Below are 72,089 nucleotides of genomic sequence, written 5' to 3'. Positions count from 1 at the left end.
GCAATAACCAGATAGTTTTTTGTTTCTCCAGAAAAATTAAATTTATGGAGATATCTCATTGTTGCCTCCGAGTCTTCAACAATGGTGGCGCCAGATATATTTTTATTTTGGAGGGGGGGTGATCCCGGGTGAAATTGTTTTCTGGGGGGCATCTATGTATGACTCGATCATCCATTAATTTGTTTATATCCCATTTTTAGGAATGTATTTCTGAAAATGTTTTGGGTATAATATGTAATATTTCTAAATAAATAATCAAAAAATATACCTAGCTTATTATTATCACAAATGTACTACAGTAAAACTTCAAATTTCCCCCATTTTTTGCCGTTAGTATTAATTTTATTACGTATATTTGTTTCTAAATGTGCAAAAACAAAGTATATTTAATTTGAATATAACAGTCAAGTTTAAAATAATATAACTTAAATCTAAAACCTCTTTAAAGTAATTAATATTATTTTATATATCAATAATGATGTACAATTTTTTTATTTACTTACATATTTTTAATATTAAATTATAGAGGGGGACCAAAATCAAATTTTGGGGGGTACATGCCTTCACTAGCTCCCGTGTATCACCGCCCATGGTCTTAAATTATTGAATAACATTTAAGAGATTAATAAATTAAATATCGAATAAGTAGGAAATAACATTGTTATAACTTAAAAAATTGATAATTTATGAACAAATATTGAAAAATAATTCGTGATTAATGAAAAATTTTTATGATATCATATATTATGTATAAAGGTAATAATGAAATAGTCTAAAATTTTACGTTTTAAAACGTAATATTATGTATATAATACGATTGCTTACTATAGTCGTAGAGATATCATTGTATTTTCTATAGATGTTTACTTTCTTAATCTTAATCTTCACATTTATTATTAAAATAGTTAAGGAAACATTATAGGTAGTTCATTATTCATTTAACTGAACATAAACAACAACTATAACATAATTTGATTATTTAATTTGTTTTGAAACATAGCTATTAATCGTTTATTGTGTGATCTAAAGTGTAGGTATTGTTCGTGATTGTAACTGTAGCTGGTATTTAACAAAAACCACACGTTGATTTGTATTATAAATAAAAATTTTGCTACAATATTTTGCGAGTAAAAGTAAAGTTATGTAAGTTAGTAAAGTTAGTTATCATACTTGTTAGATATTAAATAGTGATTCAAGTACCCAATTATTTTTACAAAAGCCATATAAACAGAGATAATTACTTTGTTGATAATATATTCGTTCTTATTATAGTTATTTTATCATATAAAATTGTCAAAAACTAATCGAACTATAAGAGGTGTAAAAATAATTTTTTTAATGATCATCTACATACATTATTTAAAAATATGCTGTAACTAAAATACAGCAGTCATGTGCATCCGTTTTAAAATGTATTTATGTGTTATTTATAACTTATAAGTGAATAAAAAATAATAAATACAAATAAAAATATTAATAAATAAAATATAAGTATGAAATAATATATTATACTAAAATAACTACTGACGTAGTATATGAATAAAAAATTGACAAACTCAAGTTGTTTGAATAAAATATAAATAGTTTAAATTCGTAAACAATATAATTATAATGTTGAACAATATGAAAACGTATGTGTAGTGTATGCCTACCATATATTATTTACTTATAACTAATTATAATTAATATACCTAATATGAGTATTAACTGATATTTGTTACAATTATTACTTATTATTGTACTGAAACTTTGTTTTATATCAACTATCGATATTGCAGATTAAATAATTAATTGAGATAGTTTAAATATGTTTAATTCCCTACGTCATAGGTAAGTAGGTACTAGGTAGTAGGTACATACAGTATACATAGCTACATATATTTCATACAAAACGTTTGTGTAACAAATAATACATGTTCAATGAACCAACATTTCAAATATGTAAATTTGACTATTAAATTTAATCAGTGAACATTATAATAATATAACCAAAAAATAAAAGCATTTTCAACAGCAAAAACATACCATAATCTTTATAATATATATTGTACTGCATATTGAAAATTTATTTTTAACAGTTTCAGCTTTTTTTGTATAATAGAATATTTACCTCTATGTAATTTTACATAATACTTACTAAAATTACAAATTTTAGGTACTAATAAATAAATAAAAGAAAATGAAAAACTAAAATAACAAGTTTTATAAAAAAACATATGTTGCGAAAAGTAATTACGTATTATATTTATAAGTTTCGAAAATTTGATGGTTTCGAAATGATAATATAAATGATAAGACAATAGTTTAAGAAATTATATAAACCAAAATAAATTATTTTACTAGTTTTAACTTTTTTTCATATAGTAATTTCATATTTGAAAGTGCTATGCACAAATTACCTGCTTGAAAAACATTGGGTGATTCTTTTATTAAACAACACTCATTATTTAAAAATGGTTTTACAAGAACATAAAATATAAATGTAATATTAGATCTAATATTTATATTATTAAAGTTGGACCATTTTTACAAATTGTCAATGTTGATAGATTACTTAAAATTATTTACTTAAAAACAACTCACTCTAATTTTGATTTTGATACACCAAATTATTCGGAAAATTATTAACTATTAAATAATTTACAGTGTAAAAGGAGGGTTCTCGTTTGAATAAAAGGAGTTTGTATCACCACATGACACCCCTTAAGTAGTACAAAAAAATCTTAAGAATTTGAAAATATGATTTTTAAGTAAATATACTAAATACAAATTTCAAAAATCAGATTTTGAATAATTCTTTAATTGGAGAAAAAAAAGGGGACGGTCGTGTCTGGATAATCATCACGTATAATAAATTGATAATGTTTATGTTCATATTATGCTACAATTGCTACATAATAAATATTAATTATTATATCTTTGTTTCCAGTGGCGGATCCAGAGAATTGTTTTAGGGGGCAAATTTTCAAAAAATATTTATTTATATAAAATTTTAAAAGACCGAAAATATTAGTAATACCATTGATTTTAGAATACACTACTAATACCTATATTATATTTTTTATATTTATGAGGGATTCGCATAAAATATCGCAACCATATAAACAATTATAGAATATTAGAATTACGTGAAAAAACACGACTCAAGGGGGGGGAGTGTTTGCTCCATCACCTCCCACCATAACTACCACTGGTTGTTCCTAAATGTATTGATTTAGACTATATACTCTGAATTATTCGAACGTTACGTAATATTATAATAAGCAAACTAAGACTTATGAAAAATGTATTACTTTTACGTATTCACTATATATACTTGAAACCACAAAATATAATTTATTTATACACTTATATAAGTTTCAGGTATGTCATAAATCATAATTTATAAATTATTAGTTTTATTATAATATGATAAAATTGAATGTTTTCATACAATTTAAAAATGTACAGAGACAATAAACTATGAATACTATATCACTTTTCAAAAACAAAATTCATTTAAATAATACATTATGTATTTATTATAGGTAGATATTAATTATTTTCATTATTTCATATCTTGCTATGGATAGTTTTTGTATTCATTATAATAATATTAATCTCACCCAATCAATCGTAGTTGATATGCCTTATTTGAATAAGTGGAATATTTATATATGTATACGTACGTAATAATATACATTATTATTTAAAAGTCGATAAAAATTAATTGTTTGAATAAAATAGCTGAATGTCTGAATTATCATTGAAAATTAATACAAAATTATTCGGTCATGCATGTCTACACTCAACAAGCAAATAAATTAAAAAATACCCAAAATGTGATAGATTTTCCTAAGAATTATTAGATTTTGTTATATCTTTGTTGTATGGTCATCAAAACTATTTTAAATGTTGTTAAACTAGACGATTATTTCAGATACCCACTTAATAGCATGTAAGATGGCATATTCAAAATACGGAAAATATAGGTAAAAATAGGTAAAACATTGGACATGCATAAAAAGATAGAAAATTATTTATTGAGAATCGTATTTTTATTGCGAATTATCCCGTTGGAAATTGTTGGAATTGTATCCGTAATATTTGTATTGAATCATATTACTTTGAATTTTGAAATATATTGTGTTGGAAACTAATTCGCTCGAGAACGTAATAAATTTTACTCGGAAAATATGTTGGAAACTTAATATGTTGTTTGAACTGTAATATACTGCACAATTTTTTGTAGGAATCGTAGTATATTTGTTTAAAAACTTATGTTTATGGAAAATATTTAGCTGGAAATGTACCATGTACCTAGGTTACGGTATATGGTTCCGAACAAATACCAACTTTTCCTGGAAATACTATCTGGCGAAATATGTTTTTGAGCTAATACTATTTCGACAAAATGCATTTCAATAAATACGTTTGCAAAATAATATTTGCCAAAGGTTTAATTTCTAGGCGCATACATTTCCAAGTAAATACTTTTTCGCCAAAACTTTTTCTTAATCAATACAAAACCAGATACATACAATTCAGAAGAAATATTTTCTATATATTTAACACCCTAACAATATTATTTTTCAACAAAATGTTTTTCTCGTTTTATTAAAATTTAATTAAGAAAACCTAAAATAAATATAATTTGAGTATTTCGTACTCAATACAAATTTATTATTATTTATTACATATTATGATTGCTTTATATGCATATTAAACAAGGTCGAATAGCTGTAAAAGTGTATTCACAACAATATTACTAGTATTAATTTCACAAAACACAAAACATCTATCTATAATTGATATAATATGTCATACTCATAGTAATTGTAATTTGCAATGCAACAAAAAAAAAATAAAAATATGTTTAGCTATTGAATTTTATTTTTCTACTGATAATTTCCTGTTTTGAGAACATGCAGGCTATTATAATACATTATAGATTCTAAGCAGATTTATGAATATATTGGTTTTACAATCATGTAAGGCATTCTTTGAATTTGAATGTATTAATTTTGCAAATTCAGTTTATTTTCCGTATCTATTCAATTTCCAAAAATGATTAGACTAATTTCGAATTATTTATTTCCCAAACTTAATAACACCATTATACGGTATGTTGGTTAACTTATAATTTATAAACAAATTTTATATAATAAAAATACATTATATAATTTAAATAATTTATTAATTATAGCATAAACTATCCTTTTAGAAGTTGACGCTATTCCATCTATCCGCTTCGATTACTACCATTTTTCGTACGTTACGAATCTCACCTGTATAGAATGATTAAATTTAAATTTAACACATCAACTATAGCGACTTATCCTTGCTAAGTTTTCAATAACGACGAAGCTTCATATCACAGATTAGGTTTTTTGGTTATCATATTTCAATATTCAAATTGTTATAACATTATATGCAAAAATGAAAAAATGAAAAAATAGCAAAATATTAATGAAAAATGTGTATAAGTCTCACAAGTGTGGTGTTAGATGAAATGTTTTAAAAAATAGACAAAAATATATTTCTGTCATAAATATCATCTATATAGTATAATTATTATGTAGAAACAGAAATAACACATAGTTATGCCTACGCTAAAAATGTTAAAATATATGAATTAAAAAATATGAATCCTAAAAATAAAAGCAATATCTATAAATGTGCGCGTTTACTTTTTATAGCACACGGTATACCTGTATAGTATACTTTGTATATTAATAATCTGGACAAATTGGAACATTAATTTTGTATTTACAAATTTCTTAAAGCATATTCGTAAGTTATTACTGCTTAAGTAAACTTTATTCATAAAACTTACCATCTATATTTTATGTATCTTAATTCTTTATTTTTATATGTATAAATATTTATTATAATATAATATATTTTATATGCATATAAAATAGGCCAGAAGTTCTAATTTGTTAGAATTTTAGTTGTAGTTATTTGCGCTATACTTTTAAGAGGGACGTAAAAATTAAAATTATTAGAATATTTAAAAATCAAAAAAAAAACATAGGAAAAAAATATATGATAATAAATATAAAATTAATATTAAAATTAAATATATAGCCATATAGGATCTACGACTCGAAAGACTAAGGCACGTGATTGTAATATAGTCAAAAACTTTAAAATTATAGCAAGCATGTATAGTTTCAAATTACTTTTAAATAAGTATTAAAATATATACCTAATATCATAATATACTTAATACTTGACTCGATAGTTGTTATACTTTATAAAATTATCGGAGTATCCGAATTGGTGCCGAGACGTCCTAATTGGTTCTCAGGTTGTTTCAAAGGGTATATCCGAATAGGTTCCCAACTTCTTAAAAATTGTGGCTTTATAAATAATTTATAACATACATTTTTTAAAAATCCAAATCTACTGATTTCGTGATTTTTATATTTGTCCATTTCTGTTTTTGTGAATATTTCCTTATTTTTAGACTTTAGGTTTTGTAGTTTGTTCGAACTTCGCAATTTTATATAAGTTTCAATTTAAACTTCTTTTAATACATCCATAAATTGAAATATGTTCGGATGTGCGGAATAAAAGCAACTGTTTAATTTGCTGTGAAATGATTCGTATGTGTTGCCTGGAATATCGAGAACCAATTCGGATGTCAATTTTCAGGTATGGGAACCAATTCGGATGCAGCCAAAATTATGACTTCAATTCCTTATCATTATAGAAATAAAATAAAAAATGATAAGTTAAAACAATCAGTATACATAACTGTCAACTTAATAAGTAAATGAGAAAATAATAATATGGGTATGTATGTAAAATTATAATACACCTAATATATCGTCACTGTTGTATTATGCGCGATCAGTGTCAATTAACAAATATCGCTCTTTTTATCGTGTGTTAAACATAGTAATAAGTGTTGTTATGTGTCCCCCTCCAAAAAAAAAAAAAAATTGCGCCTATATTTTACATAAATATTACAATTGTCAATTAACAATACCATAACATTTCAAGAAATTCACTTTCCCTTTTTGTAACGGATATGTTAATATAAATATTTTTAAATTGAGTTTAAAATGTATTATTTATAAGTCATTAATTTTTGTTAGGAACAAAAAAGGTTTAAATTATTATTTTTGATAAATAGATAAATATAAATTTAATTGAAATTTATAGTTGATAATAAAAATATTATATTATAATATGTATAACAATAACCTAACTGTATAATTATATAAATATTAAAGGAGCGTAATGGCCCGCACTGTACTGGGTTGCTTGTATAAAGCCATAAAAATTGACCGTTGTTTGATTCCGGAAATATTGTGATTTTTATGATAATAAATTTTAAAATCTTTTATGATTGGTTGGAACTATAAATACTTTAATGTATATACTTACTGCTATAGGTCCTTAGAATAAATAAAAATAAAGAATAGAGTAGGTACTTATTTTGTTTATAGTTGCACTCACTTATGTAAAGCCTATACAGATTAATGTTTTTATTTTAATGTAGTCAGCAATTGGTTTTATTAATGTTAATTTAATTATAATTTAGAACTCATTGTTTTATATGAAGATAATAATATAAATATATATATTTTAAGGCGTTTGTTACTCGCACATTTATATTGGTAGATTTTATCGAATTATTTTTTTTTCTTGCCTATACATCTAACACTCTAACATTAAAATACACAATACTGATATACGTATTTAATAATTAGGTAGATAATCAACTACTGCCAAACTGAATAACAAATAAAATCTTGAATTTTGAATTAAATGCCTAAATTATTAATAATTATTTTTTGTTACAAATATTTTGGGAAAATGTTTATTAGATATTTCAATTTTAAACTATTATTTATATAATTATATCGAATAAATGGAAATAACTAAATATCATGAATTATTTTTTAAAACTTTTTACATCCTTATGTTAGTTGATAGTTCATAACAAAAATAAAATAAAATATTTAAACTATATTGAAATATTATTTTTAAAAAAAGAATGTCCAAAAACGGGTGATGGAAATTTTTTTATAGAAAAAATATACTTTTATAGAAATTTGTTATATTATTATTTACTTAATTTGTATACTGCCAACAGTACAATGAATGAGTGGTTTTCAATGTGCATAAAAAAACATTTTACCACTTATACCAATATGGCATATGTTAGTATAAGAGTATACGATTAAACAGTGGCCATTGAGCTGAAAATATCTGTTGGCCGGTAAAATGTTTGGAACAAATCCTTCCCCCGATGGCTATAATGCTATATGACTATATGATATTTATAAACTGTAACACGTTTGTATAACAATGAAATTACTTAATCAATTATTTAGATTATATATGAATAACACCTATAAAATATATTATACTTCAGCTATTTGTTCGGGTACTGAGTATAATAGGTATGATAAAAACAATTGCAGTATGTTCAATAATAATATTATGTATTATATAATACTACCTATTGATGATATAGCTTATTTTCAGTTTTTATACTAATATTGTATAAAAAAAAATATTACATAATGTTTTCAACAGCAGTCTAGTGTATATATACCTAACATAAACTTCGAAGAATAATAAAAATAAACTTCTACATAGTATTATAAAAAAATAATAGAATAGATAAATTGTTATTTTAAGAAAAAAAACGTAAGATTGAATGCGTATGAAATTATTCAATTAAAATGATTAAATACGTATGGATGTATGAGTAAGTACCTACTGCAATCGAAAACATAAAACATATTTTATAGTTTTATTTTATGTATAATATTTAAATAAGGGCGGGCTGTGAATAATAATTTTAAATAAGCGTACCGTGTAATATAAATTCGCTTTAATTTGAACCGTCGTATCGCATTGAAATTAACCAACGTCTGCGTACATATAACAACGTATAGGTGTTATAATCGTTTACGATTGCAATGGGTATACATGTAGTATAATAATATGATGGAACATTAAAGGGTTGTGACACTTTTTTGGCTCCAATCCGAACAAACAGGTTATTATTAACTAGCCTCGGTCTTTTCACGATGAGTGCTTATTATATTAGAGTGACCCCACCCGTGGGAATTGCGTTGAGCGGGGTGAATCCTGGACTCTACTGAAGATCTGTGAAGAATAAAGACCGACTGAGAGTATTTTTTCTCGTATGATTTTTCATAATTATTTATAAAAAAAAACACGTTGACATTGCATGCATTATGCGTATAGGTTGAACGGTCGGTATGTATATTGTGTAGTGGTTAGTGAATAAATATAAATTCAAAATGATTGCCGTAGTTCACTGTATAATACGAGTATATTACTTTCGGGGTAGATGCATATGAACAAAGTCCTAGTAAAATCTATTAGATTAAAATTTGAATCCAATCAAATTTAAAATATTATACTGCGTTTTCATCAAACTTTACAATAAATACATAAATATGTTTTCATTCCAATTCTCTGAAATTGTTAATTTGAAAAAACATGTGTAATATATTGTATTTTTTTTTATATTAAGTCAAGTATTCAAAATTATAAATAAATAAATTTTAATATCTTATATAGTGAAAATGTACTTTTTATGTAAATAAATATGAAAAAAATATAAATAAATAACTATATTTAATATAAATTAGTATTATATTATTAAATTTGTTTTGTACTCTAATTAAGTATTTACAATGTTGGTATTTCAATTTCATCCTTAACTAGAAAAATACACAATGTAAAAATAAAAATCTACTATCTCGAAATATATATTTTACTTTTCCTCGGACTCAATTATTGGTATATTATATTTTTCTCATTCAGATATGAGACTCAATTGGACTCGATCGGGATAAACTGATATCCTATTCGCGAATGACCTGCTATATTATAGTCATGACTTGATAGTGAATAAAATAATAATGAAAAAATACTCGAAAAATTAGTAATAAGATCTATCTGTTGTATTAGGGTATTTAAATTAAAATTCCAACAACCACATGAAATTTTGAAGGTAGATTATTGATAGTGGGTAAGACAGATAAATAGTACTACTAGCTAGTACTAGTGGCGTAACTGAGGGCCCGCAGACCCCACGTTGGATTAAGTTTTTTTTTCTATTAGAAATAAACAATCTATAGAAATAATGTACAATAAGTTTATGTGGTAAGAGAAGATAGGACGTGAGAAATTGACTGGTGACAGTATTATATTTTATTTTTATTTTTGTTATTTTTTTTTAATTTTGGTTAAAGTAAAATTAATTTCCGTGGAAAAAAAAATTGAATAATTGCTTTTTTCAAATTAAATTAGTGTTAATCAATGCGTAGCTTAGATATAAACATGTTAGTTAACAAATTTGCCCCCCAAAAAATGCTAGAAGATCGTAGAAATTTAAATAAAATAATTCAGTATAATTTAGTTATTTATACATTAAGTAATAATTGTGTAATATTAAATAAATATTGTTATTTTTTATCATATCATAACAAAATTTTAATTAAAAAAAGTGATTACCTATACCAGATTAATGTTTTTAAACTAATATACCTACCTAAACAATATTTTAGGGGTCTGTTTTTTATTTTTGCGGGGGGGGGGGCAAAATGTTTTTGTTACACCACTGGCTATAATACCTACTTATATTATACACGGTTGATACTTTTAAATTTTTTTTCGTTTATTATTTTATTAGGTACCTATATTCGCTTAAATTATACGATAGTTTCGAGAACAGGCCATGGACAACGAAAACTACAGTTATTACCGTCATTCAAAACAATTATTCCAATGTTTTGAGACGAGTAGCTAGCGACGGGCCATCGTACACAGTCTATAATAATTGATATAAATTGTAGTAATGTTTGTAGAAACATTTGGCGCTAGATTCGATCTCTCGCGTGTCAATCAAAACGTATAATAATAATCAAAGCCTAAAGGTGTGCAAGTTAATGGAAATAATATCTAATCAAAATTAGGTTAAGTAATAAATAATAATGAACACATGATCATTAACTTCAAAGTTAACAGTCAACAAATAATATACTTAACTCAGTTAGTATGATCGCATAGTATTTTTCGCCTATCTATGTAGAATATTTTTTATCAAGAAACATAACAAACATTATACTATTATAGTATTATTAGTTATTACTTATTACTATTATTGCAGTATAAATTATATAACAATATATAAAACAATTTTTTATTTTAACTCAATGGATTATTTTTAAATCAACTGAGAAAAAAAAGTTATTTCAACAGTCAATTAAATTATTTAAATTCTTGAGTTCGTAACCTACATACATATACGCCACGGATATCGGCTATTCAGTGTATCAAGCATTGGCGTAATTCCATTAAATTTTAGCAAGTACAAACAGGCCCGGCTCCAGTCTCCTTCACCTAAGAACAAATAATACATATTAAATTTTTGGATATAAAGTTCTGTGAAAAGTATGACTTAGTCCCACCCAACTATAAGTCTTGAAACCCCCTGGGTGCAAAGTATAAACATAACATAACAATAACATTTCAATCAAAAACATTATCAAACAATTCAATAAAACAATAAAATAGAATTATATTTTTATAGAATTTTGATTTTTGAGTTCAGTTTATTTCAGCAGGTGCAAACGCATATCTTTGCGCCTGCTATATATTGCTAGGGGGTGCAAATGCACTGTCGTGTACCACTGTATTTACGCCACTGGTATCAAATAACTAATATTTTGAATAAAACCAGTAAACACCCATTCCCTTTTATTCATTATCGATCTTAAGTCTACCTTAGTCAACAAATAAATTATTCACTTAGGTAAATCACTTACAAAAAACATAATAAAATAAAATTCAAAGAGTAGCATAGACACCGCAAAAAATATCATACCAAAATGACCCGTTAAATCAACCTACTTACCACAACTTTAGGTAAAGAAAGAACCCCCGACAATGCACCTCGTAGTGTCGTTTGTGCAGTGAATGACAAAATATAAAATTTAATTCCTGAAAGTCTTGTTGCTGGGCAATCTCCCTCCTCTTGACAATTCGTGAAGAAATAAAATGTGAACAAATTTTTTAATTGTTAAAGATCATAAATATTTTAAATAACAAAAAAATTCTCAAGTTAAAAAATTAAATGTTTAAAAATTACGTATATTAATTAGTTTATGACCGTCACAATAATAACTGAACACATATCGGTTGCTTCCTAAACTCAAAAAGGTCGGTAATTTAAATACAGATTGGCTCCTGAGTCTCAACATAATATATAATGTTGCCTCCCAATGAACAAGTAATAAATGTTTAAGTAACTCATAGAATTGTATAAATATTTTAATAATAATCATACAATAATATTTATAATTTTAATTTCATTACCAAATGTTTTTGTACATTGTACTAACTAGTTAAATAATTATTTTTATTAGTTATGTATTATATTTCTAAACATGTATATAATATATACCTAAGACTGATATTTTTTAATTATACTGCATAATAATTCTTTTTTCACATTTAAAAAAATGTGTCTAACACTAATATAATTATTCTCAATAATTCCATTATGCAATTTTTACTAAACTTAAAATAAAACCACGATGTTTACAATAATAATATTATCTATATAGATATCTATACTTAAATAGGACTAATGTTTATCGTTATTATTTAATATTGTATTAAATATAATAATACTTAAACTTTATAATAACAACGCAGATCACAATATATTATGTATACATAAACTCACCGCAATTCGCATAGTATACTCGTACTTTAGTGAAGTTTATGAACCACTATACTATTAATATGGGAAGCAACTTATAGTATGAACATTTTTGGGAGGCAACTCATATATAATTATGAACGATCTTATTATTAGAAGTAACTATTATACTAGTGTAAGTATATTAACCTTTTTATTTACGATAATTATGAGAGACAATTCGTATATTTTAGGAGACGGCCATAGTATGCACCGTGATAGTTGTATTGAAAACATAAGTATCTACTTAAAAAATAAAACACATTTCCAAGTGTGTCGGAGGTGCCACACAAATATTGATGTATTTTTTCTATAAATCACTCAATCATATTTTCACACGACTGCAACACTACATTACTATTATTATTATTATTATTATTATTATTATTAATACGCGTGTTAAATACAAATAGGTATAAGCGCACGCTTAAGCGTGTTTGTGTGCTGAGTGTTCGCGTATAATTTCGACGTTATGAAATGTCAAGGTCACCCGCGTGTAATAATTATTATAAAAATCACTGGTGGTTTTCATTTTATTTTTATTATTAGGTACTGTTTTTATTTTTTCTCTCTTATTTTCGCCGAGGTAAATCGCCCGGACAAGGTCGACGTCGCAGCCGAACCGTCCTTCTAGAGGTCTGTCGTCCGCGCGCCCGCCGGTCCAAACGGTTGTAACGGCCGTTGCTGTTACTGCCGCGTTACACATTTTAATAATAATAATAATAATAATATAATATAATAGTCGTCCGTCGCATATTGCGTTTTTAATTGCCGGACGTGATCGGCGGTGGCGGCGGCGTTGTCGACTTTCGGTCGTATATTTTAAATTTTATAAACGCGCGCGCGTATGTGTGTGTATGTGTGTGTGTATATATGTGTATGTGTGCACTACAATATCGCTATTACTTCGTGAACCGGATGACGTCGACGGTTACGTGAATGCGTTATAAATGCGTTTCAAATGTAAACAATATTGAGTAACAGTAATCAGAGGGACGTTCAGAGGAGGGCCACGAGTCCATTTTATCCAGTACCCCATTTTTGGACAATTTCTAGAAATCTGTTAACAAATAATAATTTAATGATATCGTAATTGGAGTTGCATATGATAGTGTCCTATCATCCTAAATTCTAAAAAACACAAAATGTGCCCATGTAAAATCGATTTTGTCTAACATTTGCGTGCAGGAAATTCAACATAAAAGTTGAAATTTATATAGCTTGGTTCAGTATTCAATTTCATAATAATCCTTTAATTATCTTATTGTTATTAGAATTATTAAAAAATAGAATAAAATTTCACTATAAAAATAGTTAAAATTGTAATTGTATTATAGCAGTCAACGAAACAAAAATTATCACTAATCAAGATATCCATCCAGACTTACGATATTATTAAATTATTGTTTATAAACAGATAAGGTAAACTAAACATTTATTAGGCACTTATTTTATTTTTTTCAGTATTTATAAGTGAAAATTTCGTTAAACACGAATTATGTATTAACTCAATTTTTGAATTCTCTAACTTGGTCAGTTTTGTAAATAGAAAAAGCTTTTTATAAAAAAATAGTGTTTCCGTTTAAAAAAATGTTGTATTGCGTATGTGCACACAAAAAGTGTTGAACATTTGAAAAATCATGAATAAATGTGAATTTAAGTACCCCCTAGATCCTCCAAAATATTCATTTCAATACAAGACTATCCAGCTAAGATATTTAGTGGTATCTTAAATCGTTATCACACTGTATATTATTAACGCATTAAACGATAATAATAATCTTATATTATTTTAAAAAAATATTTTCAAAAGAATTGATGGGTTATCAACATATATTTCATTCTGGTTTAAAAACTTTAAATAACATATACAAGATACAATAACACTTCGTTATACAGATATAACAAACGAATGATTTATAAAATATGCTAGGTATCTGTACTTTAAAAAATTTATTGTTTTTTAAGTATAAATTCCGGAAGAGAATATTGATTGGTGAGAATATACAGTAAGTACCACAGAGATTATTCTCTGTTTACATACTAATTTGCATTTACTACTCTATATACAGCTATAATATAGTATATTATACTGTCACACTCACTGCTATAATTTATTATACGTTGAACCCGAACAGTTATCTAATAATACTAATAGATAACCGTGGTTAAAACCATACATATAATCTGTGGTGTGGAGGGAACAAAGATATTATTTTGCCCTGCTTTATTTTAAGATCAGCTGATTCATTAATCGAATATTAACTAACTTTTTTTTTAATTATCACGGTTAAGCTTGAATTTTATATTTCTGCTTGCGTTTAATGTAATTAATAATTTTTTATTAAATTATATTTATATTGAATTCGGTCCATTTAAAGTTTTACTCGTTATGATACGAATATTATATGTACTGTAACTTCACTATAATTTTACAAAACTTTAAGAACTATTTATAATGTATATATATATATATAGAAAGAGATTTATTATTGGTAAATTTGTATAGAAGTGTCATCTCCTCTCACACTTTATTTTTAAACAGAATAGGTAAAAATTATTGAATGTATAATAACGCCTCAAAAAATAATATAAAAAAATGCACCAAATTATACACTATTTTGCAGGGGTGCAAATTGCTGAACGATTGTGTAACTGAATAGGGGTGAAATTCACTTTGGTTTTGATATAGTAAATTAATATTATTATTTTCAGTGTGATTATAAAATTTGTTTTCGTTACTATTTTGATAAAAATATATCAACATTCAAGTAGACCAAGACAAAAACAATTCCGATCATGGTCACTGCAAATAAATTTAATCGGCAATAAAATCTTGTAAGAATTTTGGCCTAAATTATGCCAGTATGTCAATGTTACAATAAAATATGAAATATACGAATATAGATTATATTCTATAGGTAGATACATTCTACACTAGACAAAAAAAATCTTTTTCGTTATCGGATTTTTCTTGAGACGGCCTAAAACAGCCTAGTTGATATAAAAATGTCTTAACCTTAATATTAAAAATATACGAGTCTATTAAATTCAATGTTTTTCCGCGCAGTTGAGAAAATATCAAGTAGCATACTACGTTTATGTAATTTTATTTTTCTTAGCGTCATGTTCCGAATTTGTGACATTAGGTGTAAAAGCAATGAAGTGTTGACGATGTTGTTTCACTTTTCTTCGCTACATTTGAGAATTGGCATCCATTCAAATTACCAAACACAGTCGCGATAAACTCGTTCATCAATTCCCATAGCATCTGGCATTTACAACTTATAATGAAAAAGTAAGTTAGATCACAGAGCACAGAGGTGCAATAAACACACAAAATTTGTGACAAACGCATTCATCAATTTTTAAAATTATCATGTTCCCTATCCCTATTAACCATAATAATAAGTGAAACTATAAAGAATTCAAAGGATATTATTGTATAACTATAGAATAAAAACAAAACATAATTAATTATTCTTCTTATTGATTTTTATCTCCTTTTCTCTACCATATAGTTAAGTGCGTTTCCGTACGAGTCCTCGTATGCTATAATATTAGAGTATTAGAAAAATAAACATCCAGCTTATATATAAGTATATTACTTAATTTTGTCACTGGGCGGTACTCTATCATCAATACGTCATGTTCTATAAGTCGTGATTCAAAACTGTGGTTATAATTTAGCTGTATTCTCGGACAGAGTTGTTTTACTCTGTCCATATAATTTAAAATAAAAAAGCTTAAATAGATATAATATTTTACTAACACAAAAACACTCTTTTTTCTTCAATCAGCACTTATCCTACTATTCAAACATGAGACTCCCCCCATCAAACATCACAGGAATAAATGTAAAACGTATTATAGAATCACTATATACAGCAATGATAAACACAATTGTAAAAAAAATATTTCTCCATCAATTTTCGAAGATCATCTACTCTCTACTGTTGTTTCTCGTCGCACTATAAAGAAACAGATCGCAACTGAGAAAACCGGAAAATCAGCTTTAAAAATTTCAACCACTATTTAAAATCAATTTGCTATTTAAAAATATATGCGTAAAATAACAATAATAATACGTGTACGATTTTTAACTCTAATTTACTATAATCTGATGTGTTTACAGAAAAAAATAATTTTTACACCTATTGTGACTTCGCTTTGCACGTGTCTGACGTATACCAACGCATCATTGTTTTTCATTTCATTTTCGCCGATGTATAATCGCGGAATTCAGCATAAGTAATTTGTTTACTATTAACCGCTTTGCAGAGTTAAATATTGTTGTTATTGTTGTTGTAGGATCGCGTGTGTTATATAATACTATATACAGACACGATTCGGTACGCAATATTATAATTTCTATAGATATATGCGTACAACGAAAATAAAGTAAACGTCAGTGTAACAGTGTGTGTGTAAAGCCATTAAGAGGTATTCGCGATGATTTTCGATAGTAAAATCGCGAAGGAAAAAATATCAACTCCCCAAGGATACTGTAGTGGGCGCAGCGGTTCATTTCTTGTTTGGCCGCTAAGTTACACGTAGTGTGTTTTGGATGAAAATATTTTGCCGGCTGTCTGGTTTTTATAAAATCCAGCCTCGCGCCTCACGCCCTTGTAACGTACGATAATATATTTTTATGTACCTATTGGCTATTGCTATTATACGTATCAATGTATTGTATGTGTATTTAATGGCCGAGAAAACGATCGAAAAGTGGTGTTTTCGTTTTTGAAGTGTCCTCGATTTTCACCCACTGCGATGAGAAAACACTACAATAACCACAGTCCATTTAAATTACTTATGTTTTCTTTTTCCTTCGTCCATTGCAATATTAAGTTTTAATGTATAATCATTAGTCTACGACTTTGTGTACACACGGTAAACGTTTTATACTAATAACGTTATTATTAGGTATATTTTTGGTTGACGATACTGTTATTTCTTAAATTTTTAAATGCCATTATGCACATAGACAATATACGGTAGACGGCCGCAGCGTTCTCTCAATACTCAACCTATATATAAGTAACAAACATCTTATAATTAAAGCATCATTCTCGTCAGTCTTTTATGAAAAACATTTTTAACCGTATTTAAAATGAATACTCATTAAAACTTGTTTTTGACGTCTGAGGAATGTTTTTGACCGACCGTCCGATCATAATATATATTTTAAGAATACAAAAACAAACTATATCCGTAAGACCGTAAAATGTAATTGTACATTGTATGAAAAAAAAATAAACAACAAGAGAATAAGTATCTATAGGTAATAAACATTATTCCGAAAGTTGATTCATTTAGGCAATGAAGGGCATTCTTATAGGACGAAAATAAAATTCTTTCAAATCATAGCTATTATAATATTTGAATAATTATGGCTATATAGATACATAATATACTTTTATTTTAGTTAATTTAACTTAAACTCATAATATTGTAATAAATCATATTATTATGATCTATATAGTACATACGCATACAGTATTGTTGTAATATTGCTTCGAATAACTTACCTATTATGTTTTCAATAGAAAGATTTTAAAAATATTAATTCTGGTTAGACAATCGCAAATGGCAAAAAAAATAAACCAATAACAAAACATAATTAATCGGACCAAAATATCCGATATAGCATTGCACTACTGTAACTATATATGGAAAATTGGAAATACTTTGAAAATATCAACACCTGGTTTTACTGCCATACTTTCGTAGATTTTTTTTCAAATCATTATCAGTTTTATTTTTTTATTTATAAAAGATAGTTAAGTACTAAATAATAAATAGTACTTAAATACTAGTAATTAAATATTTATAAAACAGTTAAACCATTATTAAATAATTATTTAATATATACTCGTAAATACTAAAGATGTTACAAACTGTTTGATTTTTAGCATTTTAATAAATGACTAAATTCTAAAAGGCTTTCTTCAAGTAATTACTTATCTTAGAGCCATAAATTTGAGAATTTCTTAAAAAAAATCGGTTTGTTGAAAAATAAGTATTTGAAAAATATATGTTGTATAGTGTATATAGTATACTCTACAATGTAGAGTCTACATGCTACATACACGATATGCGTGTACCGAGAAATTTATAAATTTGTAAAATTCCTACAAGAGTGCATTGACAAACCAACCTAAATTGGGCTAGAAATGTTCTGTCTACATCGACGATCGCCATATATGTAGTGCACATTGTAGATATTATGTATAAGTGTACAACAATGAAACCTCTAATAGTAATAATAAACAATAGTAGACACTATAGGATAATTAAATAGGTAAGTTCGAATTGCACTGATTTATGTCGAATTGTACTTAGGTTTAAAAAGGTAATGTTTAAAATAAATTCGTTTCGATCATTATATATACATAAAACATATTTAGTATTTACTAACGAACATAAGCGGACGGTCGTAGAATAAGTATTTAATTTATATTTTTAATACCTAAAGTTCATTGTTTTTATTTTAATAATTACATATATAGCTATAATTTATTAAAAAAAATAATAAAGTATAGGTAATCGCTCTACTGTCCAGTAGTCGTCAAAATGTACCTCGTCATTGTAATGGCTGTGTTAAATTTGAATTCAATGATAAATCATTGTATACGATGAAAAACAATTCAGAGCAATTGAGTAAACTGTGAGTAAACAGTTTAACTTTTTGATAATCAAGGTTACCTAACAATTAATTTAATAATAATAATATTAAAAATGTTTCCAATTTATAATAATATCAAATTATTGTGTTTTTTTTTTTTTTTGTAATTCCTGATTAATTTTAAATGTATAAAAAATCTTTTACTTTTGACTCCAATTAGTACTAACCAAATTTAATTTTCTACCAGAAACTACTTTCAAAGTAAAAAGTTAAAGTACTTTTCTACTGTTAAAATTCCTTCAACCACAAAAATAAATTAAAACACACATCATTGTAAAATCAATACATTCAAGCATTCAACGCTTAGCTCATTATGCATAACCATAAAATTAAAAAATGTTCGTTTTTTTTTAAATTTGCGGAATATAATGTAACCATTTTAATACTAAATTAATTATCATGTCATACGTCTTGCAATATCTATAATTAAAATTTATAATCTCCATGGAATGAACAGATCCAATTGAATTCGAACATTAGCTGTTTTGTTCTAGTTCGACCATCCTTATTAGTTATTAATACATATCCACTTTTAAAAGGGTATTCTAACCTAAGGCATACTTATAGGCTATATTATAAGCTTTATTTTTGATGACTTGTTCGAAAAATAACTAATACAGAAATCCGTAACAAAGCCTATGTTTATATTAGATAAACTTCTTTCGATGTAAAGATATGCTGAGAATACTTTGCTTTAGAAAAATTATAAAAATACTGACAACTATTGTTAATAGTGGCCACCGGAATTGTTTAAAGAGCTATCAGATACATCACATAGGTATTAGGTACTATTTATTTTAACAAAGTGGGATTGACTTTGAAATTACACCACTCAGAGCAGAGATGAAATACCTACTAGGAAATGATAAAGAAGCATTTTTCCCTCCTCAAACTTTATCAATCATAACCTAATTTTTTAATTTTAAAAATTTGGTTATAATTACTTAATAATCAAGAATATAATCTAAGAACTTTGTATGAAATGCAAAAAATGTACCAACAGCCAGCCATAACATTAAGGCTTATCGCAAAGTAAATTGATACTTTTTGACTAAAAATTATTATTAAACATAACAATTAAGTAGTTGATTGTTTTTTCTTTAATACAAATTTAAACGAGTATAATTCATAAACATTATTAAAATTTTTTCAATCAAAATGGTTAGATAAAAATAAATTTAGAAAACAAAACAGTTGATATTCAAATACTTAAGATGTTCAGATAGTTCAAGAAAAATTATAATTCAAAAAATGATCACTTTCGTCAATACATTTTATTAGAAAGCATATCTTATTTCAATAACAAATCTGTAATATGTAAAAATCAACTATCGGATGCAATTGCACTGCGCCCTTCAATTCCCAAATTACATCCCTGAATATTAAGTAATAAACGTTGATTACAGCTATTGTAAGCATATTGAGCTAATAAATAATAATATTGACTTACTGTTGTTAATCATAATTCACAATATACTTAATTATATTATGTTTATAGCTATAAAAGATACTATGGTTTAAGCATTGGGAAAAGTTCCATAAGTAATTATACAATTATGTATAAGTTATAAACATGGTAATACTAATTATTGTACAATGATTCTTCATAGTTCGTCTTATTCACAAGCAATATCGATCCTAACAACCACATTATTTATAGTTAAAGTTATAAAGGTCTTTTCCCCTCACCTATTCAATCAAAACAGTTTGAACTTTGGATCTCCACCATTAAAGGCTGGACTAGGACACACGGTTTATCCAAACGTGACAATAACTGACAACCGCTATCATGATTTCCGGTTTTAAATTTAAACAACAGTGACATCATAATTCACAATATTGTAATTTATATCAATATTTTTCTATTATATGAAAAAAGGTTTTGTATGATGTTTATATCGTTCACATAATAAATCACCATGGGAACAAACAAATAAATAATAATTATTATTATTATTAATTATATACCTACTATAAAAAAATGTTTATATTTAAATATTTTAAATTACATATATTAGACTTCAAGATGTAAAATAAACGATCCTATCCTTATATCATGCGTATGGTGGGTAAGAACCCTATGAGGATAGGTGAGCTAAGTGATCAGGGAGCAGAGCCCAGTACATTATAATATTATATTAATTTTTATATAAAGGATATACCTATGCACCGGAAACAAATGTCTAAATGATCCATATTATGAATCAAATCACATGTCCGGTTTATGGTCATTTACCTCGTTCGTGTTCGTCGTTCGGTTATGCACACGCGTTCGTTTTATTATCACGATGACAGTAAATATAAGCGAACAAATTCATAAAATTATTTTTAGCCACAGTGTGTTACTTCTTCTATACAATACAATCTAACCTTTAAACTTCTGAATTCTGAAAATATTACGCAAATTATAGTACTTATTAAGAGGACGTCAGCGCAATATTTGTTTTTTTCTATCATAGATCCACGAGCAACCTATAAGTAAATAAAATGTATTCATGTTTTTGAGTAATCTTTGAGTAAACCAACTATTACAAAAATTAAGTAAGGATTTATACTTTATTGTTATTTAACTATTTATAATCGAATTAGAAAAAATATTTAATTTATATCAATAATAATATATCGTTTTGACAATATTTAGATAAATCGTTTTTTTTTAGTTTTACTCTATATAGTGCTTGGGCTAGAGAGAAAACAGATAGTGCTCTGATATCTTCTTAAGCGTTTGAAATGCATACTAAATTTGTGATTTTTTATATTTAAATGTTAAATTATATGGGAGTTTCTTAGTATTTCTATATTTCTGTACACACCACACTGTTGATATTGTTTGCAATATAGGCGAGGTATATCAATAAAACAAAATATATTTTAAAATCGTATTATTTAAGAATAATTACCTACTTGAAAAAACCTACCTAATCAAATTCCAATACCACGAAGAACTCTATCTATAGAACATAAATAAGTAATGCAATTTATTTGAATTTTTGTAATATATTTGATATCTAATATGTATATTTGTAATAAAATACCTAAGGAAAATAATTATAAGCCTACCTTAAAATGCACTATCAACACATAAGTATGTTTTAACAAGTACACAATCAAGTAACATGGGCACATGACCCATGTTGCCAACTGTGTAAATGTATCGTGTATTTGTGTCTTGTGTGTATATATATATATATATATGTCCCTAAAAGTAACGCGGACAACGAATAAATAAAAACACGATTACCTCGAACGAGAAAAACATTTTATCTCTAAAAAACGATAGTTAACATCGCGCGTACGGTCATATTATTATACTAATACGAACGATCGCGCGGCAATCGGTGACGATGACAACAGTCAACAACGTCGAATGTACTTTAGCATTATAATTTATAATCTATAAAGAATAATGTTTTCAACCTTGGATACTTCGGCAGCATCGGCGGGTCATCTTCGGACGTTATAATATATACCTAGGTGGATACTTCGTATCACGTTAAGAATTTTTAACGACAATTCAAATCGTAAATTAAAATTTAAAGAATTGTTGTTGTTTTGATACAACGTAGGCGGACAGAATGGACAGACCTATTGACCATCATCGGTGCGTGTCTGTGTGCGACACTACGTGAAATCCAAAGGGATTGTATTTTTGGGCGAATATTACGATTACTACACGTAGACATAATATAGCAGTATACGTAAGTTCCTACAGAGCAAAAATATTCTCGTATTATGAGTCATATTATGTAAATTCTTGTATACGAATAATAAGAATGTAAAATATGTAGGTTCCTATAAATGATCCAAAACTACGATGCTCCTACGTGTAAATTAAAAAATCATGAAAATATGCAAATTCCCTTTCCATATATTATTCAGATTTAGGACAGAATCAAGACCAAGCGGTTATAAGTAAAAAGTATATTAAGATTAAATTTATGTTACATATTGAATATTCTATTATTATAATTAAAAACCAGAGAAGTAGCTTTGCTGTGTATAGTAAGTTTCCAAGTACCTCGTCATTGAGAAGGTCATTGTAATAATGGAAATGTTAAATTTGAATTTAATGATAAATCAGTGTATATAATGTAGGTATACCTACAATGAAAATCCATTCCGAATTATCCATTGCATATAGTATGCAATAGCTAAATTTTCTATTGGTAGAAAGTAAATAGTTATCCGTAAAAAAAAATATCAGGTCAACTTAAACCAGAGAACATTTTTATCGATTCGGGTCTGTCTGATTAAATACCATCATCAGATCGGGATTGGTTGGATCTCGGATTGGATCCAGTGAAGATTTGGGGAGATGGATTTCCATTCGTTTATATGTACGCCACTATTCCCTCATAAATATTTATCTTTACATTTTTATACATCAGATTATTATGTACCTTGTACCTTCTACATATCAAAAGTCTATTAATGGGCCTATATTGTTAAACAATCTCATATAAATATATAATATATATTTGTGTTGTATAAAATATAGTATAATCACTATAATATACAGTATAATATTATTAATATAACAAACAAACCAATTATAAATTTAAAAAAAAAAAATATAGGTAATTCAATAGGTGTGTGTATGATGTATCGCTAGGAAGCTTGGCCTCTTAGCTTCCCTGGACATGCAGGTTAGTGCGTAAACTAAATAAATAACAAATTATTTAAAAACAATAAAATATAAAAATACTAATGACCCGGCTTTACAAAACTTATAAGAAAAGTAGATAAAGTTTTATTTCATTTGAAAAATAAAACAAGTAATTTCTATGTATCTCATCTTACTCTCAGATAACATAAGTCTACCTAGGTATGATATAATATGATATATATATATATATATATATGTATATTATTATAATATAATAGTATCGTAGTTTATAATACACAAATTAATCGATCAATTTTGGAAAAAAAATCAAAAATTACACAAAAATAGCTCGGAAGTTTTAGGTTAGGTTAATAATTTTTACGTTTTCAATTTATATCTGACCAAGACTAAAATTCATTACAAAGGCAAAGTTAAAAACTAATATTTAAAATTCATACATTTTTAGAATTTTTTATCCACATTTTAGGGTGAAAAATGGTAGTTTTTAATTTGTAGGTAAGTATATAAATTTTTATATTTATTTTATAATTTATATATTTCTAATGGGGAATACACCTTTATCTCTTAGATAATTAAAAAATTTTATATTATGTTTTGTATATTCAGTGGCGCAACTAGAAAAAAATTTCGAGGGGGTACATTATTACAATATATATACATAAATTATTATACTAGGCCTAGGAGAAATTTCAGGAAGGGTTACAACCCCTTATACAACCCCCCCTCCTGGTTGCGCCACTGTGTATATCAATAAATGGTTTGCGTGTCCTAGAATTTTTATTTACATAATATTATTATATAATATAAAGCATTATATTATTGATTAATTTTATAACTTTCAAGACCCCCAATTATATTACTATGTAAAATATTAAAATTTTAAAATGCTCATAATATTCCTCAACAATTTAATTATCAACAAAAGCTTAGGTACGGGATACTCAACACTATTATATTCTTACCTTTAAATTTGATGATTGAAATTCACTAAAATATTTAGCTAACTACACTATTTCTCAAAATTGTCGAATCATATAGATTTTAATAAACATTTATTAGGTACTTATACTGATATAGATTTTAATAAACATTTATTAGGTACCTATACTGATTACTTGTATACAGTATACATACACGATACACGATTCCGTAAATTTATTTTTTTTATAGGTATACGATTCTAAATGATTTTAAATGCAACGTTGCCATACCAGAAAACATAAAAATAAATATATTATTGCTAAGTACATTACTATATTAGTGCATATAGTATTTTGTGTAATAGACAGTTATCTACTGGTTTTTAAACGTGATTTTAGTTTAGACTTAATACATTGTAGGACTTATTGTATTATAATTTAAAATAATGAGAGCAACCAAATGTAATGGCAACGAAAAATCATGTGGAATCGTTTATGTAGTACTTAGATCTATATAAATATGCACTTATTAAAAACTTTCATAACCTACTGAATCGATCACTTCCGATTAAACCAACACAAAATTAATTCTGCTGAACGAAAATTTGTTATGAATGTTTGAGAGACGGCCAGACGGGTCGACACATAACGTTGAAGTACCTTCTTTCCAACAATTTGTGTGTACCAATGTGTTAATATAACTGTAATAAGTTTTAAAAGACAATTTGTATACATTAAAAAAATATATATGAATCGTTTAAGGCAAGGTATAGCATGAAGTATTCATGAGACACACGTCGTCTTCACTTTTACAAGAAAATAAATTTTTTTATCGTTTAAGTTTAACAATCTTAGTAGGAATATTTCAAAATACATATAATTTTAATAGAGTATAAAGTACTGAATAGTTTTTTTTGTGCATTTACAGTTCAGATAAGAGTAAAATTGCAAGAAGGGGAAACAAGTTTTTGTACTCACACAATATAATAATATATATTTTTTGTAAAAATGTTATGTTATTTTTATTAATTTATAAATAAAAGTAAAAAAAGAAAGATTCTTTAAAGGCAAAAATTGAATTGCAAAATAAATGTATTTACTATTTACAGTAATAGCAATATAATATTTTATAGTTTAAAATATAGAAGTCAATGTTACTATTATTTTAGTAATTTGTTTCGACATAATCAGTTCATCAAGTCACGCGATTTGAGCCCCACCACATATCTACCAAACCTTTAAATCCAATTCTGCAGTGGGTAGGAAGTTGTTGCTTACTTTATTTTTTAATAATATACAAGTTTGATATAAGGAAAATTAAATTTATATTTACCCATCTATCTAAACTTATACTGCTGCACTACACGATAATTTGGTAAACACTAACGCGGCACACACTCGCTAAAAAAATATAAACGTTTAGTAGAGGATAAAATATTTATAAACGTGTTGAAATAACACGAATTTGCAAGCTTTAGGTACTTAAATATAGAAATGTAAGCACTAAATTTTACTAAACCTCCGCCTATGCACACCGTATACTCGTTTACAGTAATTCGGAATTTTCATGCGTGGGTTTACCTTCATTCCGCAGACGATAAAATATATAGTTATAATATACAAGATATAATAATATGCGCTTCCTTTCCATTTCATACTTGTACAGAAAATACCTAGTACCTACCTAATTTCAGCGGAGGATTTAACGATTTTTTGGCCATATTTCTTGCTGACCAAAGACTGAATTCAATTTATTGAATTCATGATAACATCCTTAGATCGGGCCGCACAAAAAAGTGTGTCTCGTTCCGTTTATAAGACCGATACAAAAACACTATACTCTTTATAACCGAAAATCACGGTTGCGCACGATGACATGAAATATTAGTTATTATTTTAGAACAAAACGTAGGTATACAAGGAAACATATATAAATGTAAAATAATTCAATAAATCAACAAAAAATAATTATTACACAAATAAAATGGTTTATTTTTTATTTAAAATATTATTACATAGTACACTAAACAAAGACTATCTAATAATAATTAAAATATTCTTTTTTATTTAAAAATGATTTAACGCTAATGGTTTTCTTTTTCGTAACAATATTTTGAATATATGTAAAATATCATCAATATACTTTTAAATTTTTCATTAACACATAATATCGTAAGAGAAAAACTTAAAAAGACGTCAGCCTTATTATTTTTATATAAACATTTTTTTTTTTTTTACAAACAGTGCGTATTTTTGTGGTTTCACTCTAAACGCCAATCTGGTAATTATATAACAAAAGAAAAAGGGAAGGGTATCAATTATAATAATTATATAATATTATTATTACTGGAAGATGGGTACCTATAAATTATAGTACGTACGTACTACGTACAAATCTCGGTAGACGGACAATAACCGAGAATATATCGTCACAGACGATAATACAATAAAAACATAATTCAAGAAGAAAATTACATTAAGTTTATAATAACAATAATATATAATAAGAATAATATATATTTATATAATAATATATAATGATGATTATAATATAATAATTAATAATAATAATAGATTGACATAATAATATCACAACATTGTATAACTCTAGGATATTCAGAATTGCTCGATAAAAAGACGTTAAATGAATATATTTAAAATAATTTTACATAGTTTTTTTTCAAAGTTTTAATACTGAACAAACACTGAATTGGAAGCTTTATATATATAAAAAAATATATATAAATAAACGATTATTATTTTAAGTATATTTCATACAAAATAAATTGTAAAACTTGCGGTACACACGTGATATTATATGGATAATATAATAATTATATTATAATCCATATTTATCAAGCAGTGTACGCGCTTTAAACGAAAAACCGTTGATGTTTTTTTTTTAATAATCGTATGGTTTACAGACTATAATAGTAGAGAGATGGTGCGTGCGCGCGTCACGACGATGTTCATCTTTTTTCGAAAATGTGTTTCCTCGGCGTAATATTATAATATTTATAATTATTTACACGTTTTAAAAATCGGAATGTTTATTACAAACAATGCAATGTTATAAATAAGATGTTTAATTTAATTAAAAATTTTTTGTTTTTTTTTTTTTTTAATTTTTTTTTGAGGGGGGAAGTGTCCGGTTTAATTAATAAAAAAAAGATTAACTTCACACACAATATTTGTAAGGGAGGCAATTAATAATATTATATAAGAATGATATATTATAATTATACGATTTAAAAACTTCGGCACAGTACAACCGGTTCATATCATATATTTTGTATTTTTGTATTTTTTTTTTTTTTTTAGTTTAATAATTTTTTCCCCGCAATACGCACAATCTCACCGATCGAGATATTATCACGAACGCGTAATATTATAACATTTTTAATTTCGAGTAAAACAACAAATTTTTGAAATTTCACGAAGTATGCACGTGTTTTGTGTGTTTGTATGTGTGTATATTATATATACAAATATATTAAAAAGAAAATAATAAGAATAAGTCTCTCATACTCGAGCCCAAATATTTTTTCTTAGGATATAAAAAATTTAATCATGATAGAATTTGAGGATCAATTGAACTTTATTATTACCTACAAGACGTATGCGATTAAAATGCATACAATATTATTAACCGTCCTGTGTATTACCAAATTATAGATACGTGTATGAATATATATTAATATTATTTTGTTTGTAAATTAAATATTGGATTAGAAAAAAGTAATAACATAATAACAAATTTGGTGTTACATTTGTCGACCGTTCCGCTCTGTATACTGCAGAATGTATTTCTTCTTTTAGTTCATACGATATAAGTATAAATAATAATATGTAATAGTCAACGATGGCTGCCAAAACGCAAAAAAAAATTGTAGCCAATTAAGTACGTAACAAAAGTAAGTATAATTTTTTTTTTTTGTTCAACTTTATAAAGACTAAAAAGCCTAATACATTTTTATAAACGGAAAACGTACGTAAAACTCGAATGTGTTATCATAATATATTAAACAACAATTTAAATAAATTAACAGACATTTAAAGATAAATCATTCAAGTCGTACGTACAATATACAAACGTGAAAATGTATTCACTGGGTCGGCGCCGTTACGCGGGTGTCAAAAAAAAAATTGTTGAGATGGAGGGGTGGCTTGGGGGCGGGGCAGAGTGCGAGAGACTTGTTTTTTAGAGATCATGTATATATATAATAACATATGATGAACATTTTGTTGTTAAATTGATAAACGTATCATTTTTCTAAAAAAAATTAATAATAATAATAAAATTTAAAAAAAATCAAATTCAAACACACTTATGAAGGGCAATGTAGTTGTGCCGGCAATTGGCTGTGGTGTCCAATGGACATGGTCAGCTGCGGTTGTGGATGTGGATGATAATAGTAGTACATGCCTTGACCGGCCATCAGTCGCCACGAAAGTTCGGCGATCAGCGACAGCGTCTGATGCCTTTCATGTATCATTAGGCACACGGTGCTCTCCTCGACCACCTGTTTCAGCACGTTAAGGTACTGGAGCTTCATATATTCCTCTTGAGGCGCGCAAAAATGATTTTTCAAATAGTTCTCCAGCTTGGCGCGCTGCTGGTGTATATCGGAAAAGTCGATGAAGAACCTGGAGCACATATACCGCTCCAGCTTCTTGGTGCCGTCACCGTCATAGTCAGGCGCATAGTTGCGCAACAACAGGTTGCAGTACTTGAGCAGCCCGCCGCCCCGGATTTCCTCTGGGTTCCTGGTGACTATCAGCTTGTTCTCCAGGTGATACATGGCATCCCGGAAGTCACCATACACGGATTCACCGACTACGGTTGGGTAGAAGCTCTCGCTAATCGGCACGCCGCTGGAACACTCGTAAAACAGCAGCAGCGAGTCGAGTACGATCTGGAACGAATCGACGCTGAACTCGAACGGCCTCTTCATCCGGTCGACGAACTTGAGTTCGACGTTCCGCTGGCCCGGCAACGTGCCCAGTGATATAAGCGACCACCGGTCGCCGTCCTTGTTCACCTTGACCATTTTGCTCACGTATGCCTCCTTGATGCTGCACGGCGTCATCCTCTTACGGCTGACTCCTTCCGGTAGCAAATCAACCAGTGCCCGGAGCACAGCCGATTTGACGCGGTCGAAATCCCGGTTTCCGGACAGGCTAATATTGAATATCAGGTCCAGGTCGTTGTATGGCTGGGTGTCTGTGGTCAGCACGTGCGAAGCCGCCCCGCCGTTCAGTCTAATACTCCGTACCTGAAAGCAGGTGTCGTCGGCGTCCGGTGACGGTGCCGCAGACCGTTCGGTCGGAAACGCGACGTCGTCGTCCTCAGGAGCTGCTTGAGCGCGCAGTCGGTCGCGCACCATCGCCACCAAGTCGCGAAGGCGCACCTCGAGCGTGGGAAAATTTCCACGGCCGTGGATGCTGACCGTCTCGTCCATCACGTCGTTAAGTCGGGCCACCTGTTCGTAGCTCAGGACGGCCAGGCGGCTGAGATCGGTTTGTTGTGCGCGGCCACCCGGGGTGGCAGCGGTTCCGCGATGGCCACCATCGCACGTGGATAACATGGCGGCGGGTCGCACGTGGTTGAGGTCTGTCGAAACGTTTAGACGTCCGTTCTGTAAAAAAAAAAACACTCAGTTACGGTTAACCGAATCGAATAGAAAACACCTATTTATAAAATATAATAACAAGTAATTGCGGTGTGTAAACCTTAACCACACGGAGACAACGACTTAAAGGCGATTCACATAAGTAGGTATGTTACATCATTGAACAGTGGGCTGTTCAAGGGCAAACGAACAAAGGTCGAAGTTACACTATTGTAATATATTCTACTGTAAGAAAGGTCGATTTCGAAATCATCGCCCGAGTGGAGCATGTGCATTGCCATATGTGTCGAGTCGTCGAGCCTCACACAACACGTAGCAACTACAGGTACAACAAACAATACTGGTGACGTACTAAACTGAAACCGACAGGTGTAAGACGGGTTCACGGGTGTTTTCGTCTAACGTGTCCAAAAGTCAAACTTTTCAAAAATAAAAATTCAATTAGGAAAATTCTTCGATAGACTGCATGGTTAATAAATGATACCATATGATTACCACGGCCAATCAAAATACAATAAAAGCCACCCGACAGAAGATGTAGGTGTAACTCCGGCTAGACGAGCGTGAAAACTGCAATACGCGTTGGTTCACATATTTATTAACGATACGTGTTTACGCACGTTGTGTTGACAACGATCGGCGTTGAGTCCGCGAATGACTATTTAGGCACAGCAGCTGTGCACACCGCCGACGACACGGTTAGCGGTGTAGGTTACCAACAACTATAATACTTATTACGACGATGACAGACCGTGAAGATCAAATACGCGGAGAATGATGCGCGTGATGACGTTACGGCAACGTCAACCAAAATTTGAGTTTGCTCAGATCGACAGAAAAAAAAAAAATACGATCGGTCTGGTGACGTACCGATCAGTCGACACGCGTACAGATTTGGCGGATATTTTTTCCATCAACAAATCGTGACGAGTGGCCCCCGACAAAACGTCGAAACGATTGCGGAATCATAAGATTATTATTACGTCGAAATCATGTATAGTTTTTTTTTTTAAAAAATGCAATAACGCATAATATAGGTACACTATAAAATATTATAAAAATAACCAATATAACAATACGCTGCAATAATTCATAATTTTTTCAGCAAATTGTTTACTTGCCATTTTATTGTTTAGACCGACGACATCGTAAACAATACGATTTATAATTTATAAATAACAGACAGGTAGAGAGGTATTAACGAATATTTTAAACAACAGTGATGTTTTTTTTACCGATGTTGAGGCGAATTTCATAAAATTATAAATCGAACGGAAGAATTACGTCAACAAATCTGGACCATTGTGCTCCATCGACCTATAACGAGCACATTAAGTCAAGGACGGCAATAATACAAAATTTATTATGGTCAGCATTTGAATTGTTGATATATAACGATCGTAATATCTACCTAAATATACAATATGTATATTGCAGTAAACAACCTTATGTTTGCAAAATTACGCAGCTAACGAATTAGGAATACAATCTGCATACTCGCTATAAAAAAAAGGATTTTGAACAGAATAAATGCCTACCTAATTTAAATCAAGTCAATATATACATCTATTTTATACAGTATAAACGATTTTAATAATTATAATAATCGATGGGCTTTTCTAATTAAACGTGTTAATTTATTTTTTTGACATTTTAACAATAGATAACGGAAAAATCACGAAAATACAAAAAACATGGTAAGGCACTTACACGCGACCTTCGCATATGGTCCGATTATATTATCGCCGTAATCGAATTTCCGGTACCCGATAAAATAAAACACGGGCGAAAAAATATCGACCATTCACGATCCGTTTATAAAACGAAACATGTCACACACACGTAAATAATGTTATTATTATTCAAGAATACTATAGTATCAAGCAGCGAGATATCAATACTGCTGCAAGTATAATATTATTGTTGTCATTATTATCGTGGTGATAAACCGATGAAAACGAAAAAATTCACGGCAGGCGGTGAGGACGAGGTTTTATCTGAGAGCAGCAGCTGCTCGCTCACCGTGGGCGCGGCGGCGACGAACCTTCTGGAACATTCTATACGCGGCGCGTCCTGCGGGGTAGAGGGAAGAGGAAAAGCCCTGTGGGAACGGTACGAATTCGCGAACGTTCGACGGCGGGGGCGGTCGCGGGACACCGCGTGCGCGGATATTTCGATGAATGGATAAATATAAAAAATAATTTAATATTTAATTACTTTGTAATTAATTTAAAATTTGCAAGAGACATGAATATGAAAATGTAAAAAAAACAAAAATCGTAAATTGTCGTACTTTGAGGTATGAGTCTTTTTCCATCATACTACGCGACCCAGTCCCTGTGGTGTCGTCTTTACGGCTTCTGGCGTGCGTGAACTGCACGATTTCGACGAGAAACAGAGTAATCTGCTCACACTCTACCTCCTCCCGCACCGGTGTGCGGTGGTGAGGTGTTTTTGATCGACAAAGATAACGTCAATTTGATGAACGCACCACACGCGGCTCAGATTACTGACGGCGGCGGAACACGTAAAAATACGAGTCAGCGACAACACGGCAGCGGCAGTAGCAGCAGCAGCAGCGGCTACTTGGCGACGAGCGGACCGGAGGGCGCACACACACAACGTAACGATCGGCCACCGCAAACGAAACGGAACTACTGCCGCGGTACGGCCGATCCGTGATCAGTCGTCGCCGGCGACGACCCGCGCGCTGATCCACACCTCCCACCAAATGCAGTGCCGACGACAGCGACACCACCGCACTCGGTCGGGTTACCGCCACCGACGCGTTTGGTATTTACCGTGTGGACCGGTAATTATTGTACACGAATCTCTGCCGGCGACCGAACGGTGCCGGCCACGCGGGTGTTTACCGCGTACGGTCTAAAAATATCGTCCAAAGGGCAAGGCGAAACGGTAGAGCGGCGATGCCAGAAAAAATAAATACCAGCCGTATATCTAATTACTAAATAAGTCTTACCGTTTTATACGCCAACGGCAGGCACTGTCTAGTACAATACAGCTGCGGCTACCCATCGTAAGACGCGGCGACTATATAATAATAATTATCTATCGTGGGCCGTGGGTGTGAATAGGGTGGTTGAGGGAGTAAAAACGGGTTAACGGGGTTAAGACCAATTGATCTGTGAGACTCGACTTTGTATATAAAAAAATTTTAAATAAATAATTAGAATTTGTAAAATATTGAAAAAGATAAACTACTAGCAGAGGGAGGCCCTTTGAAAATCTATAAACAAATGCCGCGTAATGGCACCGATTATAATTTATAATTTATCATAAACGCAACGACTTAAACGTAGTTAATGATTTAACGATTTAGTATTATTCGTTTTCGTGATGACTCTGCTTATAGGTACCTACATAATTAAAATAAAATGTTTTTAAATCAAAACAAGTAAACTATACAAATTATAATAGGTAGTTATTATAGCTAAAAGTAAATTTTGAACATTAATTTACGTCACAACTTTATGTCAATGCAAAATTATTTATAATATTTTATATAATTTAGTATTATATATTAAAGATTCATTTTTTTTTTTTAACTCATAAACAATTGATTTTTAATTATACAAATTGTATTATTGGGATTAAAACAAATTTTGAGTTGTGTAATCTAAGATTATTTTGAATAAAACTTTGTTACTTATTACAGCAGTCAATTTATGTAGTATCGTGGTATTAGGTTAAAGATCACACACAGTTATTTTATAATTTATCAAATCATCGAGGTACTATTAACTAACATCATATTATATTTATGTGTATTATATTCAAAAAATTGTATCATTACCTACAATATTTTTGAATACATATTAAAAACGACGGAATATAAGGGAAAATAGTGACGTAAGCATCAAAAATGCGCTTCGTTTAATGAAGGAGGAACAGGAATGAAAAGGAATGAAGAGGGATAGTGGTGGTTTATGTATTCCTTCCTTTTTTTTTATTATAATCCCAAATGGTCTGACGCCAACGGGAGTAGCGTGGGTGTCAGGCAATATGACGTCATTTGAACGACGAGAACTACGTCATAGCCCATAGGCAACACTAACATTCGGGTCGGGAGCTATATTCCAAAATTCCTTAAAAGTGCATTTGCATTGACTCTTTATTATTCAACTGTTATCTCTATATTATAATCATTTTAAAATTTAATTATTATAATATTGGTTTTGTTGAATTTCTTGATCAGCGATGAATACTTTATTGTTTTTTTCCTTTGTTTAATTTACACAAAAACTCAAAATACTTTCTTTTTTTTTTTATAAAATATATATTATGTTAAATATCTAACATTTGTCTAATTAATTATATAAAATAATTATAATCATTATGAGGCTACTGTAGATCCTAAAATTATTTAAACACATATTATTTAATTAAAAATATTTCTTCCGTAGCTCATGTTAGTGTTACATTTTACAATATCAAAATGCAAAATACGCTTTTATATAGGTATTATACATTCTACAAGATCATAATAATAACCATTAAAAATACGGTAGTTTATATAGATTATAGGTACTTTAGTACTACTAAAAGTAATAAGTTAAAAATAAATGATAATAATTTCAACGAATAATTAATAGCTTTTTAATCTATAAAAAAAACACTAATTTTAAATGTTATATTTTTGAAAGATATTTTATGAAATATTTTATATCCAACACAAGTGAATATATTTCTAAACTGAGGGAAGGGAAAACCAATTATTATATATAAAACGTGTGAATAGACAATTATTTAACGCCTTACGAGTACTCAAAACAAATTTGATAATTTTTGATATATGAATAGATTTATATTTAAATTTATTGGTAAACATTAAATCACCTGTTCAAAATTTCAAACATGAGATATTTAAAATGATTTGTAGTGAACTTTTACACGAGTAATCAAGCTAAATTCAATTTAATTAAATCTTCAAACATTTCATAATATATTACTGTTACTCATTATATTCGATAACCCTAATTTAAAAATGTCTTTGTAGAGTAATAATGATTAATCAACGAATATTAGCTATTCAATTCAAACTTGTTTATATATAAAAATTGTACCAATTTTTATTCAAAAATAATTATTTACAAACAATTTCTGTACAGCTATTTGCATGTTTAATATTGTATTGCTAGGATTAATTTACAAAACATACCATTAATATTACTTAAGAGTTTCAAAAAGTCCTAATGCACTTATATGCAATTATAACTGAATTAATATAAAATTATATAAAAATTTAACAGTGTCATTTAGCTCTAAAGCAATAATTTAATTTGCATAAAGCAAAATGTGTACAATTTTTTATGTGGTACACAATTATTTGAATACCTATTGTAGTTACATTTTGGTACACTTACTAAATATGAGAAAAAACAATCAAATAATAATTGGTTATCTATTGTAAGTTTTAAAATCAACTACAAACATTAAAATTGGAAATTCGAAACGAAATAGTAAATTCTTGTAAGATTATAATAAGATCAAATTCTATAATCTAACTGCAGAAATTTCTTTATTATAATTTATATTATGTAATGTGCACATTTTATTTAAGTATTTTAGAAATATACTGAAATTTAAGAAAATCTAAAAAGCATATAACAATTGTCTTTGTAATATATGATTCGAATTGTGTACTAACAAGCTAGAAATATCGAAAAAATATTTTTCAGTTTAAAACATTAAAAATCGAAGAACATTGGACATAAAAACTTTTCACAGACTAATCAGTAATCATAATATTAATAATTTGTTTTCAGTTAGTAACCGTTGCATAATAATGTTCTAATATAGTTCTCAAGGTTGAAATGTCAAACACAAATTCTTTTATCTCACCTAGTGAACTTCACTCACATATTTATGAATTCGACCAAAAATAAAACCAGGTTGATATGTTACCCATAAAATACCTAGGAATAATAAAAACAATCACATTATTTTTTTAACCACACTTAAGGGAAAACATAAATTAGGGTCATTTGATTAGATTACCTTTGATAAAATATATCTTTCAGAAAAAAAAATTAATTGCTTAACTAATATTCCTAACGCTAACACTTTTCTTAACGCTTGTTTATACTTATAAAAAAGAATTTCAAAGAAAATAAACAACTTTAATATTGATAAAACAAAAATGGTTTTATATTCATACTTTTATCACTGTCATCTAATAAGCACACAATAAAATAATAAAATATGAATATCTAATAAAAATATATTAGTTATATTAGTATAACTAATAGGTATATTAGTTTATTTTGAAATGTTCATATATTTTTCGAATGGTTACAGATTGTTTATTCATTAGCTTAAGAAAAATCGAATATTATCCTATTCAACAAATCGTTTAGAATCTAAATTATGTTTTCTAAAATATATATTTAAAACGGCAATAAAACACAGAACAGTTCAATGTCTACCAAAAAGTGTTCACATCAACAGACGTCAGTTTAAATAAAATAAAAAGAATCAACCAACACATTCTTCTAGGAATTGGAATTCCTAATAGGATTAAGAATCTATATTATTTATTAACGTAATATCGGTGTCCGTATAAATAAAACCAATCTGCCAGTAATTGAAATTTTAAATGTAAAAAAATGAGTGATCCACGGCAGACAACATTAATAATAATAATTTATATAATTAATACCACACGGTTGAACAAAAATAAAAATGCATATTAATTTTACACTTTTAAGTTTTAACGATTTGATCCATATCTTAATACATAATGGAATCAGTTGATACTTAATACATACATAATGGACGAAAATATTTTTAAAATTTAATCGAAGTGCCTTAAAATAGATTTGGAAATATTAAGTGGGATATGTTCTATAAGACTAAAATAGATATTAAATAATTTTAATTGTGTATATACACTAATATACATCAATATAGTGCATATATATATATTACACAAAAATATAGTTTTAAAGTGCAGTCCAAACTCCCAAACCAATATGCTGGAACAAAATGTATAATATAGAATTTAATTTAAATTTATTTTCATTAAAATTACATGACATGTACATTTTTACACAAATATGTATTCTACAAAAATATAACTTATTATGTTAATAAAATATTTGAACTTATTATTGTTTAAGAAGAAGAAGATTATTAAAGTACTTAACCATAACAACCCTATATATTAGCTTGTTTTCTCAAAATTAAGACATTAGATGAGAACAATACAATAATAATCATTGTTTGCAATCACATGGCAAAGGATACTGCGGAGTGCAGAGCACTATTAAACTATGAGAATATGGGATGCTTCAGTTGATTAAATGTACAGTAATACAAATATTAATTGATCGATATCCAATGATGAACATATTAGAATCAAATAGACCAAAATATTAATATTTATAATTATATTTGTAACAATAATACATTTAAATAAAAGTACGTATATAATACGTATTCAAATATTAATATTTTATTTTTCGACAAAGCATGTGAATTATCTAAGTATAATTAGTATAGGCGTAAAAAATGTAATTTTATTAAATAAATAAACTTATACCTGTATAAAAATAATTTTGCAATATTGTAATGTTAAAATGTTTAATTTCTGATTTTTTAACCAGTATAGGTATCATTATTATATAATTTTATATTGTATATTATATCTATTATCCCATATATTTAATAAAAATACATCAGCAAACTTAAGATTGCAGAACAAATAAATTACAAAATAGGTAGGTGGTAAACTGAATTATTTAGATTTAATCGAACCTATTGTCAACAGCTAAAAAGTGACTCATGCTAGGTCATTTAAAGAAAACTGTTTGGTATCGTCGCAACGGTAACATTTAAGGTGGTTCTCCTCCGTCGATTAATTGTGGGGGAGAGTGTGTCCACCAAGGTCTTCGAGAGAACGTGCGTTATTACACAATCATGCGTTCGAGTTAATATGCGAATGGTTTATTAATCTGAATCTCCGATCACTCCCAACTTAAATAAACATAACGCATTAAATATTGCATATAATGTATTTTGAACTTATATTATATTATAATATAGATTTTACATAATATATGTATTAATATTTAAAATATACTACTAATTTTTAAGAAATAGAAGAAAAACCAAAATATATTATATTTATTTTATTATAATATAAAGACCCAATGTCAGGGTAGTGGTTTAGTCTTTCAAGAGAGAATGGCCACGGCCTCGAAATACCTGAACAGTACCCGTGTATAATCGGCGGTTAAACGCATGCTAACTATGCGGCTCAAAATTGATGTAATTGGTGGTAAAGGTTTTTATTATTGCAACTATCTCCTATGAATATTTAATGTTGCATAAGGATATTCTATAATTTAAACATGAAATATTGTAACGACGAATTTATCATGAATTTGAATTAAAGATAAAAAAATTCAATAGCAATTAGCCGCGTATTTTTCCGGACATATTTCAAATTACATTATGTTTTTATATCGTCATGCAATTTTGTTTATATTATGATAAAGTACAATAAATATAAAGATGAGCTAATTTATATTGAATATTTTAGCTTAAATAGAAAATGTTATCGTCAAACATTGTTATCAAATATGAAGTTGGGTATCTAAAATATGTGTAGGCGTCATAGAAAATAAAACTCATCTAAGCCTTTTGATGATACTTTCCCCATTGTATTTTCATTGTTAATATAAATTTAAGGAACTGTATAAGTAGTGGGTGGAAAACTTGTATGGAACGTCAACCGGAAGGAGATGATCCGTTTTCTTTCCGGTGGCGTATATCCGAGTTTTAATAGTTTTGAAACCACAAAATTATAGTATTATATTTATAAATGAAATTCACAAAATTTATTTAATATTTACATTTTAATAAATAACCTTAGGTTTTACTGTTCTATTTTTACAATAACTGATTGATTATATAAGTACTTTTGTTCTAGTAAAAATTTTATCTTTGAAATAATTTTGAAACTTTTGATTAAGTTTACGTATTGCAATAAATCAACTCTACAGAGAATGTACTATATACCTGATATTTACGTGCATTTTATTACAATCGAGGTCCCGCGAATAAAAACGAATTTCTGAAGGAATGACCTTACTGCGTCATTGGGTACAACACAGATCTGCCAAAAACAACGTGCTATTACGTTTTTTGCCTAATGTGGAACGTCTCGAACGATTCAGTATAATAAGTATACAAGGTAAACAATCAATATAATATGTTTATAGGTGCGGTTAAAGTTATAAAAGCTACTGAGAAAATACAAAATTAAACTTTCTTAACAAAATGAGGATTTATGTATTTTTTTTAACAATATCAATCATAGCTGATATTATAATGAATTTAAAAGTGATTTATTTTATATTAATAATTATAAGTTGTAAGTTTATAAGTTATAACTAACCAGTCGTAAATTTTAGTTTACTTCACTAAACGATGGTTGGCGTTTATGTAGACTATAGACAAGATAAAATTGTGTAGACTACCACATTTTATAATATAGATGAAAAACAAAAACTACAAATCAATTTTTTTTTTTAACACTTAACAAATTATTATCTCAAATTCATTACATAATGAATTACTTAAAAATTGAAAACAATCACATAAGTACTACATTTTGTTATTGGTTCAAATTATACCTATTTTTTAAACCTTAAGCAATATAAATGAATAGTATTAACATAGGCGAAACTTTTGTACAATGTTATAGAAGAACTAACCTATATATATTTTATACAATTAATGCTCTGAACAATGTTTTTTTTGTATTAATATTTAATATAGGTACTTAGAAATTAGTAAATGTTTTTACGTATACCGTGTTACTGCAACGGAAATACGGCCTGTAAACATCAGCCACCAGCAATCTTCTCATTACTTATTTCTATAAATATTATACATATAATTGACAAAAACATTTTGTACAAATTTTTCTACGATCGAACATAGTACATTATATTGGAACAAATATAGACAAATAAATTTAATAGAAATATAAATTAAAATACCTTAAAATATTTTTTTTTCATTAGTCGATTTTTATAAAATAAATTAAAAAACCTATTCTTATTTCTTAAAACGTATTCAACTTATATTATGCACCTTATAATATTATTTATCATTATTGTAAATAGTATTAAAAATATATATGTATATCGTTTCAAATAATTACAAAAAAGGTATTTTAATTTTTTTAAATAATATATTATTTATTAAATTATTATGTACCCCAACCCCATCTGTATCATTTCTGAAGCCGATAACCTCTCGGTATTAGATCAAGCCATTGTTTGACCCGTAGTTTTATGAGTATTATAAATGACTCGTGTTAAGTCAAGTATAGTATACCACAAAGAATATTAAGTCGTATAATATCATGTTTTCAAATTATATAAAATATGTAATAACTATTTATAGATATGAATAATAATGTACTAATATTAGATTTTGCAGATTTATTTTTTGATAGTGATAATCGAACTGAGCCACTAAGGTGGAAAGCAAACTTAAGGTTACTGTGGTTAATAAATAATACTTATAATATACTAAAAATAGTTAGATGTTAAAAAAATCCCCTTTTTATGCCTTTTGTCTTATTAATTTTTAATACACCAGATAAAATTATAATTAAACTACAAACAGTACAAACTAATGGAGAAAAATGTAGAAATGTAATACTACAAATTTAATTTTTTTTTTTCTCCAGAGTAACCTCAGCCAAATACTTAGGATATATAGATGATGATTATTTTAAATGGATTTTATATCGATTGATCAACTAACAATCTAAATTGTAGGTACTCATTTTCCAACACAACTTTTTTTACAGGGAGTATGTGATGAACTATAATACATATATTATGTTTATGTATAATACTATAATGTTAAAAAGTAGAAATAAAAATATAAAAATAATGTTAATACTAGTTATTATCTTAAATCTAAAAATATTGGCTATAAAAAACTTAGTAGGTATTACTTCTATCTCCAAGATTAAACTTACAATGTAAAAAAACTTATACCTACCTTAAACTACTGGAACTTTAACCAAGTTCAAGTAGACAGATACAATAGAGAAAATTATTAAAATGTTAAGTAAATATCGATTAACTCATAATATTCAGCTAAATTAGAGGTCATAGCATTTGATGAAATAGTAGTTTAAATAACATATGAGGTATGCTTAATACATAATATTCATAGCTGTCCCTCGATAATTTGCCAATTTTATTAAAGCAATATTGGTTAAGTGGCATACCTAAATATACGTATTTACAGTTTACACTAACGTCTATACAGAACAATCTATAAAAATAGAACTGAGAATAAATCAAATTTTTTTTTTGTTTTCTAGTATGTTATACCTAGCCTACACCAGGCTGACTATAATAGATTCCATATAATTTTAATAATATAAAAATCAAAAACCCCAAAATTAAAATATAAATCTATTAATAGGTATTACAATTATCCTCCAAAACTAATTTTACAGTTGAATGTAAATTCATTACAAAATTCAAATGAATGTGTTTATGAGTACCTACGTCCTACCTACTTGAAACAATATTATATATGATGTATTAAAAATCATATTTTGTGTTTTTAATAAGTAATAATATATATTTGCATAACTACGTTGATACTACTTTATTGCCGTATAATATGTAAAAGTTAAGTCTACTAATCGTAAACAAAATTTTAGATTTTGATTCAAGTTTTAATTTATAAAATATATTGACAGTGAAACGAACTTTTTTTCATAAAATTAAAATATATATCATCATAATTTCTAAAGCAAACTAATTTGCAAACTATTGGCTAACCAGCAAATCAAAAGTATTTTTTAAAAAATAATCTCAGAAGTTAAATTAATTATTGATATAAATGGCTAGACTACTAATAATTATCAATACTGTCTTTATTTATCATATTTATTCAGAATAATCAATATTACAAAACTCGTATTTGGGAATATTCTGCAAACTTTGGATTACCTAGTAATTACTAATTACACACGAAAAATAATTTTGATATATAACCGTTGGGATACTTTTGTTGACGATTTTTAAAGCTAATATTATACTATTTAATAAAATTAAGAACGATATTATGTGATAGGTCAAAAAATCTTTATTGTTTTTAATACGTATTTTTTAATGCAGATGAATGACAATAATTTTGAAAAATAGGAGATACTTACTTCTTTTTTAAAATTAAAAACTTTTTTGTAAGTTTCGTTATATTTTATTGAATTAAAAAAGATAGTAAAAATGTGAGTCTAAATCTTTTTACTATCTAATTTAAACCATTAAAGAAGAATAAAAAATAACCAATAAAATTAGGACATATTGAAAATATTAAAATATATTTTATACTTGTTCTTTTTTCCAATAATTATTTTAATCAACTTAGTTTACAAGGTGTTATAACTGTTATAAATATATATTATCTGACTATTAAGTATTATTTGGTAAGTAATAATCCTTTTACTTATAAAAAAAATATTAAAATATAAATCTTCACAAAAAAAAAAAAACAGTATCTAATAGGCATTAGTAAACATTTATAATTAAACCATTACAGATACTCATATTATATCTTTCAGGAAATAGTACAAAATTTCCAACGAGTTTCCCCATGTGTGGTAGTTTATCATTAAAACTACCTATGTAATGGTAATTTAGTAAATAAATTTAACTAAACTGTCAAGTGACATAATTACAATATTAGTTCCAATACAAATCAAGAATCATGAAATTAAACCATAACAAACTATTACTTAACATCATAGGTGTGCGTAGATTGGATTTTAGTGGCAGCATGAGATTAATCTAATCCGGCTTATTATCCAATAAAATTTATTTGAAAAATAAGGCTTTTGGTGTACGTTGTTGAAATAGGTTACGTAAATTCACGCTAATTACATGCTAATATTATTGACGTAGAAAAATATTCTAAGTTGAGTTTTTTTAACATATTATGGAGTAGGACTTGCTTTACTTTTTATTGTAAAAAAGACCCCCATAATAATCCAACATTTCAGTTAGTAAGGGGAGGGTTTTAGAAATGTTCCAACAAATTTTTTAAAAATTTATAAAAATTGTTTTTATCACAATATACATAATTTGTAAAAGTAAAATTTACTGGATATGTATATATATATATATATTATATTATATTATGTATAATACTATTAAACATAATTTAACTATTAAATAGTCTGCTTATTGAAAATAAAAACTGAATTTAAATTAAATAAAACACATTAATCATAGTTTAACAATAATTAAAAATATGACCACTTCCGAGCTCATAATTTCACCTAACCTAACCTTCAGATATCATTAGCGGTATATTGTGCACCAGTTTAAAAGTAGATTAAGACAGGCAGTCCCGAGGTAAGAATTTGGTAAGGATTCACAACAAAGTATTTTTATTTAAATTTGTGTAAGTACCTAGACTGAAAACAATTTGACCTATTTATAAATAACTTTTTTCTTTTTCAATCAAAAATGACCTAACCATGTATAGGATTTCCATTGTGACTATTGTGAGTATATATGAAAACGTATACTCGTACAGTATATTATTATTAGACTACAACTTATATAATATTGAAACATAAATATTAAATCGAGCACGATGTGACTCATACTTTCTTATCACATTTGAAATACATCAGCTGATATCAGTGATAGTTTTGCAACGGTATTATAATATGAACTATGAACGAACCACCAACCGGCAACCACCGGGATGCAATAATTTCAAATTATTAATTTTGATATTAGGTATTTAGTTAATTGTGACGTTACTAAACGTAAAATAATTAATTCTTATTTCAAATGTATTTTTTTTAATAATTTATGCATTGTCTATGAAATCGGTAAAGGTCTTAAACGGTGACCGGTCATAGTCATTGTGACCTGTTGTTACTCGATAGGGTCTGACTAGATAACTAGACGTGACATTCAAAAATATAAAATAATAACACAAAAGAATATATTCTTTCGTAACGACTGAAAACTTACGGTAATGACAAACAAGCAATAATTAAAAATTAAAATATCATTCTATTATTGCCTTGAGAACGAACGACGTTAGCATTTATTGAAATGGCGATTAAAATAATAATCAATAAATAATAATATAGGGAAACACGTGAAAAACCCGGACTTGCAGGACCACAAATAAAACTTGTAAGCTAGAAAAAGGAGAAGAAAGCGAAAACTATTCACTAACGCTTACTCCTACTAACCTCCCACCAAGTAAATTGCAATACCCGGTCAACGTAACCGGTCCGCGGTGGTCTGCCCCCGGACCGAACCAAACTTGGTCATGCCGATGGTGTACGACCGACATTTATACAAATATGTTAATATATAACATTACGCGACAACAATACTCCACCCGCGGCCGTTCACATATATTTTACTGATTAGTAATTAATAATTATCCTATTATTGTCACACGTTACACTGACCTGCATTATAGGTAACGGCGTGCCCTGTTCGACAGATTTCATTTTCGACTGAAAGTCTCTGTAGATGTGCCTTCTTCTGTAAAAGGAACAGATACCGTTTCTGTTACAACTGTGATGATGATAACCGTCGTTCCACATATTGTTATGTTCTTATGAAAATGATGCACGTCGGTCTGAGGGGAAAAAGGCTTAAGACGGCCGACGATTACAGTTGTGTGGTTCGAATATATTATCAAATAAATTGAATTTATACAAGTAGCGTTGAGTGATTTGGAAAAAAATAAAACAACAAAAACGAAAAAGGTTAACTAATTAAAACATAAAAATAATTTTTGGGATGAACGCGGGTTTTGTTGCGACGATAACGAAAATTATAATTGCAATGAAGTACAACACTCCGAGTGTTACGATCGTCACTCGTCGATCGGCAAACTTTTATCTTGGATGTCGATTTTTTTTCGTTTGAAAAAAACGTCCGGATTACTCGCACCGCGCTGTTCACCGGCGGCGACAGCTTCGATTGGCGCAGCTTGTGGTCGACCTAACGTTGTCGTGTTGTGGTGGAGGAGGATTACGCGATGTTGCCGGTTTTCCAACGGAGGCCGTGCGTTTGTGACGATAGATAAGGGAATTTACTACTCAATGCCGACTGTCCCAATACGTGACATTTGAAGATAATTTCAAAAATTAGTCACCGTCTGCGATCGCAAACAAAATAAGCCAAAACAGGCGGCAATGTCGTAAAAAATGTACCATTAGGTTGTATAACAAAAATGTATTTTAAAATATTTTTTCACATTAATTATTATTTTTTCGTCCACGATCCCGCGGTTTAAATGGAGTCTGATAAGTGTTATCAAAAGTTTCCTGTTATCGTAAAAAAATAAAATAATCAATCCGAAATTCGAGTGAACGATAACAAATAACGAAATAAGAAAAGTGAATTTACACTCCACTGTCTGAAGTCCGAAGGCTAAGTCTAGACTTTTGAGGCTTAGGTTCGGAACAAAAGTGAAAATGTGAGGCATTTGGAAGCATGTTGGGCCGTAAGCAAAGCATCCGGGCGGATATAATGGCTCCGGACTATGTTCAGGATGAATCTCTAAACGAGAATGCTGAAATTGATTGGGTGAATAAGGTAAGTATATTAGTCCAATCGAACATAATATTTTCTGAATGAATCCAATACGTTTGTTCTTTACAGCTTTGGGTCCGACGGTTGATGCGTTTTTGTGCACTGCTGAGTTTACTCTGCGTCAGTCTCAACACTCCAAAAACTTTTAAGGATTTTCCATTTCTACAGTATGCAACGTTCATCTGCGATTTTGCTGTCACATGTCTGTATACTGCCGAAATGATAGCAAAGATGCACATTCGTGGAATATTTAAGGTATCAGTGATTTTCTTGACATTTTAAGTAATTTATATTTTATTATTGTTGTTTTTGTCAAGGGAGAATCACCGTATATGAAAGACCATTGGTGTCAATTCGATGGTACGATGGCATTTTTTCTTTGGGTGTCTGTAATCTTACAGATTTTTGAAATTGTGGAATTTTTACCCGAATTTAGTTACTTATCAATACTAAGAGCACCAAGGCCTTTTATAATGATTCGATTCATACGTGTCTTCCTAAAATTCTCTATGCCAAAATCTAGGATAAATCAAATTTTCAAGTAGTTAACCTTTATATATATATATATACATATGTATATTTATTTATTTATTTTCTAATTATTTTATATTTAATTCTTCTAGGCGATCGAGTCAACAAATCTATAATGTAACACTGTTCTTCCTGTTTTTTATGTCATTATACGGTGTACTTGGTGTTCAACTTTTTGGTGAAATGAAAAATCATTGTGTTCTTAATACAACAGATCCAAAGTAATTAATTATTTTTAAATGTATTTATTTAATTTTATAATATGTTATTAATTTCTCAACAGGCATGTAACTCTTAATAATTTAGCCATACCAGACTCATTCTGTTCTAAAGAACCAGGTGCTGGATATCAGTGTCCAGAAGGTATGAAATGTATGAAATTAGAGTTATCAAGGTACATAACTGGCTTCAGTGGATTTGATGAATTTGGTAAATTATTATACTATTAAATACTCTTAATATCTAAACTTGAATATTTATATTTTCTAGCAACAAGTATTTTCACTGTATATCAAGCTGCTTCACAAGAGGGTTGGGTATACATAATGTTCAGAACGTTTGATAGTCTTCCAGCCTGGAGAGCAATTTTTTACTTTTCTACATTAATATTCTTCTTAGCATGGTTAGTTAAGAATGTATTTATTGCAGTAATAACGGAGACATTTAATGAAATGCGTGTGCAATTTCAACAATTGTGGGGAAGTAGAAGACATGTAGGAAATAAAACTTCTACTGAAGTAAGATTATAAACATTTTTTATTAGTTTTACATTTTAATTTTTATTATTTAGATAATTTTAAATTTTTATTAAATTGATTACATTTATGCACACTAATATTTTTTTAGATTTTAGTTAGTGATGAAAATGGGTGGAGATTAGTTACTCCCGAACAGAATAAACATCGAACTTTAGCATCTCCATTAGGACATAAAATTCTTAATTCTGCTTGGTTTCGATTACTTGTCATGTGCATTATACTTAGTAATGGAATTGCTATGGCTACAATGAATTTTAAGCATGATGGACGACAAAGAGAAGAATTCTATCAACAATACTATTATATTGAAGTAATAATTTTAAATATTTATTGTAAGTAAATATTTAATTTTCTATCTTATTCCAGGTTGTATATACAATAATATTTAACTTTGAAACATTATTTAAAATGGTTTTACTTGGATTTAAAGAATATTTCAAACATTCATACCATAAGTTTGAACTAATGTTAGCTGTTGGAACTACATTACATATTTTCCCACAATTTTATTTATCGGGGCTAACTTATTTTCAGGTTTTAAATTCTTTATCATTAAAGTAGATAATAAGATAACCGTATTCAAGTATGTATTTTAATCAAGTTATGTTTAGGTTTTAAGAATTGTTCGATTAATCAAAGCTTCACCTATGTTAGAAGATTTTGTATACAAGATATTTGGACCTGGAAAAAAACTAGGTAGCCTTATCATATTTACTTTATGTTTATTGGTCATTTCATCAGGAATTTCCATGCAACTATTTTGTTTTTTATGTGATTTTCCGAAGTTTGAAACTTTCCCAGAAGTAAGTCTTTTATTATAATTTATTTAAAATTGTAATATGTATTATTTATTTATGTAATTATATTTTTATTTAATAGGCCTTCATGTCCATGTTTCAAATTCTTACACAAGAAGCATGGGTTGATGTTATGGATGAAACTATGTTAAGAACTCCTAAAACATTAGTACCATTAGTTGCTGTCTACTTTATTCTCTATCATTTATTTGTCACACTTGTAAGAAAATGATCTATTTTTGAAAATCAGACATTTTTAAAAACACCAATATTTTTTATTAGATTGTGTTGAGTCTTTTTGTTGCTGTAATTTTGGATAACCTTGAACTTGACGAAGAATTAAAAAAATTAAAACAATTACGTTTTCGTGAACAAAGTGCTGAAATCAAAGAAACACTGCCATTTAGACTAAGAATTTTTGAAAAATTTCCAGATCGCCCCAAAATGACTTCCATACATAAGCAACCATCGGATTTTAATTTGCCTAAAGTAATATTTCAAATTAAACTTAATTATGTATAAAAAAAAGAAAAATTATAATAATAATGCTATTTTTATTATTAAATGCAAATTTTTTTTAGGTTCGAGAAAGTTTTATGAGACAGTTTGTTTTTGATAAAAGTGATGAAGAAACTTCTTCAGATAATATAAATAAAGCAAGTGAAGTAGTTAAACCTCCCTTGATCACTCGTAAGCAGCATCCTATGCGACTATTATCCAATCCACCAAAAGTGCGAACAGTAACACCAGAAATTCGTAAATCAATTATTTCAAACATAATTAAGTAAATATTTTAGTATTATAGCTAAAATTTAGTTTTAGTTATAATAAAATAATTATTTATTAATCATTACAGTGATTCTAATAACCAACGTTTGCTTTTGGGAGATTCAACATTTTTACCTCCAAATTCTAGTAATAAAGGTGGTTTACATGCTCAAGGCACTGTTAATAATATGCAACATACACGCATGGATCATAAAAAGTATTAATATTTATAAATATTAACTTTTGAACTATTATTATTATTGACAAATTTATATTTTTAATGATATCAAGGTCCATGAGACATAGTATTCGTCGTGGATCAATGAAACTCAAACAGACATATGAACACCTTATGGAAAATGGAGATATAGGTGGTATGAATCGCTTAGCTACAGCCACAAGAGCTAGACCTCATGATCTTGATATCAAATTATTGCAAGCTAAACGACAGCAAGCAGAAATGAGGCGTAATCAACGAGAAGAAGATTTAAGAGAGAATCATCCATTGTTTGACACTCCCTTATTTATTGTTCCAAGGGAATCCAAATTTCGGAAATTATGTCAGTTAATTGTATATGCTCGATATGATCTAAAACTTAGAGATCCACTCACAGGAGAAGAGCGTCAAGTTAAATATAAAGGGTTTCAGTAAGTTATATAGTTTATTCTTAACTTGCTAACCAGGGCCGGATATGGGGCAGGACAAACCAGGGCACTTGCCCTGGAAGTCTTGGTTGGAAGGCACAAAATTACTATTAAATTGTGGCATAATAGAGTAAGGCGCTAATTTTATACTTTGCCTCAGGTAAAAACTATGCTAGATCCAGCCCTGTGGTTAACATTTTTTGTTACACCCAATTTTTTTTTTATACGATGTCTCAAATTTATCGAATAGGTCAGTGGTTTTCAACCGGTGTGCCGTGAGCGCTCTTAAAGTGTACCACGAAAAGATCATTATTAAAGTTCGGATTTTATAGCAAATGTTACTTTCTTTTGCAGTGTAATAGAAAGATAATTCTCATGTATAAATACATTTGGATTATTCTAATTTCAATGAATTTTATTTTATTTTGCTTTTTTTTTTATTCTACTTAATTTTGATGAAAATTTTAAATTTCATATATTTTTATAATATTATATTATTATTGCCAGAAATAAACTAAATTGTAATAAATTTACAACATAAAATTAAAACTTTTATCAAAATTATCGGAATTATATTTTTATTATTGCCTTAATTTATTTCATTTAAGAAAGATAAAATTGTAATACAGTGGACGCCGCTTATAAAACTCACGGATATAAGATTCAGTCGCTTATTAGACTAAAAATAATCTTGAATGATCCGTACATATTGAAATACATCATATAAAATTTGATTATAAGACTCAAGTTTTGTTAAAAAATAAACATTTTTGGTTAAACTTTAGAAATAAATTGGTTTTCAAAAATTACATATTCTTTTGGGTTATTTTTAATTTCAATTCATGCTTTATAATGTGTGAATGTACAACAAATTTTATCGCATTTCACATTTTTCGCAATTATCATTATTGTATATATGACTATATAAGCTCGAGAAATATATTTTCATAATATTAGTTTATAGCTCAAAACAAACCAAAATTATAAATTTTTTTCATAAATAATAAATACATTATACATCTTTTATAATTTTTTATTAATATAGAATAATTTTTATAATATGTATTATAGTTTTAATTATTTTATCAGAATTTTTAAATTTATTCTACAATAATTATGCAATATGTAATATTATGTATAAAAGTAAATTAAAATTAAAGCAAAATATGTAATAAAATAAAATTCATAAATATATAATTAAATTTTTTTTTCGCCTATAAGATTCATTTGGTTATCATATTTACTTTGTGCTGATCCCAAAGTAAGTCTTATAAGCTGCGTCCACTGTATAAGGCTATTTTCAATGTACACAAATATATTAGCACCCAATAGGACAAGTTTTAGTAAAAATAACTTGATCAAATATATAATAATTTTAATAAATACTTTTTTGCTTTTTTAAGGATTTCTTTTGCTACAAAATCCGAACCTTAGTCATAATAAAGTTATTTATCTTTAATCACTCATTTGGTTATCTAAGTATTGTTTTAAGTATTTTATATTAAAATATTAATTTAATTGTCTTTGCTGTAAGTTAATTATGAGACATGTGTTTAAAAATGAAAAATAATAATTAAATAAACATACTCAATTACATTTTAATTGTTTTTAGTAACTTTTTGGGATTAGTAACTTACTTAGATTGGTTAATGATATTGGTTACCACATTAAGTTGCATATCAATGATGTTTGAAACACCTTTGTATCGTGTGATGGAAACTCCAGCTTTGCAAATAGCTGAATATGTATTTGTTTGTTTCATGAGTATGGAATTGGCTTTAAAAATTTTAGCTGATGGAGTTTTTTTTACTCCTAAAGCATATATGAAAGATGTTGCTGCTATATTAGATATATTTGTTTATGTAGTAAGTTATGCATTAACATTTTAAATAAATTAGGTTTTTATATTCAATTTGTTATTACTTTAGACGAGTTTAGTATTTTTATGTTGGATGCCAACCAATGTAGCTACAAATTCGTCTGCTCATTTACTAATGATTTGCCGATGTGTACGCCCACTTCGTATATTCTCGCTAGTTCCACACATGAGGAAAGTAGTCGATGAACTTTGTCGTGGATTCAAAGAAATTTTATTGGTTAGTACAAATTATATTTATTATAATCAAGTGGAATTAAATATATTTTTGTTTTAGGTATCTGTACTGTTGATTGTGCTGATGTTTGTATTTGCCAGTTATGGTGTTCAAATCTTTGGTGGTCGTTTAGCTCGATGTAATGATCCAACTATTAAAGATCGTGCTCATTGTACTGGAGTTTTTATGCGTCAAGTTTATGTCACAAAAATGAAAATGCGACCGGGAGAAAATGAAACTTATCCTGCCATCTTGGTACCAAGAGTTTGGTAAGTATAAAATTGTATCATATGCTACCCATGGGTACATTTTGATAAATTTCTAAAAAAAAAAAACAAATTGAGGAACTATATATTCACAATGAAGGGCGAACCCGAGGAGGTTCAATTTCGATAATATAGGCTACGCAATGCTGACGCTGTTTGAAGTGTTATCATTCAAAGGCTGGCTGGATGTTCGTGATATACTGATCAGCGCTTTGGGACCAGTAATGTTTAATTTGTTTGCCATGATCGGGCATGCATCTAAGAAACTTGTCATTACAAAAGCTTAGGGGTTTAGCCCTAATATAGAAACAAAGCATGGCTGGAACTGTATATTACTCATATATTTTAAGCCTTAATTTTTTTTATATTTTTAGTGTAATAAGACAAATAGCTTTTAATGTTATAGCTGTGAACAATTATTTTTCCAATATTTATTGACTATTATGACAGTTTAAGGGAACCTAGATTTGTTAAGTTTTTGAGTTAAAAAGTCAATACCTTTGTGGTTGGATTTTATTTTATTTTCATAATATGCGCTTTCTAGCTTCATTTTTCTTTATATAATAATTATTTGTTTTATGCTCAGAAAAAGATTGAATTCTTTGTTTTTCATTTAGTGTGAAAGCATGATATTTATTTTTATGAATACATAATATTATAAATTTATAAAATTAATTATTTTCTGTTTTATTAGATTCACGCAATATACATTCATATATTTATATTCTTGGGATGTATGATTGGACTCACTTTATTTGTCGGTGTTGTAATTGCTAACTATTCTGAAAATAAGGGAACTGCATTACTTACTGTAGATCAAAGACGATGGTAATCCTAAAAAAAAGTTGCAGACCAAATGAATATTTTATAATTGATAATTGCAGGTGTGACTTGAAGAAAAGACTGAAAATTGCTCAACCTTTACATTTACCTCCTAGACCAGATCGTAGAAAGTTCCGAGCATTTATTTATGATATTACGCAAAAAATACATTTTAAGAGGTTTTTTGCAGTTATTGTGTTAATCAACAGTTGTTTATTATGTGTTTCGGTAATTTCTTATTTTAATATAAATATTACACTGTATCTTTGTTATACAATAATTAATTGTTGTTATAGTGGCGGGCCGTAGACAAACATACTGAACCTTTATCATTGGTTAGTGCATTTCTGACTTCAATATTTGTAGCTGAAGTAATCATGAAAATGATAGCATTTACTGCTCGTGGTTATTGGCAGTCACGTCGGAATCGATATGATCTTTTAGTTACTGTTCTAGGAGTAATTTGGATAGTTACACATTTTGTATTTCATGTAAATATTTGAATACATCTATGTTAATATTATTTTAATTTTTAAATTGTATTTACGTTGAATTTTTTTTTAATTTTAGAACGAATTATCTTTCTCATTTGGCTATATAGTAGTTGTATTACGGTTTTTTACAATCACAGGCAAACATGCAACACTTAAAATGCTCATGTTGACTGTTGGAGTTTCTGTATGTAAAAGCTTTTTCATTATATTTGGTATGTTTCTTTTGGTGTTTTCATATGCATTGGCTGGAACTATTTTATTTGGTACTGTAAAGTATGGCGAAGGAATTGGCAGGTAATTATTATACTGAGGTATATGTATTTAAGAATATATTTGTTTATATTTTTATTTTTATAGACTTGCAAATTTTGGTTCTCCTGTTACTGGTGTAGCTATGCTATTTCGCATTGTTACTGGAGAAGATTGGAACAAAATTATGCATGACTGTATGATATTACCACCACAATGTACACCCGCAGATAATTATTGGCAAACAGACTGTGGAAACTATGTAGCGGCTTTAATTTATTTCTGTTCATTTTATGTAATGATCACATACATTGTACTTAACTTATTAGTTGGTAATTTATTTTTACAATATTAATAAGACAACCAAAGTGTTCATTACAAAACAATATACTAACTTTTCTTGTAGCAATTATTATGGAAAATTTCTCCTTATTTTATTCAAACGAGGAAGATGCTTTACTTTCATATGCAGATATTAGGAATTTTCAACACTCGTGGAACATTGTCGATGATACACAAGCTGGAGTCATTCAAGTATACAAAGTAAGTTTATAAGAAAACAATGTTTACTTTGTATATTTTTTGACAATTCATATTTCGTTCATAATTTAAACGGCATCTGCTAACTATATTTGAAATTAACATCTTAAACATCAATACATTTTTATGCAATAATTTTTTTAACATTTCTATAAAAACTAAAATGTATTTCTTAAATTGGTAACTGCTTAATGTTGTTTTTTTTAAATGTTTTTAATTTTTTTGTATGTAGGTGAAGTTTTTGTTACGCCTATTGAAAGGTAGATTAGAAACTGATCCACAAAAAGGCAAAATGTTATTAAAACACATGTGCTACGAATTAGAAAGACTTCACAATGGACAAGAAGTAACATTTCATGACGTTTTAAAGTAATTAAAAAAAAAAAAAAATTATATACCATATAACATGTATTTATAATTTATTTATTTTTACATAGTATGTTATCGTACCGCACAGTTGATATAACAAAGGCTTTACAACTTGAAGAGTTAGTCGCACGTGAAGATTTTGAAGTCAATATTCAAGAAGAAGTCGCTAAACAAACCATACGTAATTGGCTTGAAGGATGTTTACGAAAAATGAGAGCAGCTAATGTAAATTGAAATGCATTTCACAAGGTATAATTATTAAAGTTGACATTTTTACAGAGGCAACAAGGTAGTCTATTAGCTGGCTTACGTGCTACAAATGAAATGATGCTTAGAGATTTTGAAGAAAAACAAGCTGCCAACAATGAAAAAGAAAATGAAGAAAAAGATTTAAAAGTAGGTTATTTTAGAGGGTTTTAAACAATTCATGTTCTGTCATTATTTGATTTTAGTCTGATACAAATCGTTCAAAGCTCAAATCAACTTCAGGAATCACACGTTCAGATAGTGTTGGCAGTGGATCTGGACGCAAATTTTTGACACCAACCTTATCAGATCCTTCGGATAAAGAAAAAAACCGTAAAGCATCATACAGGAACTTAAAACCATTGAATATGTCTAATCTGAATGTTTCGACTTCTTCGAGGGAACAAAGAACAAACACTCCTAAAGTTTCAAATGCAGTGAAGGAAATACATGAATGGTGGTTAGATCAATTAGACCATTATTCAGATATTTCATCTAGTGATGATGATAATTATTAATAGATTAACTATTCTATTTAGTTAACTTTTTATTTATGATATCGGATTCACAGCATAAGCTTCTATTATTCGTGTGTTCAATAATGTACTATCTTGAACTATTTTAGTGGTACAATCGAGGTTAGGGTATAATTATAAATTTTGATCATATACTATTTTTTATGTATTAATTCTTTAGTTTAATATAGTAGTCAAACATACATAATTTTTGTATCACAAAAATACTCGTTTTAAAATGATTTTTGTTTGCTATAAATTAGCAGCTAAAGCTAATGCTATGAATTCCACATGAATCTTTTATTAATTTAACACAAATTACAAACAAATATTTTTATTACTAGGAATGATAAATTAGTAAAAAATATATTAGTAAATAGTTACAAAATAATCTATGTCTAGTTAACAAGTTAAAAACTAAAAAATGCAACAAATAAAAATGTTAAGTTTTTAAAATTAAAGAGGTAACTTTTTTAATAAAAAAAACTCCATTTAGAATTGAATATTGACTGTTTACCAGTAATGCTCCAGTTTTAAAACTTTTTAATATACTTAAAAATTAGAATATTAATTTATAAGAATATATGAATATTAAACTCCTCCCTTAAAATATTTTATAATTTCCATAATTAGTTAGTTATTTTCTGATTGTCCTTTTTCCAAGTAGTTGACAAAATCCAAGTACCGTCTACGTCCATCAATATAAAGCATTGAATCTAAAAATTAAATTAATTTTATTAGTCTAATGAATCACATAATTTATTATTTTTACCATGATAGTTCTGAGGTAATACTGAATCAACATCATTCGGAGCAACATAAACATGGTAAAAGGAGTTTGAAGTTAAACTTTTTTTACTTTCAAGTTCTTCAACTTTTGCAATAATTTCTACTATCATTACTCTACCACTGGTATAACATATCTAATGAATTAACAAAGAACATGTTGACATTATTATAACTTAAATAATAGATTAATAATAATTAAATTATACCTTTCCATTTAACTTTAATTTGCTACCAATTGGAACTGGTTTACGAAAAGTAATACTATTAATTGCTTGTAATGTTACTCTTGTTTTGCTGTGCGCACTTGCTACTAAAAATGCAAGTTCAGTAGCAACACGCATCAAATAACCACCAAAAACAGTATTATGTAAGTTTCGATCCTAAAATTGTATTAAAAATTGTTATAAATAACAGCAAAAGAGTATTAATTACTTGTTGTTTGTATAATATACTTCAGGATGACAAAGAATATTAGTCTCAAGCATAGTATCATCCATCCACACACTATTTTCTGGTAATAATTTATTACCAATTATTGGCTCTTTTCTATCAACTGTTTTCATAAACGTATCATATATAAGTGATTGTTCTTCTGGCGTTGGCATTTTATTCAATATTGAGTTTTGGCGAGCCCTTTTTCTATCCTCATTTTTTTCTAAATCACAAATTTAATTGATTTTGTCTATAAAACATGAAATGTGTTTATATTTAAAAATGTTAAACTTTGTATTTACTTGCAGAAAGAATCATTAGATTTTTTTCACGTTCCCCTGCTGGTACTAAATTATTTACCATGACAGATGATGTATTTGTTGGATCTCTAGCAACAAATACAAAATGAGCTCTGGTGATTCGCTCACATTTATCATCATTGAATTGTTCTAGCCACAAAGTAACCTCTAATGAAGTTTTGCCAACATGAGTTACTTGACCACTTAGAATTAAATCTTTATCTGGCTGAAATAAAAAATCTTGATTATTATATTTTTATTTTTTATTTTAAACATTAAAGCTATAAGCTTACAAATCGATTAGCATTTATGACAACATCATCTACCAATAATGTTACAACAACGTATGGTGTTGGAACATCCAGTGGTTGCAGTGGATTATAAATGTGCTTCATAACAATCCAAACTAAAATTATAAATAATATGATAAATTATTTTTTAACATTATTTTTTTCTTATTTTTACCTGCAAAAAGATCCATATCTTCTAAAAGGCGTCCTATTCGTAAACTTTTAAATGTTGTAGTGTATTTATTTTGCAATGCCAAATTAGTGCTCAAAGGAACTATAGCTCTATCAAAACTGTCCTACAAATATTATGTAATAAATTATATAGTATCTAATGAATTAATGTATTAATTATTAATTAAATCATAGATGTACTTAAAGTATCAATTTTATTGTATAAATACTATATCATAACATATTATTATCTTACATTCATAGAGCGAGGGGGTAGATCATTTTGTTGCTTTGGCAGATACTCAGATAACCAACCTCTATCTTCATTTTCATATTTTCCAGATATACCCATTATATTGGATAGTTTTAGTTTAACTTAACAAAATTAAATTATACTTTAAGTTATTTAATCCAATTATAATCAAATAAATACTTAAAATAATATAATAATAATTACTATCTTGCATAGTCTGTAAATTAGAGAAGTCTTTTGGCGGTAAATGTGTTTCATTCTTCCAACGCCTATATATTTGCTGAATATATCCATGTCTTATGTTTTTTTTAAATCTAAAAAATAATACAACCATTATCAATATATTATGTTACTTAAATAAATTTAAAAGTTTGCCAGTATTAATTCTTGTTAGTTACAGATGTTCTTAAACCAATGTGATAAACTACAAAAATTAGTTAATTTTATAAAATTAAAACTATCATCAAAAAATATTTAAATATTAAATTTATAATTAATGTATCTACAGATAGTAGCAACTTTATATAGGTTTGTAATCTATTAAAAAATAAATATTAAAATACATAATATTTTAATGTAAAACTTTATGATTTAAAAAAGTCTATATTTTAACCAATTTCAATCATATTTATGTAGTGAGAAACTAATATGGAAACACATTTTTTGATAATTAATGTTTATTTTTTATAATTTTCTATTTATTAAACCAAACAGTTACCTACAATGTTTCTGATTTCTCTTCATGTGTCATAGAGAGTAACATGATTGGGTGTAAGTGACATTATCAAAAATATATTTCCTAATCTAGCCTTAGCTTTACAGTGGCCTAATGCAACTCTCTAAAATTAAATTTGTCTACCACTTTACAACTAAAACTAGTTGTACAGTTGCAATGTATTATTTTCTAAGGTTTCAGATTTAAATAAAGAATAAATAAATGTTCAATAATTAATTAATTAATTAATTACCAATAAACTAATAGGGAATAACTCTCTTAGTTTAAATGTTTAAAATCTTGAAAGCACATTATTATTTATTACAAAATCATTCTTATTATCTACCTAGCTTATCTCAATAATATACAATAGAATATACATAAATCAAATAAAAGGAAACACTTATTTCCGGTTATTAGTAATCTGGTTAAAAAGTGTATCATTAAAAAATAATCCTAACCTAATTGTTTTCACTGTTTTAATTTACAAAATAAGCAAATTTTTTTCTTTTAATATTTTACCATCTAGGTATAATTCTCTAATTAGTTTTTTATCAATTTAATTGTAATTATCTTTATTAGTTCATTGTTATCTACTATTAATAATATTATAATAATGGTATTAATCAATAAGCATTGAAAAGATATGTTTAATAACAATAAATTATACAAGTGCTCTATTTAAATAAAGTAAATTTTTTAAAATAGGCATAATCTCAAGTATATATTATTATGTTAATATGGCATATTAATTAGTCCTGACCAATGTTTAATACACCTTGTTATTTGACATAAAGAAAATATGCCATGGAAATATTATGTTCACACTTTTCTAAATACTAGAATAACTGTTTACTAAAATAATTGATTAGGTAATAAATAATTATTGTAATTATATACAAATCAATAATATTATTATTTATAATCAATGGTATAACATTATTTTACTCAGAATAAAATTAATAAATTATTTTACTACAATTAATAACTAATAATAGTAGTTGTGTTATAATTAATAGTGTTTGATAGTTTAATAAAATTAAATAAATTATAAAAAATATTTTTATTATACTTACAAAGACTTTGGAGAAGTCAAGATGTTAACAAATACTTTAGGACTCATTTTATTTTATTACCTATTTTTTTTTATTACGAAGTTATTGATTTACCAATTACTTTTTGCGTAATGACCATGTAAATGATGAGATAATAATAATCTGTATGTGTTTACCACACCTACTTACAACTTAGGGAATAAATCATGAATCATTATAGTTCAAAAGTTTTTTAATTAGGCAATTAGCCAACACTTGTTAGTTTTAAGTTAAGAGATTATTAACTAAATATTTAACTATAGATTGTACTTTGGTAATTTGGTTTGTTAATGACGAATAAAATATCGAATGCAAGACTACTTAAAAACGATGGATTGAAAATTGACATAATATTGTAAATTAAAATTTGTAATACCTACATAATAATGTATTAGAAATTTTAGAATGTTATCTACAATATGTGCGTATAACCACAGAAATATGACTGTCAGAAAAAGTAGAAAGTAGAAGTAGGTCTATAATATCACAGAATACTACTGAATAACAATATCTTCTGCCATAGTATGTTATCAGCAATCTTTGTAGTTTATTGTAAACATAGATAATAAAGAAATGTGTTATGTATGAATGTATAGTTATAACATATAATTAATTTATCCATAGTATTGGCTTTAAAGAGACAGAGAGCGTTATGCAGCTCTATGCAGACATACAGTCATACAGTCGCACAGATATAGGTACATAAATATATACCCATTAATTATGCAATATTATGCATAACTACTATGTAATGCAAGTATACAGAATAATATTATTAATAAAGTTTAGACTACAGTTTACAATCACAAAGGTTTAAATCACGTCTACAAAAATATTTTAAGACTGTATTGTCAGTTTTAAGCACGATTTAAGATAATACTACTATCTTTTCTGTTAATTTGTATATCTTTATATCAACAAATATAAAAATTATACTTGGAAAATGCAATTAATAACTATGAAAAACGTGATTATACACAGATATTGAATAAAAGAAGTGTAACACGCATGTACATATATATTATACATATTTTATTTTTATTGACAACCTAACCTTTTTTTTTTTTTGGTCGATTGTCACAACCTAGAAAATCTCGGAGGTCGATCGCAAGTCTATTAAAGTTAGCCACCCCTGATGTATATCATTTCAAAAATACATGAACGAATATGTTTATGTTTGTTAAATTTGTTAATGAAATAACAATTATTATTATAATATTTTTTTTAAATATTTTCATAGACATTATTGATATAATATCAATAATAATATACACGTTTTATATAAGTTCGTCGTACTAAAGAAATAACATCTTTCATTTAACATGTTTTACACTTGATATTTTTATAATTTTTAAATTATGGTTCTTAATTACCTATACTATAGTAGGTAATACATTTTATATTGATTTTTTTGAAATTTCAGTGCATTGATAAAAGTTTTTGATGCATTTTATATTGCTTTTTTTTGAAATATTAAGGATTTTTTTTATTACATTATATTTGATAGCTCTAATGCAGTAATAGTAGAGGCAGCTTTTAGGGGGATTTAGACGCCATGACCCTCCCCCCAAGACATCTTACTCTTTATTTTGTCAAATATATTCATTAATTTAATTATTTGCCAGTATGAAAAATAGAAATTTAGATTTTATATTATAAGTAGGTAGATAACAACAATTAAGGTAATTTAAATGTAATATGTATGATATAAATCTTATGACTAGGGCTTGGATTTCGACGCACTTTTCATTTATTCTAGAAGTTGCTGTACGATGCTCGCCTGGTCACTAATCCGTGTAGTCCGTGTAAGTATTTTTGAATAAGAACGAAAAAATTTGTTATGCATATTTTTGCATTTTTTGACAATTTTTAATTTTAACAAATTTTCTTCATTTTTTTAGAGCATTATTGGGCCCAAAATTCCAACTTGATATTTTATACTCGTATCTCGTATCGGAGAAGAACTTACATTACGAGTTGGCAAAGTATATTTAGAATTACTATAATATATTAATCTGTTTAATTATTTGCCGGAGCCTCGAAGTAATAAAATAGATACTGACATCTGACGATATCGTTCATTAAAAGTTATTTTTATTAATTCATTTAAACAAATATTATTTAAAATATATACTAAATTTATCAAAAACAAAAACAATTTACCTGCATTTTTTAGTGCATTATTTAGAATTTTAGGGTATTCTTTAGACTTAGAGTTTCATTCCCAGCCTTTCTTATTACAATCGTCAATCAAAACTACAAAAGTAATATTACAATATTAATTATTTTATTTCAGGATTTGAACTTTCCAAAAATATATGGTCGATAGTCAAGGTTATATACACCTATTTTTTATTTCAATAATATTAATCTGAAATATAAAAATCTCGTGTCACAGTGGAAAATGTATATCGCCAAACTCCTCCGAAACAGCTTGACCGATTTCTATGAAATTTTGTGTGTGTGTGTATATTCATTTTCAGTAGGTCTAAGAGAGTAATGTAAGCTAGTTTTCATACCTCTAGGTGTAAATGGGTGCTCTCCACAAATATTTTTTAACATTTAAAAGTAATATATTGATAATTCATAAATTAAAGTGATATATTTATATTATTATTTTTACTTTCTTGATTTTTAATCAAGTAAGTAAGGTAATTGAAATTGAAATGAAAAATGTTTGAATTTTTAAAACTTTAAGAATTTTTGTAAAATAGAAAAATGATAAAAATGTAACTCAGTTGTAATGAGTAGGTGGATAATTAAGCTAGCTTTAACATAAAATATTAATGAGAGAGATCTGATATCACACCCAAGCGGTATAACGATTTGAATTCACAATAACGGCGTGAACAGTCCCAAAATTTCTATTTTTTAACTTTTCTCCAAAACTATTATAGCCAAAAAGTTGGTTGATAGCTCATTAAAGGGATTATCAAGTAGATACAAAATGTGAGAATGTGAGATTGAAAATTGACAAAAGAAAATTATTTAATTTTTTACAGTTATAAAAAAAAATAGTTATTTTTTTGTTAGATTTTCATTTAGCGTGGTAGATTACCCAAACTGGAGAACGGATTTTATTATTTGGTGTCATGTCAAATTCACATTGTCTAAGAGAAGTGCTGTGAAGATTTTCAGAATTTTATCTCTAATCGTTAACTCACTACAAAGCTATAAAGCTAAAAAACGCCCAATAAAATGTGTTTTAATTTTTTTTAAGCTCTGTAGTGAATTAACTGTAAAAGATAAAGTTCTGAAAAAATTCACTGCACTTCTCCAAGCCAATATGAATTTAACAAGATCCCAAACATTAAAATTCACTCTCCGGTTTCAGATATCTATCTCACTAAATGAAAATGAAAATAAAATACATTTACATTATACATACATATTGCATACAATCAATAAATTTCTAAAAATTGAAAATCAAGAAAGTTTACATGCCGATCTCTGACTTGGCAAGCGTTTTTTTATTATTTTTAAATCCAATTGCATTGTTTGTCACATTAAATCTAAGTAATATTCAATAAAAATAGATACCTACAATAAACTTATACGAAAATACCTAACTAATATATTTAAAAATTTGGTATTCGACGAGTGTTATGTTCTCGATACATTTTGAAACTACTCAACCGATTTTAATGAAATTATGATCAATGTGTGCAATCTCTGTCATAAGATAGGATAGTTTTTATCCTGGTTAATGACCTCTTTATTATGTTTGGGGCTGTGTGATTATTTAATCGATTATTCGAATAATAGATTATTTTTAACGAATGATACATAATCAGTTAATCGATTGAAAAAATGCAACTCTAGGTGGGACAACTTATGTAAAATTGACATTTCAGAGATATCATCTATACTCCAAATCAGAAAACCAAAAATAGTTTTTACCCTTACGCTAAATGTTAGGATTGTGAGCATTATATAGGCAACCAAACTTAACACAAGTGCATTTTATACGGGCGACAGCTAGTATTTATATATATATATATATATTATTTATTATATAAACAGTAAATACACTGTTCATTTTTACTTTAAATAATAACTTAATACACTAATTTTTGCTATATTATACAAACACTTTCTGACTATTTTTATTATAGTCAAATATATACATACCAAAGACTGCCATCTTCTAAGACCGTGGTTAATGATAATTATATAAATAGATAACGTATTGGACATTGCCCATTAGTTATTGAACAGCTGTGATATGTTTTTTGTTTCATGATTTTAATCAAAGTTAATTTCTTATCATTCCATTTTTTTAACATTCGTTTTACTTCAAAGTTATACTAGTTGAAAATTATAGAAAATAGTTAATTTATTTTACAATTGTACATATTATTTTTCTTTAGCTAAAACTGTCCTTGTATATCAACGTTTTGCTATATTATAGTTATGGGACACACTTGGTCGGAATATGTCGCTCCAGAGACGACCCCGTTGCGAGACAAACCATCGCAGTTTGAACCTCATTTTGGTTTTTCGACTGAAAGACGGGAGAAAAGTAATGTATCAACCACACTTTGACGATATAAGTTTTGTCGTGTGTATTGTACAATGTATTAAATATATAATTTGTTTCTCCTTTAGAAATGATCGCTTCACTCGCAGAAATGGAATCTGCTAAAGTTCCGTTGGATGCCAGAGACTTTTGTACACACATGCTATTGAATTTAAGAGGTTGTATCAGGGAAAACTTCCCATTCAATCATCATTGTCATCATGAGAGAGAGGAATATTATGAATGTCAATATCACGAGTAAGTCTCACAACAGCTCTCAACAGAGTTATAAGATTAGAGTTTGTATTACTCTATTTCGCCCTTTAGTTCTTCATCAAGCTATCTGCTTCGTGATTATACAGATAAAACATTTTATAAGTCTGAACCTGTATGATATTCATTTAACTTGTTTAATTTTTGTAACAATTATAAGGTATATAAGTTGATGAAATAGTGTTTCATTTTGATAGCAATTGTATGATATCTTTTCTGATTTTTCTACTTTTGGATTTATTTCTATGAGAATTTAAATATATCTAATTTAAGTGTTTGTAATTATAAATTTTAGTTATTTGGATCGCATGAAGGATTATGAAAGAGAAAAGCGATTATTACAAAGGAGATATCAATTGAGACAAGGAGGTGCACCAAATGCAGAAGAAGGCACTATCAGTGCTTAAATGGTATTAACATCATTTAATACCTAATTTAGGTAATTATAATTTCTATTTAGAGTATAGACTATAGTTACATTTTGTTAGATTTAAGTGCTTATTTAAACTCTAATTATATCGTGATTGAAAAAATATTTAAATCTAGTGTTTGATATTTAATTTGTTTCATAATAAAATTATTGTATCAATACGTTTTGAGTATTTTTGTGTTTTATTTGTTATACTTATATACATTATACATTCTATCTCAAAAGAGAATAATCACTTTTCATGTATATCGACTGACCACTTCAGCAGTAGTGTGGCGCATTTTTTCAATGTTGCTAGCCAAAGTTTCCCGAAGACAACGTACAGACGTTTACAACTAATTGAAATATTATCATTACTTCATTTGGGGACTGCCCAATAAATGGTGAGAGATGCGCAAAAATGGTCTACAATTGGTCTGCCAACTGATAATTCTCTTTTGAGCGCAGTTTCATTATTTTTATTTTTCGTAGTAAAATACATTTGTTAGTATTAAGCAATTTTTCTACAACTATTAATTTTTTAATGTCACAAAGTTAATATTTTCATTATTTTATAAACGGTTTTATACATGCATATGCATAATTAGATATTTTAGGCTGGATGTAAAAAGACACTGTATTTCAATCTGATAATTTATATATTTCCAATCATATATTTGGTAAATGTGTTTGCTAAAACTAGTGCTGTGTGTGTAAAACATTGAAGTAAGCTATAATCAAAAATATAAAACAATTTTTTTAATGTCAAATATCATTTTTATTACAATAAGGGAAAATATTTCAATCCGTGTTTAATTATTACTATATCAATGTCTTCTTCCAGTCTTTTTTAATATATTATTATTTATTTATTTAATTGTTTGTTTTTTATGTTTCTGTTAAATCAATCAATCTGCAGTTGGATTTAAATCATTAATGTCTAATTCTGTAGCAAAATTTATTTTTGAAAACAACATAATTTACTTGGACATTTGTTTTTCTTTAAAGCTTTTGCATTTTGTTGCTAGTTTACTGTTATATATCTAATAAAAATTAAATTTCTTAGTTTTCTTTTTTTTATAAGCATTCATCATTAATCATTTTTTTATTATATTTGCTTAATCAGTTAAATTTTGTTGTCTTATTATATGATATTAACAGTTTTTGAACAGTTTTTATTTAAAAATAAGATTAAAATTTCAACAAATTCAAATAATTTAATAAAGAATTTATTTATCATTAAAATTATAATTAAAGAGTACATCGCTCCCACATGTGTTGTCTCTGTCTTACACACACATACAACCAGAGCTGTAGCAATGTTCATTTGCGCTCCTGGCCATTTAACATATTTCCGCCCTTTAAAAAATAGTTTACCCCCTCCCCCACATACTTACACATATAAAGACGTTTGTTGTTTTATTTTATTTTTATTAGCTATTATAATAATTATTATATTTAATGAGAAAAAAAAAACACCGCTAAACTTATTATAACCTTTTTTAATAATTTAAAAAATAATTGTACTTTTATACATTTCAAAATTTCACTTTTTGTGCTTTTTTAGTAGCAAACTTATCTATAACATTTTCAAAATTAATGTTTGAAGCCAATTCACGTTCAATTGTATATAATACATGTATTCGTCAATTTTTCTTGTGAAATTGTAGACCTTAGATAGTTTTTAATAATTTTCAGTTTACTAAAACTTCTTTCATAAGTGTTTCCTTCATGATTGATACTAAAATAGGAGTAGTTATCTATCATCCATAAATATGAATAAATTGATGAAGGTCTTTCAAATATAAAAATAAAATATTTAGAATCCTAATTTTAAATTAAACATGCAGCTATGAGTTAACAATAATAATCGATTTTGAAAATCATTATGTTTATTATTTTGTAAACACTTGTAAATTGTAATATTTTTGTACACAATACGCCATAATAAAGTACTATAGTGTAGCTATTTCAGTATAATTATTTTGCCCATATTATAAATAAAATGTATGTTATTAATAATTGGTATAATATATGGTATATTTTATTCTGGATTTTGCACCCTTTTTTACGTTGCACCCCTGGCCTGGGCCAGTTTTGCCAAGCCCTAGCTACAGCACTGCATACGACATAGTGAATTTTCATTCTTCAGTTTCAATAAAGTACTTTTAGTTTCGATATTAGATTGAATTGACTTTTTATCAAACTTTTATTTATTAATTTTAATTTTTAGGTGAGTTATGAGTATGAAAAATATTAAATATTTAAAAATACTCATAGTATTTACGAAAGAAACTTACTTTACGAAGAACGAAAATTTACTATGTCGTAGGTGTATAAGACAGAGACAACACATGCGTGTGCAACGTCCTTTTCATACAATCTCTATATATTTACCTACCAGAAATTAAATTTTTGCACTAAACTGAGTGTATAAAACTAGATTGGTTTGAAATATGAATAAATATTATGAAATCCAGTCTTTAAAAAATAATGAACAATATTTAGAAAGTTGGTTTATATTATTATCACAAAGTTTCTGAATAACATTGAGTTTTATGTTCCAACATTAGAATGCTGTCTTGATCAAATTTCTACTTTTTATTTTTGTTTCATATTGTCACAATTGTATTATAATCACATTATGTACTTATGAGCTATGAGTTATGACTAATACTGTTTTATATATCATTTAATATTTAAGAAAGTTAGTACTAAATTTTAATATTTATTATTATTATTTAAGTATTTGACATTTTATGTTACCAAATATAAAATAATAAGTAAATGATATTATTTTACTTTTCTATATTTACAGTCTATAAAAAAAATTAAATATTATAGGTCAATCTTCACATTTTACTCACCTTAACATAATATTTGAAACATTAAATTATAATAAATTATTAATTGCTTTAAAAAAATATGCTGAACAAAGCAATCAAAGTTTAAATCATAGTTGTTATTATTTATTCAAATATTATGGTCAATTCTATAATACTAATTTTTCTTTATGCTTGTATACATTATTTCTAATAAATAAAATATTTTTATGAATTTAAAGCTCATTATTTTAGCTCTTATAATTATTTTTTAAACATGTATAAATACATTTTGAAGTAAAAATATGTTTACATTTATAAAAGATTATATTTAAAATTTTATATTTTGGATTATTTTCTATTATTGGTAAAGACAAAATCAACTAATAATATACTATGTATAACTTTTTTTTAAATATTAAAACAAAAATTTGACTATGTATATTTGAAGTTAATACCCTTTTTACGAACTAATGTTATTTATTTATCTACAAGATTAATAATAAAGGAATAGTAAACATTATTTTATAATCAATTAGAAATAATTTAATTTAATCATGGAAAAAAATTGATAATTTAAAATATTTTTATACAATTTCATTAATATCCCAATAAACGAGAAAATAAGAAATATTCCTTCAAAATTTAAGGGTTTTCTTACTAGTAGATTTAATAAAAATAATAATTTATAAAATAAACAATAGATTACTTATAAATGAAATAATCTTCATAATCATTTCCTATTGGTTTGTAGAATAATTGTATTTATAATTTATTATTTAAGATATAGATAATTTAATAAGCATTTTTGGAAGTATAATAAAAAACTTATATAAATTAAATTAAATACTTTTACACGTCCATAAAGAAATTTAAAATATATTTATAACAATTTAACAATTTACAATAGTAAATTATAACATAACTGATGAAAATTAATTTTTTTAAACATAAATACATAATACAAATTACACAATATATTATAATATTTGTTAAAACTTTTTTTTTTCCAGATAAATATTGAATATTACGAAGAAACCCATGCAAATATATGAGCTATAGGTATGTTTAGAATGTGGTATAGATATTTTGTTCTGGTTATAAATGTTATATAAAATGATAAATAAAGCTCACTTTGTATTGATATAAATGGAATATGTACTTCTTAATTTTTAACTGCCATCATGAGAAAATAAACAAATTACAGTATAAAATAATAATAATAAAAAAAATTACAATTATATGCATAATATATAGCTTAATAGGTACCTCCATTAAATGAATAAGTTCTTCTAGAAGACATCCCGTCAATAAGTACTGGTTTCAAATGGTGCTAGACAAGTTCAAAAAATACTTCTATGCACCAATACGAAACCAGTATTCACCGACGTTTACCAATCTGAATACACAGCTCTTGTTTTACAAACCATACATAGTATACACTTTGATACGTCCAAAAGAAGAGTCTTGTGAATACTGTGCTTGTCTGCCTGAAATCCTTTGACTTATATACGCAAAATCGTTTTATTCTATGATGACCTATGGTCTATTATTGCATATAGAGGGAAAAGGCGTGCTGCAGCGACGTTGCATAAAATATAACAGTAGGTACTCATTTGTTTCCGTCTGCTTGATTCATAAAAATCATATTATATTCTTGGGTTTTATTATTGTTTTAAAATATCTGTCCTTAAAACTCACCATGCGAGTACAATTTCCTCAGGGTTGATGGGTGGGAACACGTGGTAATGCAAGACGACTGTCGAAACCCGATACCTGGTGGCTTACGGTCTCATACCACCGGTGTCTGGTAACAATATTATAAGGCTTCGTGTGTTGGTCAATGAATAAAACTCGTTTTTCTTTCTTTTTTGTTTTAGTTAAATCTAGCGAAAATTTCAACTGAACGCTTATTTTCATTGTTCTAATCTTGTGATGGGCGATTCGTCTAACTGTAAAATATAATATAATATAATAGCCTTGGAAATATGTTAAATAGATTAATAAAATATTAGTAATTTCTGTTTCTTTGTTAAAAAGAAATTCGAAAAGAAAATTGGTACTCGATTAAGAACCAACATATAATATTTAGTTTTGTTTCGTAAGTATCTATATCAACTGTTAAATTAATTTTATAAAAAAAACATTAACTGCCAGCTATTTATCTTTAGATAAATAAAATGAATTAGTAAATCTTTTAAATATTGTACACTCCGTATCAAAATTGAATGTAGTTACGATGACGATATAATTGATATGGTTTATTGATTTGAATTACAGTACTACTGACAAAATTAAATAATATAACGCGATACGCGTATATTTTGTGTGGACGTTAAATTCATGGCGCACACGATTAACCAAGAGACAACCAACTATTTATTGTCGTCGTTTATAAAAAAAAAAAAATGTTTGATCTAAAGCGTGTCATATTTTGTAGTTAACTATGTATATACACGTATATTTATATACGTAAGTGCTTATATTTTGTACAAAAATCGCCAAATTTTCTTAATTCCATTGGATTTGATCGTATATATGTATCCATATACATTTACAATGACCTTATAACCTAATATAATATACAAAACAGCATTAAACCAATTATGTCCACTGAAATTTCTCAAGGCCATCGGAACTTATTTAACGGCTAATATCGATATGTATTTATGTACTTTGATATGTACCAATGTATTTCAGCATACAATGACTAGCCGTTTTTGTTTAAATAACTTTATTCCGTGGAATAATCGTATAGTACAATTTGCGAAAACAAAAAACTATAACGCAGTTTTACAGTGATGGCAATAAGGGTAAATAGTTTGATTTTACGATAGCTCTTAAATAACATTAGCTAACGTAAATCGTTTATTTTATGAAAGTTAAATAAAATAATTAGATTAGATTGATTATCTATTCACATAAATTATTTGGTCCGTACATTCAAATTTAAAAATATTCTATAAATAAATATAAAAAAAAAATTTTCAATAGTTTCTATAGTGATCTAAAATTCTAAGTATTAATTAAATAAGAATGTATATAATTTTATTAGTATAGGGATTTTATTTGTTTGGTGTATATATTGACAGTTTTCTTAGTACAACGTGTTCAATATGAAATTTAAAACTTTAAATTCACGTTTTTTCGTATTTTAAAGTCTTTTTTCATTCGATAGCTTTGGATATTTACGGAAATTTGATCAATTTTGTGTACCTATTGAATACACTTTTACGATAATATAACGAAGATTGATTTTAAAGTATTGTTTAATTTAAAAATTTTTTTTACCTCTCGTGTATAAAATTTAGATAAAATCTCAGCTACAAACCTACAAAGCACGTTGTTAAAACTTAACGCGTTTTATTTTTACAAAACATAAGTAATATATATTTATATGAATAAAATATTTTGACACCCACTGCAAATGAACGTCTCTTGTGTGTTGATTTAACAATACTAATTTTACGCGTTTCACTATACTCTACACGCGGAAAAATTAAATTATAGCTTACAAAAATAATAATAATAATAATAATAAAACGTATGTGGCGCTCAGGAAAGAAATAAAGTAATACATTGCTCCACTTCGCTCCGCAGGTAGGACTATAATAAGGTACCTACACAGTACACACATCACAGACTGCGGTGCTCTCGCGACTTCCCTTATATTATTCTATGTAGGTATACATGTATGCAATTTACGAACCCACCCCCTGCGGGGTTTTTTTATAATCCACAACATTCCACCGGAGCATCGGGCCATTATTATTATTACTATTATTACTATTGTTGTCGTTGTTGTTGCATGCACAACGCCGCTCAGAGGCAAGCTCTACCTACCACCTTATAATATTAAAATATATTTACCGGGGAAATTATACACACGTACAATAATATAATATGAATTCTTGCTAATAAGCTAAACAATAATATTATATAATTTAAAAACTACGTAGTATAACATGGGTAATAATAATTTAATTAATAAAATATTTACAATATCGTAGTTTTTGGATCGAATTCGCAACGATGTATTAATTCGCGATCTTATATTATATTATTACTTATTATTAGTATATTTAATATTATATTATGACGTTACCTATTTATATTGTATCATGGATATATTATATTATAATAAATCTATTTATATATTATTTTAATATTACCAATGATAAGCGTGATATCCTATGGCCGTCCTTCTTCGGGGGGTGTAAACGCCACCACTAACGACAACGCCGCCGTGAACGAATAAACGATGAGTCGAGGGAGAGAAAAACGGCAGACGACGACAACGACGGAAACGATCGGACTACGACTGAACGGCACACACCGCGGGCGCGCGCACACTCACGCGCGATCGGTTTTTAAGGTTTTTATTCTCCTCTTCTTTTCTCGCTCGCTTTTCCTTCAGCACACGCCGCCGCCGCCGGACGACTCGCCCGATCGGTGCCGGGTGCCTGATGAATGAACCCACACACCCGCCGGAGCGCGCCCGACGACGGACGCATTTCGGTGGGAGTTTCGGACCAACGGGCAACGGCGACAATCGACTGGCGGGAAAATAATGTCGATTATTTTTTTCATCATCATTTCATTATTATTATTATTTATCCATCGCTTCTTGTTCTTTGCGCGCGCACACACACACACTCACTGAAATATGCGATCGCACG

The 72,089-nt window shown here is 27.6% G+C and overlaps 4 protein-coding genes and 1 long non-coding RNA gene across 10 annotated transcripts; 2 read left to right on the top strand and 3 right to left on the bottom strand.

The window, feature by feature from the left end:
* Positions 1-27,817: 27,817 nt before the first annotated feature.
* Positions 27,818-45,616, bottom strand: LOC113553013 (terminal nucleotidyltransferase 5C). 2 transcript variants are annotated; one of them, XM_026956110.1, is made up of 2 exons: positions 45,117-45,616; positions 27,818-30,619 (listed from the first exon to the last, which is right to left on the bottom strand). In XM_026956110.1, exons 1-2 carry the CDS (start codon positions 45,252-45,254, stop codon positions 29,309-29,311), a joined length of 1,449 nt encoding a protein of 482 aa, XP_026811911.1. In that variant the 5' UTR covers positions 45,255-45,616; the 3' UTR covers positions 27,818-29,308. The 2 variants fall into 2 exon arrangements, with proteins under 2 accessions (XP_026811911.1, XP_026811912.1); XM_026956111.1 differs by lacking the exon at positions 45,117-45,616 and adding an exon at positions 32,907-33,280.
* Positions 45,617-46,034: 418 nt separating this feature from the next.
* LOC113553194 (sodium leak channel non-selective protein) lies at positions 46,035-55,683 on the top strand. The gene is made up of 28 exons (XM_026956390.1): positions 46,035-46,254; positions 46,321-46,506; positions 46,569-46,792; positions 46,875-47,003; positions 47,066-47,211; positions 47,272-47,519; positions 47,629-47,850; positions 47,907-48,074; positions 48,152-48,343; positions 48,420-48,557; positions 48,620-48,826; positions 48,919-49,121; positions 49,194-49,322; positions 49,397-49,753; positions 51,363-51,615; positions 51,679-51,846; positions 51,904-52,112; positions 52,210-52,330; positions 52,804-52,937; positions 52,994-53,159; positions 53,228-53,422; positions 53,502-53,719; positions 53,783-54,006; positions 54,081-54,217; positions 54,447-54,583; positions 54,652-54,808; positions 54,863-54,979; positions 55,036-55,683. The coding sequence occupies exons 1-28, from the start codon at positions 46,153-46,155 to the stop codon at positions 55,345-55,347; spliced, it is 5,199 nt and encodes a 1,732-aa protein (XP_026812191.1). The 5' UTR covers positions 46,035-46,152; the 3' UTR covers positions 55,348-55,683.
* Positions 55,684-55,763: 80 nt separating this feature from the next.
* Positions 55,764-59,982, bottom strand: LOC113552882 (acyl-coenzyme A thioesterase 9, mitochondrial-like). Of its 4 annotated transcripts, none has more exons than XM_026955877.1 (10): positions 58,301-58,356; positions 57,783-57,892; positions 57,582-57,700; positions 57,330-57,450; positions 57,158-57,270; positions 56,868-57,090; positions 56,586-56,788; positions 56,340-56,513; positions 56,117-56,267; positions 55,764-56,060 (listed from the first exon to the last, which is right to left on the bottom strand). In XM_026955877.1, exons 1-10 carry the CDS (start codon positions 58,339-58,341, stop codon positions 55,978-55,980), a joined length of 1,338 nt encoding a protein of 445 aa, XP_026811678.1. In that variant the 5' UTR covers positions 58,342-58,356; the 3' UTR covers positions 55,764-55,977. The 4 variants fall into 4 exon arrangements, with proteins under 4 accessions (XP_026811678.1, XP_026811679.1, XP_026811677.1 ...); XM_026955878.1 differs by having other exon boundaries at positions 58,297-58,337; XM_026955876.1 differs by lacking the exon at positions 58,301-58,356 and adding an exon at positions 59,370-59,743 and having other exon boundaries at positions 55,765-56,060.
* Positions 59,983-63,664: 3,682 nt separating this feature from the next.
* On the top strand, positions 63,665-68,560 carry LOC113552223 (NADH dehydrogenase [ubiquinone] 1 beta subcomplex subunit 7). 2 transcript variants are annotated; one of them, XM_026954978.1, is made up of 4 exons: positions 63,665-63,909; positions 63,996-64,164; positions 64,475-64,618; positions 68,424-68,560. In XM_026954978.1, exons 1-3 carry the CDS (start codon positions 63,801-63,803, stop codon positions 64,584-64,586), a joined length of 390 nt encoding a protein of 129 aa, XP_026810779.1. In that variant the 5' UTR covers positions 63,665-63,800; the 3' UTR covers positions 64,587-64,618; positions 68,424-68,560. The 2 variants fall into 2 exon arrangements, with proteins under 2 accessions (XP_026810779.1, XP_026810780.1); XM_026954979.1 differs by having other exon boundaries at positions 63,666-63,909; positions 64,475-64,589; positions 68,424-68,556.
* A 142-nt stretch (positions 68,561-68,702) lies between these two features.
* On the bottom strand, positions 68,703-71,859 carry LOC113552224. Its single transcript, XR_003405165.1, has 3 exons — positions 71,583-71,859; positions 69,112-69,362; positions 68,703-69,036 (listed from the first exon to the last, which is right to left on the bottom strand). It is a non-coding gene; the product is annotated as an uncharacterized LOC113552224 (long non-coding RNA).
* Positions 71,860-72,089: the final 230 nt, after the last annotated feature.

Source organism: Rhopalosiphum maidis, chromosome 2, assembly GCF_003676215.2.
Source record: "Rhopalosiphum maidis isolate BTI-1 chromosome 2, ASM367621v3, whole genome shotgun sequence".
Lineage (NCBI taxonomy): Eukaryota > Metazoa > Arthropoda > Insecta > Hemiptera > Aphididae > Rhopalosiphum > Rhopalosiphum maidis.
This window is presented reverse-complemented; position numbering and strand designations above follow the sequence as displayed.

Coding starts and splice junctions, on each gene's coding strand:
- LOC113553013 (XM_026956110.1), bottom strand. CDS start 45,254: ATGTGGAACGACGGTTATCATCATCACAGTTGTAACAGAAACGGTATC. Junction 30,620..45,116: donor CGCCGTTACCTATAATGCAG/GTCAGTGTAACG, acceptor TTTTTTTTACAG/AACGGACGTCTAAACGTTTC.
- LOC113553194 (XM_026956390.1), top strand. CDS start 46,153: ATGTTGGGCCGTAAGCAAAGCATCCGGGCGGATATAATGGCTCCGGAC. Junction 46,255..46,320: donor AAATTGATTGGGTGAATAAG/GTAAGTATATTA, acceptor TGTTCTTTACAG/CTTTGGGTCCGACGGTTGAT. Junction 48,075..48,151: donor CGGGGCTAACTTATTTTCAG/GTTTTAAATTCT, acceptor AGTTATGTTTAG/GTTTTAAGAATTGTTCGATT.
- LOC113552882 (XM_026955876.1), bottom strand. CDS start 59,416: ATGAGTCCTAAAGTATTTGTTAACATCTTGACTTCTCCAAAGTCTTT. Junction 56,514..56,585: donor ATATTCTTTGTCATCCTGAA/GTATATTATACA, acceptor ATACAATTTTAG/GATCGAAACTTACATAATAC. Junction 56,061..56,116: donor ATTACCTCAGAACTATCATG/GTAAAAATAATA, acceptor TTTAATTTTTAG/ATTCAATGCTTTATATTGAT.
- LOC113552223 (XM_026954978.1), top strand. CDS start 63,801: ATGGGACACACTTGGTCGGAATATGTCGCTCCAGAGACGACCCCGTTG. Junction 63,910..63,995: donor GACTGAAAGACGGGAGAAAA/GTAATGTATCAA, acceptor TTTCTCCTTTAG/AAATGATCGCTTCACTCGCA. Junction 64,165..64,474: donor TATGAATGTCAATATCACGA/GTAAGTCTCACA, acceptor TATAAATTTTAG/TTATTTGGATCGCATGAAGG.